Genomic DNA, 70,215 nt, shown 5'->3' with positions numbered 1-70,215 from the left:
GTGATTCCATTTGACTAAGGTGCAGGTCATGTGACCCCCCAGAGGGCGTGTGCTGGCTTACTTTGCCGTGTCGGCGCCGTTGGTGATGAGGGTGTTGATGAGCAGCTCGTGGCCGTAGCGAGCGGCAATGTGCAGCGGCGTGTTTCCGTTCCTGTCTTCGCAGTCGATCTCGGCGCCTGCCAAAGTAACGCAACAGAGACTGCCGTCACTCGCCCGGACACGGACTGGGGCCCGCCGCGCGCCGACGTGAGGCGCAGACGGAGGACCGAACACGCGTCATTAAAGTGGATGTTGGATCTATGCTTGTTCTACGATGTGTAAAATATCAACTTTTTTTATTTTATTTTTTTACATGAAATATGCAATCAAATCGGTCATAAGGGCAGTATGTTTATTCATGTAACCTTGTATAAATATGCGCGTCCACAGAGCAGGGTCGCAACTGGGGCATCAACCTTGATCCCATCCCATCCCTCTCTCCCCCCATGTAACCGTATTAAAGGCTGTAAAAAAGGTGCTGCTGAGGTGGTTTTCTATTTCGGGGGTGGAAACCTGTGTCGGCCTCACGGAAGAAGCCATGGGAGTCTGGGGAGGGCGTGTTTGCCCTTCGCAGGGCCTCACCGTTCTGGATGACCGCTTGGGAGCGGGAGAAGCGCCCATGGATGGCCGTCATGTGGAGGGGGGTCTTTCCGTCTTTACTCTGTGGGTCAGAGGGGCGAGGGCACACGCTCAGTCTGGGCTCGGCCGGGCAGAAGCTACCCCCAGGCCCAGGACGGCTACCGCCAAACTCTAGAGCAGGGGTGTCCAAATCCGGCCCTCGAGGGCCGCCGTCCTGCATGTTTTTGATGTTTCCCTGCTCGGACACACCTGATTCAATTAAATGGATCGGAATAACGACCATTCATACGAATCAGGTGAGCTGGAGCAGCGAAACATCGAAGACACGCAGGAGAGCGGCCCTCGAGGACCGGATTTGGACACCCCCTGCTCTAGAGCGCTGTGTAACAGCTCGCCGGCGGCGACGGCGAGGCCCTCACCTTGATGTTGACGTCGGCGCCGTTGCCCACCAGCAGCTCCAGGCACAGCGCCCCGTGGCGCGAGGCGGCGGTGAAGTGGAGCGGGGCGAAGCCCTTCTCGTTCACCTGGTTGACGCTGGCGCCGCACTCGATCAGCTCGTTCACCACCACGTCCTGCCCGTTGTAGCACGCCACGTGCAGCGGGGTGTTGCCGTAGGCGTTGGGCTCGTTGATCTGGACACGGAGAGGGAGGGAGGGAGGGGGTGAGAGGGAGGGATGGAGGGGGTGAGAGGGAGGGATGGAGGGGGTGAGAGGGAGGGATGGAGGGGGTGGAGGGAGGGAGGGATGGATGGAGAGTGGTTGAAGAGAGGGAGGGAGGGATGGAGAGTGGTTGAAGAGAGGGTTGGAGGGGGTGAGAGGGAGGGATGGAGGGAGTGAGAGGGAGGGATGAGAGTGGTTGAAGAGAGGGAGGGATGGCGGGGGTGAGAGGGAGGGATGGAGGGGGTGAGAGGGAGGGATGGAGGGGGTGAGAGGGAGGGATGGAGGGAGTGAGAGGGAGGGATGAGAGTGGTTGAAGAGAGGGTTGGAGGGGGTGGAGGGAGGGAGGGATGGAGAGTGGTTGAGGAGAGGGATGGAGGGAGGGAAGGAGGGGGTGAGAGGGAGGGATGGAGGGAGTGATGGAGAGTGGTTGAAGAGAGGGTTGGAGGGAGTGAGAGGGAGGGAGGGATGGCAGGGGGTCGGATGAGCAGTGTCTCCATTGTCACGGGTTATTATAGATTAGAGACGTGAGAGACAGCCTGAGCAGACAGAGTTGACTGTCCAGAGCCCTCGGCTGCCTCCCTCCTCTGTATACGTCATGCAGGAAATCATTCCATATCCCATTAGGGCTTCAGTGCTGTTTTAGTCCAGTTGATGCAGTCTAATACAGTCAGAGGGGCCCATCGGTCAATAGCAGGCCGCTCAATAGGAACGCTGCGGCCTGAGCTCAAGTTGCAGGTTTATCTGCCATTTACACTGGGCACACTGGAATTCTTGGTATCGCTCCTTTCAACTGTTTCCTAGCAGTCTAACCTAATTACTATATGGTTCCAAATCTTGGCAAGCTAACACTTTCATAAACAACATATAATACCGCATTAACATCAAAGAATCCTCTAAAGTAGAGGTCTCTCACCCTGTTCCCAGAGAACCACCTAGTTCTACCTTGCTGGAGTTCAAACCCTAATCCAGCACAGCCGACCTAAGATTGGTTTGGCTGACGTATCGAATCAGGCTCGCTTCGACAGGGGTTGGAGCAAAGACCTTGGGGAAGGTAGATAGCTCTCCAGGACCCCCCCCCCCTGCTCCAAAGCCGGTGGGAGCCAGTAGAAACTCACGTCGGAGCCCAGGTCCAGGAGGTATTTGACCACGCTGATCATCCCGCTGGAGGCGGCAGCGTGCAGCGGCGTGTAGGCCTTCTTGTCCTTACAGGCCACCTCGGCGCCGTGGGACGCCAGCAGCTTCACCACCTCCATGTGCCCTGCGAGCCGCAGAAGAGAGAGGGGGGGGTCGAAGAGGGAGGACGATAAAAGAGAGGGGGAAAGCAACGTCAGCGAAAAAAAACGAAAGAGCGTTATCTTTTGTGTTCAAAAGATAACCCAGGTATGCAGAGCGGCAGTTAAGTTGTAACTGTCACATAAAAAAAAAATTGAATAATCATTACACAATACACCTGACCAGGTGTGCACAGCAAAGCTGATACAAACACACGGGCCCTCTCACGGGGGGGGAACAAAATGTACCGCCTAGATGTACACGTGTGCGGTGGTTACCCATGTATGCAGCCCAGTGGATGGCGCGGCGATCCTTCTTATCGAACGCGTTGATGTTGGCTCCTCGAGACAGCAGGATCCTCACCATCTGATGGGAACACAGGGTCAGACACAGGACGGCAACAGACGCATCCAATAGGAGACCAACAGAGCAGCGGAGGGTCGCGGTGAGAGGACGCACTCCCAACGCAAACCGGCGCTTGGTTGAACACAAACACGGCCTACGAGAAATAACGAAGCTACCGTCTCGGTCCCTATGGACAATCTATTGAAGTGCTGACGTCTATGTCGATATTTTTCTACTCCTATTTGACCCTCGGGTCGGTTACGTTCAGGTGGGTGTGTGGAGGGAGGGGGGGGCGGGGCGGGGCCCGGACTGACCTCCAGGTGACCGCTGAAGGCAGCGTGGTGCAGCGGCGTGCGCCCGGCCCGGTCCGACACGTTGACGTTGCTGAGCAGGGGCACCAGGGCCTCGGCGCAGCGGACGGCCTTGTTGGCGGCGGCGATGTGAAGCGGCGTCTGCCAGTTCTTGTCCCGGGCGTTGACGTCCGCCGAGTGCTTCAGCAGCACCTGGACCGCCTCCTGGGGAGAGGACGGGACGGGACGGGACGGGGGGGGGCGGTGAGCAGGAGACGTACGCAGACGGTGGAGGAACAGAGAGAGTGGAGAGGAAGAGAGTGGAGAGGAAGAGAGCGGAGGGGAAGAGAGCGGAGAGGAAGAGAGCGGAGAGGAAGAGAGCGGAGAGGAAGAGAGCGGAGAGGAAGAGAGCGGAGAGGAAGAGGAAGAGAGTGGAGAGGAAGAGAGCGGAGAGGAAGAGAGCAGAGAGGAAGAGGAAGAGAGCGGAGAGGAAGAGAGCGGAGAGGAAGAGAGCGGAGAGGAAGAGAGCGGAGAGGAAGAGAGCGGAGAGGAAGAGAGCGGAGAGGAAGAGAGCGGAGAGGAAGAGAGCGGAGAGGAAGAGAGCGGAGAGGAAGAGAGCGGAGAGGAAGAGAGCGGAGAGGAAGAGAGCGGAGAGGAAGAGAGCGACCGGCGATGGCCAAAGAGCAAGCGGAGAGTGCAAAAGAGAGACAGACGTGGAGAGAGAGCGAGAGCAGACGGAGCAAGGAGGGACTGATGGGGACCACCCCACGTACCTCACTGCACGATGCCACCGCCCGGTGGAGAGGGGTGAGCCACTTGTTGTCTTTGGCATTTACACGGGCTCCTTGAAGACAGGGAACACACAGTCCATTAGGGCCCTCGGTCTCTGGCAGGCTTATGAGTCATGTCACTCGATAATGCAACATATCAAAAGAGTGCCAGTGTACAAAACACACTTATGGGGCTATTTTAAGACACGGACATCCAGAGGGCACTGCGAGTCCTGTTCCTTTATATCTACCATCAGGGTATACATTAACGGGTCTCCGACAGAGATTAATGAGGAGGGGAAAAATATATGATACAAAAGACGATATTGCCTATAGGACAAAAAAAACGAGACATCTTCACTAAATATTCGGGGTCCATTTCCACACCAAAAAATGTGGTCACAAAAAGACATGCCCTAATGCAAACTTGACATGTCACGCATGATGTTGCATTAGAGCAGACTTTGGAAAAACAGGTCACCAAACGTCTAATGAGCCCCTTTCATGGACAACAACTCACCAGACAGAATCAGCAGTTCTATAATTTCGGCATCTCCAAGATAGGCTGCCGCGTGCAGAGGGGTTCGCTTCTCATTGTCCTGTAACGGTTTGGAGGGAGGGGGGAATTAGAGAAGCCCACTGCAGCTGTTTCCTCTACACTATTCTTAAAGATCCTTTGATGGAAACACAGTCTTAAACGGGGTGTTTATGATGCTATCCATTGGTGAACCACAAGATCTTATCGTCAAAATGTCGCAACCATTCGAAAAGTAGTCGAGTAATGGAGCAGAATAGAGGAGGAGGTGTCAGGGGATTGATTCGCTGGTCCCTGTTGGGCTTACCTGAACATTGACGTCTTCCTTCTTAAATATGAGAGAGCGCACTTCGTCTGGGTCCACATTGAAGATGGCTTTCAGCAGAGCAGGCTGGAAGGGAGAAGCAACTGAGTGAGTAACGGAGTACAATATCAGATTGGTAGCGGGGCTGGTCAGTACACACACGCTGGTCTTTGCAGAAAACAAAAATGCACTTTTGCCACGTGAAGGAAACCAGAAACACTGGGCCGAGCCTGTGGCGTGTTGACGCTCACCGCAGAGCAGCCTGCAGACTCCTGACAGGGCAGAGGTCCCGCGGACCTGACGAACTAGCCTCCAGCACACGACTCATCGGACTAGCAAGGACGGAGAAAGCTGAATTCCTACGATTCTGGGTTAAAGAAAATCCCCGAAGCACTTCCGCCTCAAACGTCAGTGAGGGAGTGGAATTTCACCTTCGCTACTGATCAAATTGAATATTTTTAGCACCGTATTGCTATTATCTGCCTCTTCAGGGATGTAACCTTGTGTCCCAGCTGCATCCACGACAAGAGGGTGGGAAAGCCAGAAGGAGGTCACTCTTGAACAGATAGAAGAGCTGAAAGCCCCTGCTGTAGAGACCTCTAGGTCATATATTTAACATCCCACCCTGCAAATTGTCAAATAATTCAGTGAAAAAACAACAACCGCAACCATCCTTTTCCTGTCATTGCATGCCCCTCACCAGACGCTTCCGCCAAAAATACCTACGAGTACAGTCCTTGTGCAACCTTTCCTCTGTAACAATGGAACACAAACCCTTTCCCTAGAATAAAGGTGAATCGTGATTTCCTTGTAAAAGGCCTGAAGCCTAATGCTCATTGCACTACTGACATGCTGACACCTTAGGATCGATGCCAGGACGCTCCAGGACATGCTAACTCACAACGCCGTGCTATGAGTCATCTCTGGCATATTTACTGGAACGCCACCCATGGAGAATTTGTGTCTGATCATGCTGCCATCTTTTTGGAGAGAAGACTGGCATAGATGATAAGTCTGCAGGTAGGGAACCCCATCTAGCCAGATGGAACACTGCCTTGCCACAAAACATGAATCTCACTATTAAGTCTGCATTCAACTTCTAATAAGCTGCCAGCAAGTTAGTCAACAGTCATGAAAAAAACTATCTCATAATTGCATTTGAATGCATGTAGTATTCAATACAGTGAGCAGGATTTGTTTTTCTTTCTACAAACTCGCATAAATGTGCAAACCACCTCGGGCATGTTTTCCTCAGGGCTGCATATCTCACTGAACAGCAGCCCAGCTAATTACACTAATGTAGCTGCTCCTACTGCTGTTTCAGCAACCTTCCACAAAGCCAAGCCCTCGAAGTGACGACCACATCTCCTGTGACTTGACAGGAAAACACACGAGGGAACAGCTATCGCCTACGATTTATTGACTGGGGAACTGCCTGAAGAAGAAAAAAGAAATGCTTGGCCATCTTAATCAGCAACTCAGAAATATCAAAAGATATACACAAGCCTAATATGACAATGCTCCTCAACTCTCGTCCGATTAAGGCCAGCCATGTTTTACTTCCCTTGCTGGACAGTTGTAAAACGGCCACTGTGAGCCTGTTACATGCTGAGCTTTATGATTTTGAAAGAAGCATTCACACACATCTGAGCCAACAGACGGCTTGCTTCCAATGACATGCTGAAGTGTTGTGAAACAAGCACACAGTGACCCAAGGCTTGGACAAAAAAAAATACAGCCAACTAAAAACTAGGCCAGTTATGTTTATATTTAACCTTCTGGTCAGACCTGTAGGGAAAGACTGTTCAAACATTTGTAATAATTGACAACAAATCTCTAACTTATTCTACACTATCCATACACATACACTTAGGAAATGGACATCCATTTATGCTTCCTTTATGAGGAAAGCTTGAGCTGTGAGGACCCTACGCATGACACACTACACAAACTTGGCTCAATACCATGTCAAATACCTAATACAAGGACTCAGGACTACAGATAAATGCAGCTTGATCTAAGAAAACTGTCCTCCAAACAATGGTTGACTAAAAATGCCTAATTCTGTTACCAAGATACACACATTTCTGCAGGGTACAATTGAGGTTCGAACTCTTAAAAAGCTGCTTCAGTGTAACAAGTAAGCGCTTGTTGTGCCGTAAGTCTTTCAATTAAAAATATCTGTATAGCCCTTTCAGATTAAGGCAATGCACACAAAGCTACATTTTGTTCATTTGAGGTCTAGCCCTGCATCAGTGTACAAGATTGTATTTGCCTTTTAGGCACGACCCTGTACCTCATAGTTAATACCATCACCATGGAGACATCTCTTTGGCAACTGCTGGGCCTCTGTCTGAACACATGATCATTCATGCATTAGATGGAGATGAGGCTAGATGAGGGTCAAACACAAAAGAATAGATACCCTCGTGTTGATATTTGTGTAACTTACAGCCTCATGGCACCATTGATAAATACAACGTATAAGGTAGCTAAAATAGTCTTCAGTGTGACCGTAACATTAAAAGGAGTGCCAACTAAGAGACTACTGAGGGTAGCTAATACAAATCCGTCACAAGTGCTTGTGAACTGACTAGAGTGCGTTGACAGTGCAATGGGCATTAGTAATCGACACTAGCTAGTTATAAAAGGTTGCCGAAGAAAAAGACTGTCAACAAGTACTCGTGTTCAGCAGTTTATTAGTTAGCAAGCTAGACTAGCAACATTCGGTTAATTTTTTAGCAATAATTGTGCACTGTCCCGTGCTATCAGTGCTAACTAGCTGATCCAGCTACTGAAACGTTGCTTGGAAGCTCAGGTCTGGCTAGATACCAGTTTCACATCTGGTTATGCTAGCCATTAGTTGCTAACTAGATATCCACTTATTTAATTTTTGCTTCGTAGCCACGCAATTACATGACCTGGTCTTGGCTTTTTAAAACTAGAGCAACTAGTTAGCTAGCTAGCTACTGACTGGGTCGTACCACTGGACAAGACAGGCTACCAAGTTAGCTACCGTAACCACATTGCCTTTCAGTTAGATACTTGGCTAGGCTACAGTAGCTAACACCATAAACGTTGTCTGCTAGCCCTGTACTGTAGGGTCATCCCTACACAGCCGTCGCACAATCATCCTCCTGTTGAAGTAGGCTATGCTAAGTAGCGAGCTTTTGGCACACTTGTAACTTACCTGGTCTCGTATTTTGAGAACCACCATATTTCAATGGTTTTAAATGATCTCATGCAGAGCAAATGGATGTTCGTCGTCTTTTCAATGTACGTTGATGCCCAAAACACTCTCTTCTTGTGAACAGTTAGCTACTGCGAGGCCTTTGCTAGCTAGCTGTGTGTTTTTCAACGATGAAGATGAAGCAGAGGAAACTCCATAACATTACCGCCACCGTACTCGACGTCCCAGAGAGACACAATTTCATTGGCTAAAGAATGGCAGGAACACAATAACACGATTAGCGAGTGGTTAATTCCGTGCTACCAACAACTGACAGCTCTGTCGTTGTGTGTTCAATTCAGAGCAGAGAGCACTGTCAAATCACATCTCACAACTACCCTACATGATGCAGAATTCATTCGAGGAGGGGTTCGATAGCGCACACACAACAAAAGCAACACAGATAAGCACATTGTAGTGCCTTCTGTAGCCTACATTGTGCAGAAAATAAATATACAGAATTCGATACATTGATTAGTCGATAGTAGTAGATACAGGTTAAAAGAAGAGAGAAAATGAGATAGGAATGTATCCTTGCTAAATTAGTAGTTTCATACGATTCTAAACTGTCAACGTTATTTTAAGTTAAGAAAAAAAAAAACTACATTTGGACACTAGATGGCAATACCGAGACTGACAAGCCATGTCATGATTTGTATCAAATGTGCTTTTTATTTTTTATTTTTTTTATTTTTCGTAAAACCATTTTTTAGACACAAACAACATCTCAAATACAGTTTAATTCACGGTGTCTAGAGGAGCAGTGGAATTCAGAGGAAACTTTTGTACAGTAGGCTTTTTTAGTAATGTTTTCTTCATAATGCCTAATTGTCCTGTATGCTGTTTAACATGGTGCTACTAACACATAAATAATAGTGAACAATCTCATATGGCAAGGTAAAAAAATATTTCAACTTGTGCCCCTTTTCAATCAAACTTTTAATTTACAAAGTTATTAGAGTACTTATTGGGCGCGGCGAATCTGTCACCTGCACACATCTACGTCAGAAAGTAAACACCACACACGCACGCGTACTGAAACACGAAGAGGACGATAACCCCTCCTTGCTAGCTAGTAGTAGCGAAGTAAAATGTAACACCGCCGGTTAAGTGTTATGCAAACAGTTTTGTAAAGTTGGCAGGTCAGAAGAGCCAATCGACACCTGTAGAACTTGAAAAATGAATACCAATGGCAATATTTATGCAAGTCGCAAGAGGAAAAAGCCACAGAAAAGGTGAAGTAACTAGGTTTCTTGCTACTGTCAAGTTCCTTGCTACAGTAGCCACGTCAATATCAATGAGTTGGTTTGCATTTTTGAGACATAATGTATTAATACATTATGGTTGTTAAAGCTAGCTATCTAGCAATATTATCATGATGGGCAACAACAAATCGAAGCACGGAGTAGTTAATAGTGGCAGTGGCAAGCTTTCTTACTGATTATTTTCCCCATTTCATGTCTGAGATATTCAGTAGAGAGCGATGTTATATTACAGTGTGACTGACGACGTTCTCTCCTTCTAGTGTTAAGCCAGCTCCTGAAGGCGCTTCAACTAATCCCTCTAAAAGACACCGGGATCGTTTAAATGGGGAGTTGGAGCGAATTGCCAACCTGCTACCTTTCCCTCGAGATGTCATATCCAAACTAGATAAACTGACTGTCCTAAGGCTCTGTGTCAGCTACCTGCGTGCAAAGAGTTTCTTTAATGGTAAGACAAGATAGTAGACAAACTATGGTGGTTGTTTTTTTTAGGAACCACAATAGATGTAACCTCCTGTTTGCAGTCTATGATTTCCTTATGGCCACTCTTTTCACGACTTAATTCTCTAATCTGTCCATTAGCATAATTACATAGTGATTGATTAATCTCACCGCTCTTAAATAGTGTGATCGTGATACCTTATTTCTTTCTGCAATTCAGTGTGTTTCTTTTTTCACCTATAACCCAGTTTGCAGTGCTACAGTGGGTTGACAATGGTCTATGCAAGGAAGAGGAGAGGAAACTCACTGAAATAACAGGATACCATTAGGGTGTGTGAAGTCCTGCGGAGAGTAGAATATAAATGTGTAATCTCTCTGATCTCTTTCTTAGCCGAAGCTTCAGACTACTCGGGCGAAACGTTTTTATGTAGAAAGTATTTGTTGTGGTTGAAGGCCAGCTTGTAGCCTGTAGGCTATATTACACTTGAAGGGGCACACATGTAAGGATTTGTTGTGTATGTGTTGTTCGTTTGATAATTGATGTTAGTATGTACGTAGTTAATTGGTTGTAATGGATACTGTGGTTATTCTGATATTGAGGGCCTCTACCAAGGGAAATTACATGGAGTACTCATGACTACATCCTCCCTTGCAGTTTATGGATCAATATTTATATGAAAAGTGCAGAAGACTTGCTTTCTAGTATCTGCTTTAGATAACTGTTCAAAGAGAACCCTCCTTCGTTACACATGAACTAATATTTACTCTCTACAATTGCGGGGGTTTGGAACTTAACACACATATTTGCATTGGGCTTGGCCTGAGTTTAGGCTGTTTCTGTGTTTCATGTGTTTTAGGAACTTTGCAGATTCCACATACTCCTTACGGGGGTGGGGGATGTTTGGATGGGCAAGGGGGGCTTGCTTGAGTAATCTAGAGCAGACTGGTTGAACTCTTGACTCTTGGAAAAGGCTTATGAAACAGTTTGATAGTTGTTGGCTCACACTGCAAACTTTGACCTGTTTATTGTGGCTTTTGGGGCTTTGCCAAGGGCTGATGTGAACCAGTTCTTTGGGGGGGGGGAAGAGGGGGGGAGAGAGGGGGAGATTCTTTGGACCACGATAGAGGTGTATTGCATGCAAGGAGTGCCAGGGGATTTGTAGCTATCAAACAGTTTTGCTAGTGCAGACTATTCAATATAGGCTTGTAGGATCAAGATTCTCATTCAACTTGTCTTGTAATGGTATACAGCCTTAATAATGCAATGAAAGCTTGACCAGTCCTCAAACAAATGCAACAAAACGTCTGCACTCCAGGCTCAAGACAGCTTAACTATCAATAGAGATGACAATGAACACTTTTGATGCCACCGTTTATCTTTGCACAACATTGTTCTTAAAAGCAAAGACAATATTATTTTTGCCTTAATATTCTCATTCTTGTTATGCTTTCAAGTGGCTTGTCTTTGTGACTGGTAACTGGTTTGTCTGCATTCTTTCATAGTCGTGAATTGTTGCGTGGTTCTGTAACCATGATCTAGATTGCATGCTATTGTGTTACAGCGACCCTAAAATCCACCACCAAAGAGGGTAATAGCCTGAAAAAGGTTGGACCAGAATTCCCAGAGGGAGAGCTTCTGTTGCAGGTTGGTAATATTTGCCTAGGTTCCAAACTGTGTTGGAATAGCAATGTTCCCAAATGTTGTCCTTCCTCTATTTAAACCAAGTTAAGTTTTAGATCATGGCTTCAGTTGACATATTTAGCTTTTCATTGACCAAGTTGGGTAATCCCCAAAGTAAATCATAAACTTTGAGTCTTCTCAGCTTCTCAAATGATCCGTGTCTGGAAAGTAGGACACCCACATATTGTAGCATTGTCGTTGAGAGAAAAGGGGATTCCAGATGAAGGCGATCAAAGATTTCTGTGATAAAAAAAGGTGTCCTACAGGTTCCTAACCCCGTAGACGTGTACCTGTGCTCCAGACCCATCTTCTCTGTCTCCCTCCCCAGGTGCTGAATGGGTTCATACTGGTCGTGACTGCGGGCGGAACCGTGTTCTATGTGTCCTCAAACATTCAGGATTACCTCGGCTTCAACCAGGTAAAGACCTTCCTTGTCCTCAGTTACCAAATGAGCTTGAGGTCACCTCCTCCACCACCACCACCACCACCACCACCACCCCCTCGCTCTCATTTGGTGGTATTATTCGCATTGTTTGTGTGACCCAACGTGTTGCGTGTGAAATCCGGGTCCCCTCGGACAAACGTGATTGCTGTGGTATTTCCTCAACATGAGCGGAAGCCAGAAACTAAACAGATGGCGAGTTTAATAGACTTGTTTGGGGCAATGTGACCAAACTAAGGTTGAACCCAGAAGGGCCAGTGCAAAGCACAGCAGGAGGCTATTCAAAGTAAACGTCGATATCGTATTTCCTACCACTATGTGGATGTGGTTTCACGTCCCATGTGTTTTTGTGTCCCCCCCCCCCCCCCCCTCCCCAGTCAGATGTCATCCACCAGAGTGCTTACGACCTCATCCACACTGAAGACAGGGGTGACTTTCAGAGACAGCTCCACTGGGCCCTAAACCCTACCGCCCCTCTAGACACTGGGCAACTAGTGACAGGTAAGGTCAAGTGTCCGGGCGAGTGACGGCTCCAGTTGATCTGCTTATGTTTGAACTGTACTCGACTTTGGTTCATGAACACAACGCAGTTGTTGACAGGATGGATGAGCGACTTTCGAGAAATACGAGGGGCAGCCAATGTGTCTGTGTGGGCACGTGAGGGGACGAAGCCATGCATGCTGATATAGCACAGGAAAAGGAACGCAGCCAAACAAGGTGTGGCAAGAAATGATGCATGTGTCAGCCAAAAGAGAGAAGTTTCTCACTCACGATCCACGCCCTTCTACCATTCGGTCGTTGAAACACGAACCTGTAAGCATTCTCCCGGCAAGGTTTTTTCACGTTTGTCGCGGAATCATTTGAAAACGCGATCAAAATAAAGCCTTGACATCAGATCACTGGCATCTAGACAGTCCTCTTTTCGGTGACACTCGAACCCGAACTCTCTGATGTCATCACGTGGAACTGTGGATCAACTTCCACTCTTTGGGTCGGAGCCCTTATTGAACCCAGGGCACCCCCACCCCCATGGGCTCACACCTTCCAGTATGAGCCCATGCCCGGCCCAGCCAAGCCCAGATCACCGTGCCTCACAGCTGGTGACAGGGAGAAGACATGAGCCAGTCTGCGGCCTGAGCAAGCTCATTTTTGTCCATCGCCACCATATCCACTTTCGCACAGGATCCAGTGGCTGTCTGACAGCCCCCTCGCACTGGGTGCGTGTGACAGCCGTGTACAGATGGTCAACATGCATGGCAATAATCAGCCTGGATGCAGAGGTCCAGCTTTTCAGTGGCCCCTTCTGTGGGATTAACTCCCAGTAGATCACACTTCGAATGGCTTCCTCGATCAGAATCGTTTACAAATGCAAACAAGATGAATGGTGATTCATAATCTTTGAACAGGACCTCCTTGTGGATGGGAATTTCTTGCCTTTCTTATAATAAAAGAAAGACTGACGTGCATACTTTTCCCCCCCATCTTTTAGCTTCTGACGAGTCAGCGCGTCCCCTGACGTACTACGACCCAGGCGTCCTTCCACCTGAGAACTCTGCCTTCTTGGAGCGCAGCTTCGTATGCAGGTTACGCTGTCTGCTGGACAACTCTTCAGGATTCATTGTAAGTTGGTGGAAAGAAACTTGTCCCAAACACGATGCCACGGCAGTGTAATCTAGTTTGAGTGGATTGACTCTCACTCTCCAGGTCTGGGATTAGTCAGTGTCGTCATGTTAGTGAGGAAGGGGTTACATTCTTGTTGCTGTGAGGAGAGGGATGTGGTGGGTTCATTTAGAGTCTTGGCTAATTCTCTTTGGGTTCAGGGAAGGGACACAGACTAAATCCAGATCTGGAAGATCATGGAGATAATGGATAGTGCAGACTGGGAGAACACAAAATCTTACTACTTTTCTGTTCCCTCACACAGTGAGTTAGAGAACCTAAATAATGATGGACTTGGACTTGGTCTTTCTTTTCCATAACCTCAGTATGTTCAGGTTGGCTAGACTGTTTTGCACACTTCAAGAAAGTTTAACAATCCTGGTTGACCGGGTTTTAAAATCTAATAATAGGAAATGAAATGAAGAAGTGTGCAATGTGCTCTGAATGGCTTTGAGTTTCCCCCGTTCAACCCTACTGGGGGGAAAAAAAGCACCATGTTGAATGACCGACATAAAACATGGTCTGCATAAAACAAAGTTAACTAATCAGACTGACACGTTCAAAATCTCATCCCTTGTTCGATTTGAATGAGATTCCCAATGTGAGCTTAGTTTAGCCATCATTGATTGTCTTTGTCTGCGAGCATACACTCAGCCCTGACCTTTCCGAATCCCCAGTGCCTGACTGCTTGACGGCTTTTGGTTTTACAGGCCCTCAACCTTCAGGGACATCTGAAGTTCCTGCATGGTCAGAACGAGAGGGCAAAGGATGGCACCCCCATTCCCCCCCAGCTTGCACTGTTTGCCCTGGCCACCCCCCTGCAGCCACCCTCCATCCTCGAAATCCGAACCAAAAACTTGATCTTCAGAACCAAACACAAGCTGGATTTCACCCCCACCGACTGCGATGCCAGGTGGGTAGCCGCCCAGCGGGCCACACTGCTGTTAGCCTGAAACCGACCAACCCATGCACGCACAACACGTCCGAGTGGAGGTCGAAACGAGTGCCGGATGTATACAGTTGCCGTGCGACGGTTCCGATGCGTGCTCGGTTGTGATGGGCTGTTGCGTGCTCGAATGTTATCCGTGAGGCAAGGGACACCTTTGTCTCTGGACCAGACGGTTTCAGCTCTGTTTGGTCCCCTCGCAGGGGCAAGATCGTGCTGGGCTACACCGAGGCCGAGCTGTGTGAACGCGGCTCGGGGTACCAGTTCATCCACGCGGCAGACATGCTGCACTGCGCCGAGAACCACATGCGAAGTAAGCTCGATGTTCTCCTCACGTTGTCATGCACCGGGCGGATCAGGCCCATTCAAGTCACGGCGCATATGCACATTGCTGCCCCCGTACTGAACGTTGAACACATTTGAACTGCTGTCAAAGCAAACAGCATCGACTCGAGTTTCAGGGACTCGAGGGGCATCCTCAAAGCGTGCTCTGCCGCATCCAAAAATGGTTGGTCATGAAGTTCATAAAGTTCACCTGTGTTATAGATTGAGCTGTTTTTGGGATGGACTGAATGTTTGTTTGTGTGTGTGTGTGTTTGGCTGTGTTTCCCCCCTCCCTGCACAGTGATGAAGACAGGGGAGAGTGGACTGACTGTGTTCAGGTTGCTGACCAAGAACAGTGGCTGGATGTGGGTTCAGGCCAACGCCCGGCTGGTCTACAAGAATGGCCAGCCAGACTGCATCATTGCTTCCCAGATAGTCCTTACGTACGTCACTGACTTCAGTGTAGCTTTGTGACACTTTTGATACACACAGTTAACCGCATAAAAAAATAAAATATATATATATATATTTTAAAAATATATATATTTACCTATACAAAAATACAGTAGGCAGTCCTGATTTGACTTGTAACCATGTCTGGTTTGTGATGTCAGGGAGGAGGAGGGGAAGGAGGAACTCCGAAAACGGTCCCTGGAACTTCCCTTCTGTTTCACCACCGGCGAGGCCGTGCTCTACGACACCACCTTCCCCAAGACCCTCAAGGACAGTCTCTCGGGGCACTGCGGCCCCCCACGGAGCGACGACCTCAACAGCCAGACCGCCAAACCACTCGATCCCGACTCTCTGCTGGGCTCTCTGTTGAAGCAGGACGAGTCCCTCTACGTGTGCGTCGCCACGGACGACCAGCCCGCGCCTGCTCCTTCTCCTCGGGAGGAACCCGCGGGCCCGCCCGAGGAGGACGGCGGGGGCATCTTCTCCAGCGGGTGGCAGGAGAGTGTCCTCTCCCTGCCCGAGATGGCTCTGTTCAAGCAGGAGCCCCCGGGCGTCCCGCCTGGGGACGGCATGGATGGGGAGCTCTGGAGGTTCATGAGCACCCTGGGCGTCGGCAGGGAGGACCTGGAGCTCTTCCAGCAGGACGACCTGTTCCTCAACGTGGACTTGGGAGGACGAGGCGGCTGTCCGGACGCCACGGATGAGATCCTGACCTACGTGCAGCAGTCTCTGGGGAGTCCGGGCCGCGGGTTGTCCCACGGCGCCAGGGGAGGGGATCTGGAGCCCGGCTTTGCGTGTCTGGAGCAGCAGATCCCCATGCAGCTCAACCAGCTGTCCGGGGAGCAGCCATCAGCCAAGCATCCACAGCCCTCCCCAGACCTCCAATGGAGGCCCCAAAAATCCCAGCCCCTTATGGTCCACCAACCTCTGGGCCGGTACCAACAGTACCAGGCACGGCCTCAGAAACTCAAATCCCCCCTGGACACACCCCACCAAGAACTCCGTCTCCCAGGGTCCGCTGAGTGTCTGAGCTCCCAGCCTATCCCTTCACAGCCGCTCGGTCACAGACTGATGCACATGCAGGTGAGCAAGGGCCATTCACAGAGCCAACAGGCAGCATCAGCCGCCCACAGCCTGGAGATTCCTCCGCTGTTCCAGCCGGGCCTGGAGATTCCTCCGCTGTTCCAGCCGGGCCTGGAGATTCCTCCGCTGTTCCAGCCGGGCCTGGAGATTCCTCCGCTGTTCCAGCCGGGCCTGCTGAGGCCCGGCCGGCCCCATCACCAGCACCTCTGCCTGGGGGAACCCACCACGGGCCTCCCCCTCAACAATCAACTGAACACGGTGTCAGTGAGCTGTCCTCCACAGCTGTCCGCCTGTGTGGCCCCAGGTGCCCAGAGGCAGGGGGCGGGGGACGTCTCTCCTCAGGACCTGGAGGAGCTGCTGAGCAGCCTGGACTCAGGGCAGCTTCTGGGACAGATTGGGGGAGAGGCATGCTGGGGTTTGGAGGCCAGGAGCGCGTACCAGCTCCACCTGACTGACCCCCGTCTCTCCAGGCTGGGCCCGGCTCCGCGCAGCCACCCTCAGGTGCTGGGTCTGGTCAGGGGCACAGAACAGCCCTTCCTTATGCAGGTGGGTAGCACACCTCTGTGAAATACCAGTCCAGCCTTATGAACGGGTATGACCTTGCTACAATCAGTGCATTTGTATTACTTGGACTTCAAGCAAGCATGTTTACGACGAGTTTGGATCCTGGGAAGTTAGACGTTGTGTCAAACTAAGATTCGGGGGGTCCTTTCTTTGGTTTCAGAATGGCAGCCGTGGGATCCTCCGGGAGACTAGCCCTGCGTCCCCAACAGAAGGAGACTGGACTGCCAGATCAGCCAAAGCACCAGGGCCCTGCTAACAGCTGGCCCTGCCCTGACCGCTCTCTGAGGGGATTCAGATGAGCCCGAGGCCCCCGGAGCCACATGAACAAAGACTAGATGCTCCACCCCCAGGGGCCCTGAGAAGAGGAGAGAGGCTGTGGAAACTGTCCCAAGGCCAGCTTATCACGACCAGGCTGAGCCGGGGCTGAGCCGGGGCAAGCCCCCCGGCCCCCCGCGGCTGCAAGCGGAACCAAGACCATCAGAGAAGCATAAAAGGCACTGGATTTTAGGAATTTATCGTGCCATCTCCTGGAATGTGATGTTATGTTAGATTATATGAAGGTGTTGTTTCAGTGATGAACTACTGTCCCGGACAATGAGATGTGAATACTAGACAATGCACTACCTTCCCTTGTGGTAATTAAGATGAGATGTTAAATGTTCTTTACCTTCTTGTAGCATTATGACCGCATACAATGAGGAAAGCCAAGTTTTGTATGTCACCAATATTAATTATGCTTTTTATGTCTTTTGAAGCACTTTAATGCAATTTAATGGAGATTGAATCTACAGAATGGAGGCTTAAACTACATTGGCCGCGTTAAGAAGATTCGCTAAGAAGCTCTTAGCGCTAAGAGCTTTTAGGGGCTTCTTAATGAATTTGGGAAACGCAACCATTATCAATCCAAATATATGATCTGGTATAGGATATTGCTACATGCCAGTTTGAAAAACAAATGATGTTTTAGGTTTTGTACAGTATTTGTAAGTTATCCATTTTCTCTGTTGTCTTCTAATGCTCAATTTCCCAAGTGCAACATTTTCAACATCATTAAGAAATGAATAATGTAATTTTTTTAAGCGATAATGGATTCACAGCTCGCACAGTACGAGGTCTTACAATTTCCGGAAGGCCTAAATTGAAAGCTTTACTCAACTGTACTCAAGTTACAGTTACCCTTTTTTTTTGTTGCAACGTATGCAACTTGCAGTGATGATAATTATTCCACCTAGAATAGTAAACATTGACCAAATAACGGGCTGAATGAGCTCAAATTGATGCACTGTTTTTTAAAACTGAGCCTATTTGTGCTACAAGTGCAATAATCAGTCAACTTTATGGTTAATTTCTTCTGTAAAAACGAATGTTATTGAGAGTTGTATAAATGTAATTATTGAACAATTTGGTTCATTGTTTGTCGATCCAATTTCAGTTGTGTGAAATTAGAAATTTAAAATGAAGTCTAACATCATACGAGAGAAAGTTCTCCGTTCTTTGACGATCTTACTGTAGCAACATTAGCTATCTAGATGTTCTAGCTCCTGAACATTCAATCGTGGCTCTATGTTTTGTACAGTATAGGCTACAAAGCCAAGTTTCAAGCACAGTTTGATGTACAGCTTAATTGTTTCCTTCTTTTGTTTGTCTTTATAGAACTGCTTTAGCAAATACATAGAATATCCATTACAGAAAATGTTTTACAGCCTCTAAGTAACTGTTAGTAATGAGATATAAGAAGCAACGTGACTTAGGAAGAGTAATAGACTGTGAGGTATGAGGTCAGACACAGGGGGTTAAGCCAAAGTCATCAATCATGTCTAGCCCATCTGACAGTCCAATAGGAACTCATCCTCGAAGACTCGACAGAGTTCCGCACAGCAACTTAGCAGTTCCACCTAACGGCAGCTTACTCAGCCCTCAACAGTAATCACCATCAGACTATTACACCTTGGTTACTGGAATCTCCTGATGCTGCTGCAAATGCTTCCCGCATAGTTCCCTGATTGGACAAGGTCAGAGGATGGCGTCTGTCTCAACAAGTTTTGTTAACAACAATTCATGAGATAGCTTTACCTCTAGATAAACCACAGTTCATTTGTCCTTTTGATAAAATGTCTCTTATCTCAGGAATTTGGTCAGGCTTTGGTCATGAATAAGTGATTGTCCGAGGTGTGAACAGGGCAACAAGTCCTATGCTCTTTTGCCCTCTCTAAAATCTGAACACCTGGAATGTTATATCCAGTAATAAGGATTAGACTAGATCTACTGTTTTCCATAGCCCATATGCAGTCATTGAGATTTTCGGCCTTACTTTTGGAAACTCTGAACTGTGCTGTTATACCGCCCCCTAGTGACTACTCCCTTGAAAAACAACTACAAAACAGTCCACCGATTAATTTTTAAGGCCCACATATATATTTCATTAACATTATGCATGGAGTAAGGTAATGTGGGTTATATATTTCCTTAGGTAACGTTGTGTAATGACTGAGCGGTTTCCTAAAACGTGTATTGTCATAGACAATTGTTCTTGTATATGTTCCTGTTGTTGATATAGTTGGGTTAGTTACTGTAAACCCGTCTTGTACAAAAACAGTTCTGACTCATTGCTTCCACAGAGATGTTTAAATGACACCGCAGAGAGAGAGGAAGCTAGGCTCTGTGGGATTCCAGATGGAAACAACTGGAAAGAAACACTTTTACCTCTCAAGTCAACAAACGTTCGTAAAACGTAAACAGTTTGTATGTGCTTACCACACACACAGTTCTGGAAAGGCCCAAAGTCCTTCACTGCTGAGCAGTGTCAGCACAGACATCTGTGTAAAACAATCCATATTGCCTCAGGGCTTTTAGTGAGTACAGCATGTTCGGTTGGTTTAGGATGATGTTGATTATGTTGATAAATAGGAGAGTTCAGGAGGATGACAGGGGTCTTAGGAGCAATGATAGTGTGGCTGTCTCCTGCCATGGAATGTGACTGACAACAGCTGATGATGCAGAGGAGTAATCTTCTCTGGATGGTGGAAATACCACAGACAGGACTGGCGGAGATGCCAGTGTGGAAGAGGGCCAGAGGCTCGCACACAAGACTGGAGTTCTGTGGCGCACACAATGGGATGGTTTCTCACAGGCAAACACAGTACATGGAGATTCCAGTGGTCGTGGCACATTCCAGGCATGGCCGAAAAATCCTGTCCCCAATAGTTGTTGGCTTATTTTTGTCCATGGGAAAAGAATTTTAAGGATATTTGATAATTGGGCAGTTTGTGATGTGCGGTTTTCTGTCATTTTCTTGTGGAAACAGCTGAATGGATGAAGCACTAATAGCTTTCTGGAAAGAATATTTTATGTTATAATAGACAGATATGTTGAAAATAGTTTGCGGAAAGACTGTTTTTCTGCAAACTCACAATCCTAATTAGCAGAAAAGGAAAAGACAATGACATGTTCTATCTAGTCACATTCCTCTGCAGTCCCATCGACGGGTCGTAATAGATACGGTCACATTTCTTCTCTCCTCAAACATCTGAACCATGAACAGCTACTGAAAATCTTGGACCCTGCAGTGGTGTTGACCCCAGGCTGTGTAGGAGGACTGAACAGAGACACCAGTGATTATCACTCTCTGGTAAATGAGCAACTGTTCCAGCAGAGTTTCAACAGAACTGCGGGGTAAGACAGGAAGATAGGATACCTTGTCAAAGAATGTGGATTATGGTCACCAGGTTCTCGTGTTTCAAGGCGAGGAGACAGGGAGGATGGGGCGAACGGTGTAACGCCAGCCCTGGTGTGCTGATGGTTTTGGGTGGGTGGGTCCCCTTTGCTGGAGGTAATCCTCCTGGATCTGTCCCTAAGCCTCCCCAAGGCCCCAGTAACTCCAGCTGGAATGCAGTCTCACTGGGGCAGCTGGGTGGGAGGGGGGTTCCCACAAATTGAATTAAGAGGAGGAAAGTGGAGGGAGAGAGGAGTAAACACCTCAAGATGGAAAAAACAGATGCCCTCTCTCACCGCACCCATCTCCCCCTCCCCGCACCTCATGCTCTGCAAGAGCAGCCTGACCCTGTCTTTGCCCCCACCCCCACACTCCCCACCCTGGAAACTGTGCATGCTGACCTGCAGCACCTGTGCTTTCTACCAAGGAACTACCTATCTAACCTACCAAGGAGGCCTGGCCAGGATAGGTTATTTACGCTGCTAAAGCCACAGATTTGCAGGATTCATTCCGGAATGCCACGAGCGAACTGGAAACAGGTTGTTGTTGTTGTTGTGGAATGGAATAACAGTTTTTTTTTTTTTTCACAATACCACAATGATTTTTGATGATGTATTTTATCAGCAACTTTCATATGACAATGGTTTTTCAATTGGTCAACTTATCAGGAGGGTTCCATGACACTGTACACCGGCTGTAAAGCGGATTGACGGCTTTCTTCAGGGTGCTGCTTCCAAGTCTCAGCCATGCCGCTTCGTTTCCAGGTGCCAGCTGTGCTGTCCTGTGTGGCAACCATCGCCACAGTGACACGCACGCACACATTGCCACGCCTCTGTCTCTCAGGCAGTCAGAATGAGGAATGGCGAACAGCTGGCCAGAGGAGATCCCAGGATGAAAGCGGTGTGACCTGGTGGGTCATTCCCAGCTGTTGCAGGACAGTGGTAGAGAGTTGGAAAGAACAGGAGATGCAGTGGTTCATCGTCCCACACCTTCTCACCCGCTGCCAGTGGGCCAATCCCGTATAAATATTCCAGGTGTTAAACCTCCCATCTGCAGTGCTGTGCAGAGTTCTGTGTTGGGGCTGTTCCATCCATTTTGCCACGTCCTGAATGCAAGATTGATGTCTGAATTCTGATCAAGTTTTGAGCCAAAAGCTCCATTGAAATATATGTAAATGATTTGATGTCAAATGTTAGTATTTACAACAGAAGCAAATCAAGGAAGGAAGGCCCTTACTCCATTCTAACCCCAAAGACATTTGTCCACCGAGCCAAACAATAAACCAAGGGGAGACAGCAAAGAATGCTTTGAAGTGACAAATAAAAATGTGAGGTCCTAGACAGCTGTGGATTTATGACGATGACAAATCTGCATATAATCTGAACTAATCGTACATGCCTATGCTCCTGGGCGAGATAAAAGCATCTCTCCTTTCCAGCATTCTCACCGATGACCAGTGACGTCATCAGAAGAGTGGGAAAGTGTTTGGGCTGAAGGCTCACGGCTTCTTGTTCCCTCCTGTCTTTGAAGTGTGCTACCGGCTGTTACGACACACACCACCCAGTCTCCCAAGGGACAAGAGACCTCGGCACTGATACCTAGCACTAAAAACACAGGAGAAGAGAATAAACATCCCCATATGAAATGACATGACTTCAAAGGTTCAGTGGGAGAAAATCGAGACTTCAAAACTGTTTTGTTTCTCGACAGGATAGGGACATCTTTTGTGCAGCGTGCTGCAGTAGCTTCCGTTGTGGCAGGAGGTGGCACTGTTTCCTTTCGTTTCACTCCGAATGTGGACCCTAGTGGTGTAAAAAAAAAAAAGAAAGAGTTCTCAACAGTCTTCAACCCTGGTCCTCAGGGCCCGCTGTTCTATGTGTTCTAGATGTTTCCCTGCTCCACTTGATTCAAATGAATGGGTCATTATTAAGCACCGCAGAACCCCGGTAACGACCATTCATTTGAATCAGGTGTGTTGGAGCAGGGAAACATCTCAAACAAACAACACAGTGGGCCCTGAGAACTAAGGTTGAAGACCCCTGTGTTAGTGGCTCTTCTGAGAGCAAGATGTTATTATTATAGTCCCTTACCGACATATGATAGCTATAGATTTATGAATATCAAGCATCATTCTATTGTGTATGATGCATTACAGAAATGTTAGATGTCCTTTATTCTCCAACAACAGGTCAATTGTGTAAATAATTGCATTCAATGAAGTGTTCATTTCAAGCCTTCAGGTACTCTTAAATCTTCTTGAAATTATTTTGTTGACGCTGGAATAGGTCTACACGCATAAATACTAAGAATCTGTAAGTCAAGTCCATCCCTCATCATGGCCTCCTCTCCCCCGCGCTATGGGGACTCAACAGTAAAGTCTGGAAGGGGGGAGGGGATGGTCTTTTCAGTGACCCCGAGGCTAACCACAGCCTCCCAAGCCCAACCACAGCCTCCCCTGCCCCGATTCAATGTTCCGTCAACTGTTCCTGGCGGCAACGAAGAACACTTTCTCCTCCTCAAAGTGAACTACATTCGCAGAAATTGAGAGAGAGACTTGCATTGCAATTAATTCATTCACGAACCTCACATTGGACAAGAAATGCTTCCACTACAATACAATACTTAAACTACAATAAAGTTAAATGCATTGTCCAGTAAAATACAAGATTTGGCAGCAATTTAATACAGGTTACTTTAGAGTATACTGATCTGCCCAGTAGCCTACCTACGAAGCCTTCGTTTCTAATCGTTAAGAAAATGTAGCCTAACTGTGCGCATACACAATGAAACCGATTTAATAACTAGCTTACTGTTGCTAGGTCTGCCTGCACCTTGGTTATGGTGGCATCTCTCCAGCCCTCTATCCGAAGCTATTTATAGTACATTCGTCATCCCGCTTCAGACACTGATCGCATCCTCACTAGCTTCCATAAAAACACCGCGCCGGTGGCTGACGTTTACTCTGCCTTGAGCCCTACCAGTTCACTGCCGACGTTACTGGTCAATCGAGTTCACTTACAGCCTTGATTTATTTGACAGAAGGTAGGTAGCTTAGCTATTTGGAATGATGCGATGGCAATAATGAGAAACGTGGTTCACGCTAGTGGTTAAATAATGTTTCCAGTGCATTCGTCCTTTATTGTATGAACAATCGGCAGCCCACCATATCAACAAGTCAGTTGACTGACGTTGTTCTACTAAATCGCAATGTAACCTTATTTGCACACCCATTTCTCAAACTGCACGTAGACTACTCTAAAGAAGTGTTCTCACGATAATGAAACTGTCATATCGTATCCCACGGGATAGCAACTTGATAATATTTGCCTGCTTGATATCCCTGTTGTTTTACACTTGTGGACAGATTGAATTCAGTGTGCGGTGATTGAGGCTCCAAGCAATACCGCTGCCATCTAAAAATAGACTGTAGCCCACATGTATGATCTCACCAGACGTGACAGAAGTAACAATGAGCTGGGAGAGTTTCTTTCACTCCACAGATAGACATGGTATATAAGCAATACAGCACACAGTGGGTGCCCGTAGGTTTATGATTTCCATTCATTTGCTTCAACTTTAAGATTAAAAGATGTGCTGGCACGGATAAAGTTAGGCTATAGGTTATGCATTAGTAATAAATTAATAGATTAACCTAAAATATTCAATAATTAGCATTAGAGCAGTTGGAATTTTTTGGCTTCTGTAAGCCTGAGACTAATCTCACAGATGTATTATGTCTGTGTTTGCTTTTACAGTTGCGGTTCAAGCAAGTAAAACATCAGCATTGAAAACACATCCTGAAGCATCTGACAAAGGTAACAAACATTTAATCAAGTCAAAGTCAAAGAGTGGTTTATTATCATGTGTAGAGTGCAAAGGTTATTCTGGATAATGCAATTTTTGGTGACAAGGCAATCAACAACTACATAGTGGAATATAAATAAATACAACTATTCATTCAAAACACTATGAGCAAATGGGGCAGGAATAGCACTGAGCATTGGCTGAAAATACAACCTGTTCACTGAAATTGGATCTCCTGAACAATACGGATAGGATCACTCAAACTAATCAAACTAAAATATTGGAGGTAATCCATTGGCAATACTCTATCGCCTGGCTTTATAAGGAAAAGCCCCATTGATTACGCCTGCCAATGTTCTGTCCAGAGGTGTCAAATAGTGACACAGTTGACTATTACTACAGCGCTGTAATGGGGAAAAACAGGAAACTGCCAGTCTACAGCATGACATTTTCACGTTGACAGCAAAACAAGGGAAAATGCTTCATGTTTTGACATCAAAGCCCCTCGCGGCCATGTGCAGATAACCCCTTCTGTCCTCTTCCCACTTCAGAATATTTAGGATAGATTTGATTGATTAATTTTGGACATCAGACTTGTTGTTGGCAGGCCCTGGGCTCCCAGATGTCCACACACTGGTCAGATGGCTTGAGGGGGCAGGTGCCATCTGAGCAGTGTCAGGGACAGAGCGAGTCATTTCAACAGTTCCTTACACTTGTGTTTGACACGTCATTTCATAGTGCCAAATGTGTTGATTACTGTAGATAACATTGTGTTTGATAGCATTTATTTCACAAGTATGGTTAGTCATTGGTGAATTATTCATAGGCCCTTATTAGTAAGCGCTATTAGCCAGTAATTACATTCTATTTTGGTCATTTTAATGAGAATGCCTTAAATGAGATGCTCAAACACAATTTTAGACAGGTACACAATGTTGATGCTGAATTACTTACATTGTCAGTGGCGCTAACAGAAACTAGCAGTGACTTTGTGTTCAGTGATGCATTACATAAAATACTTCCCTTGACTGGACAAAAGGTGTCTTACATGCTGGAAGGAATATTCTGGACTGGACCAATAGTTCCTGGTTTCTGTTTCGTTTGACAGTGGATTATTTTATAAATGCAATGTTTTGCCAACAGTGAGGATATGGGGTAGGCGGTCATTCTGTGGTGTTATCCCTCATGGCCTCATGGGATTTGGAGAACAATCCATTATAGGAAGAAGGCCGAAGCATATAAGGAGTTTACTGTTGTTAGTTGGAGCAGCCCAATCCATTGTTGTTTCTAATCATAAAATACAAAAAGTGTTAAAGCACATGCTGTTGCTGTGTGGATTCGGTTCAAATGTTCTTGTTCCATTTCACACATTTGGGGTGTGAAGTAGGCAGACTATGTGCCACTCAGCAGAATGTGCCACTCAATTAAAACTATCAGTAGAGAAAACATTAGTATTGCCTGCCCAGACTGCTTGAGTTTGGTCAGAGAGAGAGTAAGAGATACAGTACGATTGGACCAATCGAGGCTCCTGACTGTGTTTATATTAAGACATTTTTTGTGTATTCTTAATGAATTGATTCCGCTAATAGAATAGTAGGGTATTATATCATCATTGTATTTTTCCTATTTATTGTATTTGGTCGTTTCCATTAATGTTACATTGACATTTGGGCATTTGGGTGTTTTTTCTTTTGCCTTCTACATGAGGAATGACAGTTGGAGTAGAACAGTCAGTGGTTCGAGATGACTGGATCTGACACCATGTTAGAGGAAAGAGGAAGTTAGTGTCATTCCACAGTGCATGGTCATGTAATGTAAAAGATGATTCACGTACATGCTGCTCTGAATTAATTCTCTTTCCACAACAGTTTGGAGAAATAAATTGCAAATGGAAATGATGTGAAAATAATCTTACATCTCTAGTGTGAAACAACACAACCCAATTGGCTAGTTGTATTTTTCACGCTGAGAAGCTGTGCTGTCAATTTATTATGTTAAGGTTAGGATTCAGATTTACAGTATCAATCTATGCTTGTACCAAAACCAAAGAGTAGGATTGTCAAATGTAAGACTGATCTCCATCAATGAATCCTTTAATCTCCTTTCTGAGTGGACTGCGTGATAAAATGTACGCAGGATAAAATCGCAAACCAGTGGATGTCGTTGTATGTCTATTCTTGGCTCTGGCTACAAGTGTTTAGTGTTCTATATCAAGATGAATCCTCAGCATGATATTATGTTACCAGGCAACAGAGTGCACCCAACTGCTTGGGTGTAATTTCCTTGTATTTAGTCATGAGGTTGAGTGGTAAGTGGTTATATAGCAGGAAACAAGAATAGCCTCCACAGAGAATAGTGGACACAGACCAAGAGGCTGAGAGAGGTCAGCTATCCAGCAGATCTGGTCTGGTCCTGTTTGTGGCTCGCCTCTGTCGGAACAAGGTTGTGGTGAGGGAGAGTGCACATGCCGGGCTGTAAGCACTCTTCTCCCGTTTCAAAATCGCTAGTTTGTTTTAGAAAAAAAAAAAAAAAAGGATTGAATGTGTTCATGTCACATGATAATTGGCCAAAGCATACTGTACTTCAAATGCATTAAAAAAAGGACTTCCTTCATTCAAAACATGGTGTCTGCTTGGTTAGTTACTTCACTAGATTTCCACTCTCCAATATTCCAGACTGATGAATGACTTGTGAAAACCTGTGTATGGTGCGTGTGCATTATATGTATTCCTATGCCCGCTATGCATTCTTACTTTTGGACTGTTGAGTGCTGAGGTGTTTTTAGGCCCATGTGTGTTTTTGGATGTTGAACAGAAGCATGTGGTGCCCCGTTCTGGAGTCCATCTCAGTGTTGCTGTCTTGAAAAAAAACGCCAGAGGCATGTTCACACCTTTACTTATTCTGCTGTTCTTGGCTGCTGGTATGGACGGGAGAGAGCTGGAGAGACTGTACAGACAATCTGAATATACCCCTGGTGCCACAAAACTATTCTGTTTGTTATATAAGCCTTTCTCCACTCTCACTGCGGTGGGTTTGGTTACAGACCCCTGACTCCATTAGACAGACCTCTGCTCAGGATTACAACATTTTGTCCAACAATGTAACAAAACACACACATCTAGACAGGCTTCATTTTTCCACCCCAATGGCGGAGGACATTTTGTGTAATGTTTAGCTCGTAGGTAATTCAGACCTCATTTCATTCCAAATCATTTTCCTCTCCACTCAATTTCTCTACTGCACAACTTAAAAAGGGGCCATTGCCGTTACTTTGGCTTTTTCTTAAAAGATATGAGTGGGCAGTACAGTGCGTTTGAGTAATAAGGGGCTTGAGCCTCCCGGTTGTACGTACTTTGAGGAGTTACAACTGAGGAGGCTCCAAGGGGCTGCTGGTTCCTGTGGCGGCTGATCTGAGCAGAGCCTGGTGGGATGAACCTGGACCTCTGAGGCTGGGGTTCCCTGGCTGTCCATCCAGGCCCACAGTGGACTCCACAGCCCTGAGGGGAGGGCGGGGGGGTGTGCTGTCTCCATTTGTTTCCACTTCACGTCCAAGTGCAGGCTGGGCCATGAATCATTCATGTCTCGGAGAGGCCTCCAGTGTGGATGAAAAATTGCAAAATTAAAGTGGCTGTCGTGAGTATTTAAGTTAGATTAATGTGCTTTTTGGGGGGGTTGGGAAAGTGCAGTTTTTGGTCTCAATTTACTGTTAAAACATTGAGATAAACACGTTACCAATATGCTGTTTTCCGTTTGGATCCTCCGCCCTTCTACTAGCCTTCATACTTATTGGGCTGCCTGTCACTCAGCCGGCCTATTGACAGGATGTGACGCTGAAGAACAGCCTTGCCCCAGATGGCATAGTAAACACAGCCAGCCTGATGGATGAGCTGAGCTTCAGTCTGACGGCCAAGCTGTCTCCGAGGTGTCAATAGGTGGAGCTCAACCTTCTTCCCTGATGGCAGAAACAGACCCTCACTTCACAGACACACAAGGTGTCACTCCGTCCTATCCCATCATCCTCTGGGGCCCGGGCTGTCGTGCTCCGTGTCCAAACGGCTCTTTGTTGTGGCCTTTCATGTGCAGGGTACCTGCCTCCTCGCTCGGCCCATCCTGTGAGTTATGGGGCAGTGGGAGGGCATGGCCGTGCTCCCCTCCCCACCTGGCGTGAAATGTGCAGAACAAACGTGCCCGGGAATTACACAGGGATTGGACACACTGGCTGGAGATCCAAGGACAGGGCTCTTGTAAAGGCCTCTGTGTGCTCAGATAGGTGTGAAAGGGGCTACCGTCCCATCTGCTTCTCAAACAAAAACCGCGGCCGCCTTTGAGGTGACAATCTCGGAGCATACTCGGAATTCGGCCCCCTTTTAGCTCGGCCCGTTTGCGCGCTCCTCCTCTGGGGAGAGACACTGACAGGACGGAAGTTTTGGGAGGAGCGGGGGACGGGGGGGGACGGGGGGGGTGGAGGAATGGCACATCGTGTTCACATTAAGGCAAAGCAAAATGTCAATCAATCACACTGGAGAAGGGGGAGCTTTGTTTATAGCCCTCGGAAATAACTGGAAAGGACAGAAGAAAGGTTTACGCAAACAGCAAGTATGCAGTGCGTTTCAACATCAGTTAACATCAGCAAGCAGACCCGAAACATGATAAGACTAAAAGGCCCTTTTGATGTCTTGCCTTTTTCTTGGTGTCTGACTTTTTCGGAGCTATTTTGAGAGCTTTAAAGGTTCCCTGTTCTTTCTGCCGTTGCAGAGCTCCAATATTTGCTCACATCTTTTTTTGATGCTCTTGTTCCCACAGGTTTTTTGTGTGTTGCATTCGCCTGGACTGGTAGAAGCAGAATGCTAAATCGTCTGACTAAAAGCTGCTGTCACATCTCGGGGAGAAGGCGGTAGTGGCTCTCTCTGCTGGGAGTGTTCTTGTTTTGTAAGGAGGGCTGTCTCGAGCTTGTTAGCCGCTGTGTTATAGGTGGGGCAGGTCAGAGAAGTATCTGTGGACACTGGATCTCAGATGAAAGGAGAGGTCAGGAACGCTACAGCCACTCCCAGACACTGCATGGGCTCTGTCTGTCTGTCTGTCTGTGTGTGTATGCGTGTGTGATTTGCTGTGTATGGTTTTGTAATGGTGTACATTATACCATTGTCTCTAACTGCTGTATAGAATGATATATATCAAATGAATGCAAATGATTCATGATTAGTACATGTTAATATGTCCCTACAAGCAGGCCCAACGACGTCTGTACCGCTTGTCACCACTAGTATTGATATTTGAGAAGTCTGCTTCATCCTCATAGAATGTTGCTCATGTTAACTGCAGTGTGCATCCCTCCCTGCCAAGAGGTGCACTGCAAGGTTTAGGAGGCCGGCCAAATCTGCCTCTAGGGTGCACTGTTGCAAAGGTATCAATCAGGGTTTTCACCCCATTTGGACAGTGTCCAAAGAGAGAGAGATAGAGAGAGAGAGGGAGTGAGAGAGAGAGAGAGAGAGAGAGAGAGAGAGAGAGAGAGAGAGAGAGAGAGAGGGAGTGAGAGAGAGAGAGAGAGAGAGAGAGGGAGTGAGAGAGAGAGAAAGAGAGAGAGAGAGAGAGAGAGAGAGAGAGAGAGAGAGAGAGAGAGAGAGAGAGAGAGAGAGGGAGTGAGAGAGAGAGAGAGAGAGAGAGAGAGAGGGAGAGAGAGAGAGAGAGAGAGAGAGAGAGAGAGGGAGTGAGAGAGAGAGAGAGAGAGAGAGAGAGAGAGAGAGGGAGAGAGAGAGAGGGAGTTAGAGAGAGAGAGAGAGAGAGAGAGGGAGAGAGAGAGAGAGAGGGAGAGAGAGAGAGAGAGAGAGAGAGAGAGAGAGAGGGAGTGAGAGAGAGAGAGAGAGAGAGAGAGAGAGAGAGAGAGAGAGAGAGAGGGAGTGAGAGAGAGAGAGAGAGAGAGAGAGAGAGAGAGAGAGAGAGAGAGGGAGTGAGAGAGAGAGAGAGAGAGAGAGAGAGAGAGGGAGTGAGAGAGAAAGAGAGAGAGAGAGAGAGAGAGAGAGAGAGAGAGAGAGAGAGAGAGAGAGGGAGGGAGTGAGAGAGAGAGAGAGAGAGAGAGTGAGAGAGAGAATGTGCTTTTGAGAGGAGAGTGAATGAACACCAGGGACTCATCAGTGTTGAATGTTCTGTAGGAGCTGCAGTTGTTTTTCTACCAAACAAGTGGGATGACCTCTGAACTCTTTCTCTCAGCCTCTTGGGAGAGAGGAAAGTTACAAGCACAGTACATGCTCTTTATATGGATGGTCAGGCACCCTTGTAGAAGGAAGCTTTCCAGGCAGTTCTCAGAAAGACCATTTACTTTAAGTTTAAAATTTCTGTCTGGATGTCTTTGTGTGTGGTAAAGTAAACATCGACAAAGTCACCCTTGTAGGATCCTTTATGAAATGAGTTTGAAATCCCTCCAGGTTTTCATTTTCATTTTTTTATGTCAACGTTATTGCATAGTAGGGGTGAGAATCTTTTGGTACCTCTCGATTCAAATTGATTCTTGAGGTCACTATTCGATTAAAAATCGATTCACGATTATTTCGATTCACAATCTTTTCGATTCACGATTTGTTCGATTTGTAATCAAATTTTGATTCAATATATGCTTACATTTCCAGATTCCAGTTTGCTGTTTTGCTGTGGGGTGGGTGGTATACCGGTATTAACGCGAACACCGGTATTGCGTTGAGCCATGATATGGATTTTGCCATATCATGGATATCACGATATATGAATAAATGTATTAGTAAAGTGTTTCTGTTTGGTATAAAATATGAGTCAAGTGATACTGCCTAATGGGTTAGTTCAAATTTGTCATCATCTTTTACAACAAAACAACATGCAGCATGGATGCTGCCACATTGTGCCAGCCAATGAAAGTCAACAAACAAGCTAGCAACTCCAGAGGAAGCAAACAGTCATATGAGTAAACTGCTTTTATTGGCAAGTGTAAGCAAGCATTAATGATGTTTGAAAATAACACCAGTGGGGTTGATTTGCCGGAAAAAGAAAATAATTGGTAAAAACAAATGGAGGCTCTTCTGTCGTTTGGAAATGATTTGGTTTTAAGTTATCCAACATTGACCAACAAACAGTAGCCTACTCTGTAAATTGTGTCATCAAATTGTGCTAGCCAAAGGTGGAAACACTAGCAATCTCTTTCACCATCTGAAAGCCATGCATGTGCGCGAAAATGAATCTACCAGAATGTGTTTGACAAATCCAATGACAGGTTGGTTAGAATTATGAAATGTTTATTGTAGGCCAACATAATAGAGTATTCAGCCATGTCATAATTTCTTATAGCTAGAGCTAAATCACTACAAATATTTAACAGTTTTCTTGCGATCCCATAAATGTAGGCTACTGTTGAACACATAGGCTACTGAGAAGTCGCTCTTCCATGGCAATTAAACAAAATTTGGAAAATTCAACTCATGTGACAGTGACACACCGAAGTTACCCAATCAAAATCTGTCAGAGTGCGGTAGAATAGCCGCTGCAGTGCGGATTGCATTGTCATAACATTTTAAGAATAACTAATAAATCGTGATAAATACCGATACCGTCAGTGCTTACGAATTATATCGTGATAAATATTTTAGGACATACCGCCCAGCCCTACTGTAATAGGCAGTTAAGTGTTGAAGAAAAAAAATCCCACTGCATCAAAACCTTGGACATTTATAGTTTTTCTTGCAGTTTAGTAAACTCATTGTAAAAAAAAAAAAAGAAATTGAAATTTGAAATTTGTGAATTGATATGAATCGCTAGAACACTGAATCGCAATTAAAATACAAATCGTTCCCCCCCCCCCCCCCACCCCTATTGCATACTATATGAAGCCAGACCGACTCCTGTAATATTGCTACTGTGACGTGTGTGAGGTCTGACATCTCCTGTTGTTTTGGTCATCAGAGGAAGAGATGTTTTTTCAATGTATTGTTGTGTCTCAGACCTTTGAGAGACGGCCGCAGGAGAACACACTTAGCGTGGACAACAAAAGAAAGTGTGGCGTAGGTGGAAGTGGCCAGGACAATGACTGTCAGCCTGCCCTTCCTAAAGTAAACCTCATTTCCTGCTCCACTTTTGTCAGTTGACCTTTGAATTCCTTGAATGGAATCTTTTCAAACACACTGGTTAGTCAAACCCCGTCAAGAGTAAGCAGGAGAGGTGACGTTCCGTTGACTAAACCATTTTCCATGAGCCACATACTGCAGAGATCTCATAAAAATAGATTCCCATCATCAAGTGATCTGATTGTTCAGATCAGGGCTTAGGTAATATTCTCAGGGTAAGAAGGGGATATTGAGATTATCCTCTGATAACTGGGCCAGATTACCGTCCGGAACTAGATATTCGGACTTTGCTCGTGAAATGAAACCTGTGTCAATAATCCCTCCAAGGTTTAACTGGGGTCTGTCCTGACCCGATCGAGGTCACGTATCTGTCTTTCACTCTTACAGTTGGGTCAGGGGCTTCCAACTTTCATTCTCGCCTTCCGTGGTGTCAGTGTAATCAGTATCCCAGTTATATGTCTGTCTTGCTGGGAGCGCTGCACAGACTGGGTTACAGTTCTTTCTTAGTTGCTGACATCATAGGTCCACTGCCTCAACATGGTGTTCACGGGGATGCTGTAGCATGAGTCGGGATCAGAGAGTTGTCGAGGCAGTGGATATTGGAGCGTGAATTTAGGCTGTCTGTTGCACAACGGCACGGTCAATTTGATAGAAAAACCAGGAGATCGATGGTTTCCAACAGAGATGAGCGCATTGATCAGTTTGGATTTGGAGAACGCTCCTCTGTTTCCAGTGTCCCTTTTGTGCTCCGCTTCTATTTTTAGTTTGCCTGTGCAGCCTGTGCAGCAGATGAAAGCACGGCACAAGGGGCCTATTCAAAGCTAGAAGACTGACCCTCAAGGTCATTGATACAATGCAAGAGGCTTTTCTCACAGGTTTATTATTTCTCCAACCTGGGTTTTACTGCCCAGCCAAAGAAGGAGGTATCCTTCATAAGTCAAGTCAGCTACCTAAAAAGGCTATACTTTTCTTTTCAACTCAACTTTCAATCTCTCTCTCTCTCTCTCTCTCTCTCTCTCTCTCTCTCTCTCTCTCTCTCTCTCTATCTCTCGCTCTCCCTCGCTCTTTCTCTGAGTCTATTACTTTTTGCCTCTTTCTCATTCCATCTCCCTGCCTCACACACTCAGCAACAAAGCAAAACAAACACCCGCAAGTGTTAGTTCTTCTACAGGTCTACATCCCAAGGGCTGTCTTTATTGGATTGCTATTAGCTGCTTTGCACAAACATTGTTTTAGATTTAAGAACAAAACATTACAGCCTTCAAAAGCTTTTTGTCCGTTATTGGATCCAACCTGTAAAGTGCACTCAGTATCACCCAGAAAGCCCAACAGGAAATACCACAGGACGCCAGACAGGGTAACCTAATAAAAGCCTGAGCGCCCAAATCATTAGTGGGGAAACTCACTCTCATAACGCGTCCAGATGTACACGCTAATTGGATTTTGACATTAGATCAACAGTTCTAATGCCTTTTACGAGACTGACCGCGACATCCAAGGAGTTGTTTTTTGAAGTGACACAATCTGAGGCATGCTCCACAGCAGGGAGTCCAGCCGGTGACAGCAGAGCCGAGCGGATCGCAGCCCGGCCTCAACGAGCCGGACGCTGGCAGCTGAGAGCCAGGCTTCCAGTCTGCAAATTGGACTGCGAGAACTCTTCAAGGGCTCACCACGGTGAGTCATCGGGGCTGATGTAAGGTGGTGGATGCAGAGGTAATTGCTGTACAGAGGTAATTTCCCCCATGGGTGGGGGCTTCACTCTGAGCTGAGAAGGCCCAGTGGGGCGGTCTCCTGCGGGGGGCGCTGACGTCACCGGCTCGTGTTACCAGGCACCTCAGCTCTGGGACATCCCCAACTGAGTGGAGAAATCAGTACCTGACAATATTTACATCCGCTCTCCGTTCCCAGGACAGTAGCATGATGAAACACTCAATCCATCTCTGTAGACAGGGAAGTACAGGGACATTGATGCAGACCTTTAACTACAGAAAGACAGATGTGAGACACATCGACGGGAAATAAGAACTAGTTGGGAATTCACTAACACGTGCAGGCTGGCACACTTGCACACACCATTTCTCGACTTTTTTCTGTAGTTGCCTGAAAGATGCACATCGATCCAGATGATGGTGGAGCACTCCTCGTGATCGATTTATCCAGCTTTAGACAAGGTTTGCCTTGAGATAAGCAAAAGGTCTTTCAAGTACAGAGAAAAACAGGGAACATGAAAGTGTTGACTCATCCTCCTCCCTCGCATGGATCATCTGCTATTAAAGGTAACAAAACATTTTCAAATCGGACCGAATTACTTAAGGAGTAATGTTAGTCCACCTCTCACGTCTATTGCAACACTTGGTTATTCTCCCTTGCACAGACAGACTCCCTGCTGGCTTACGTCATGCCTTGTGTGTCAGAGAGCAGCAGGGTAATGGTGATTAAGCCCACAGAAGCAGGGAGTGATTTTCTAACTGGCAATTGCACAGTTACAGTGTATCTTGAGTGGCCTCATTTGGGGAGGAGGGGGTTCGCTCTTTTTAACGGAACTAAATGAACACAAGCACCTTGGCTGAGGTAGTTGTTTCCTCATGTTGTTTTGAGAGAACGACACAGCAGATGTTGGATGTGCCACAGGACCTGCAGGTGTGTGATGTGTGACTATATGCGTGCGTGTGTTTGTGTGGTGACCTTTCTCATCTCACACCCCCTGCTCTTTGAGACAGTCTATAATGGCCTTTTTATTTAAATTTGGAAAACGCTCTGGGCTGTTCATTGGCCTGGCCCACTTGTTTCCCTCTCACCCCACTTCATCCATCCTAGATGGCCTCTCCAGCGCCGAACCTTCAACACGCACACACACATCCACACCCGAGCACACCCACACACCCACGCACACAAACACTCTCACACACAAAAAACACACAAATACTGGTACACACACACTCTTTCAAACACACAAACACTCTCACGCACACACACACACACAAATACTGGTACACACACACTCTTTCAAACACACAAACACTCTCACGCACACACACACACACACACACCCCTCTCTTTCTCGAGCAGACGCACACTCACACACACCCAGTTTGTGGTTGATGTGAGGGAGGTGACAGGCACCATGGCCCCAGCCCATGGAGAGCTGAGCGGAGTGGCTCTATAGCCGGCGCGCTGACGTTCACACTTAAATGCTTTAATAGGACTAAAGCAGACAAAGGCTGCTGGTGACGCAGAAGGAGCTAAAACGGGCTTGCCACATCGTAGGTTTACTGGCCCCTGACCATCAGCCACAGCTATTTCCAATCCCTCATTGGACACAGGAAACTAGTTATAAATACAAAGTGTAGGTTAATCTCTGTTAACTCGACCACATTTATTGTCTCTGTTATTTCGGTATGGGGACTAGTGGGGTAGAGTGTCAGGTGTTGTTCAGGGGGATGCTGCAGGAAGAAGAGCTAGCAACAGGCTGGATTGAAATGAAACTGGAACCCTTTTCTTGACTTGTGATCAGGTCAATGGGACATTCATTCTGAAGAAAGTCTGAATGTGTCTGAATTCTGGCAAATACATTTGCCAGAATTGCTATTTGTATATTTAACCCATATTGCAACAGACTCGAATTGTGAAACGTCATTGAAAATAAACGCTGCAATTTCAGTCAGGTTTTCCCATCAATGTGACAAGATTGCGTTGTCAGAATTGGAATTGCACTGTCATAGTCCCTTTCAGACTTCGGTCCTGTTTTCGCGTCATCTCCATACCTTCTGTGGTCTGCAGGTCACTCTACAGAATCAGTGCTGGCCTGGCTGACACAGTGCCAGATGGTTGAGTTCAGAAGGGTCTTTAGCTGTCATTACCTTGGGCTCGGATCCCTCTTTAGATGGGCAGCGGAACAACCTCTTCAACACGCCAGCCAAAGCCACCTCAGATAGATCGCCCACTTCCCTAACCCCATTTAAGTAGGATTTAAGTCGCCTAGTGGAGATTAAAATTGTCCCTGATTGTTGCGTTTTCCATGATGCACTTTAGATTCGATAAATAGCCGTCTTTTTAAAGATGATCTAACTATATTTATTCTGCGAACCAAGCATCTAATGTGATTATCTATCACATCAAATTGAACCGTTGTCCATAGATGCTTATCCAATAGGATGTGTTGCATTGATCTTTTCTTTGTAATGATACAGTCTAGCTCAAATACAATGTCAACTCTTGCAAATGGAACATAACAGACAAATGAACTGCATGTGATTTATGTGGTACCATAAAATAACAGTGCAATTGTGTTAATGACACATGAAGCCTATGAGCTGTGTGTTTCCTATGTGGCATTCTTGTTGTGCTGTGATAAAAGGGTTGAGGGGTTAAATGTTTGTCCAGCTAAAACAACACAGTAAAAATACATCTTAAAATCTCTATTTCTCTCTCTCTCTCTCTCTCTCTCTCTCTCTCTCTCTCTCTCTCTCTCTCTCTCTCTCTCTCTCTATCTCTCTCTCTCTCTCTCTCTCTCTCTCTCTCACACTCTCTCCTTTCTTTCTTTCTCTCTGTCTCTCTCTCTTTCTCTCTCCTCTCTTTTTGTCTCTTTCTTTCTCACACTCTATCTCCTCTCTCTCTTGCACAAACCCCCTCTCTCTCTCTCTCTCTCTCTCTCTCTCTCTCTCTCTCTCTCTCTCTCTCTCTCTCTGTCTCGCTCACCCCCCTCTCTCTCATTCTCTACCTCTTTTCTTTCTTTCTCTTTTTCTTTTTCTTTCTAGCTGTCTCTCTCTTTTCTCTCTTCCTCTCTCTCTTCCTCTCTCTCTCTCCACCCTAGAGTTGTCAGAGCTTGGTGCCTAAAAATAGCTTTGCTGGCTCCCCGCCCCTGGCTGGGGACAGGTCAAATTATGAAGGAAGATGAAAAATTTAAAGGCACAGCCTGCCTGTCCAGAAGGTCTACCGTGCATCAGTGGTCAGAGGGAACACTTTACCTGACGTTTTAATTCCAAATGATTATTTTAACCTTCCACAAAAAATATATCAAAAATATACCAAAAGATAGCTTCACTGTTCTAACGTTTCGTTTGACAAACCTAGCAATGTAGGACTCCTGTGATAGAATTGTTAATGTCTTAGTAAAACATGGACTACAGTAGATAGTGGTACATTGTCTACTCCATCATGATAGGAGAGATACTTTACGGTCACAGGCTATTCAGGCTGTCCCCACATTATGACGCTCTAACTTTGTATAATATTGGGAAACAAACCGTTAATTCATCATCCTGCCTTAGAGAGGAGTGTTGGTGGCCTGGATACACAGTGATCTCTGCTCTCTAATGCTGAGTTAAGGCCTGGGGCTGGGTGGGGCTGCGTGGGGCTGGGTGGGGCTGCGTGGGGCTGCGTGGGGCTGCGTGGGGCTGGGTGGGGCTGGTGCCGGGGCACTGCATCAGGGTGTTCATGGGACACCGTTTACATAGTCAGGGGGTCCAAGGGGACCTGGCACATTTCACGTGTTGGTGGATGTTGTCAACGGTAGACCGTTGTGATCAGCTTTGTGATCCGTTATTGTACCTACAAGATGGGTAATGTTCCCTGAAGACAGTTTTTTTCCAGCTTTTGAGAAAGCAGGCTTTGCTATGAGATTAATGTGTTGTCGCTCCTAGAAACGAGAGATGTGTTACGTTTGGATGTTATCGCCAGACCTTTGGAGATAGATAGAATCATTTGTCAGGGGAGAATCATGAGGAGGATAAAATGAGCTCGATGCCAAGACTGTGTACTGAGCAACAGACGCAATGAGTTAAAGATCGTAAAGCTATATATACATAACTATCCTTTTTCTCTTTTTTTTGCTTCTATATCTAATTATACACAGCATATACACACACAAAATATATATATATATATATGTATATATATAAATACATGTATATGTGTGAGTGCCGAGAGATAAATAGACAAAGAGAGAAAGTATCCTTTTTCTCTTTTTTTTTGCTTCTATATCTAAATATACACAGCATACACACACAAACTGTACATATATATATATATATATATATATATATATATATATATATATATATATATATATATACATATATACATATATATATATATATATATATATGTATATATGTATATATGTATATATATGTATATATATAAATACATGTATATGTGTGAGTGCCTTAAGAGAGATAAATAGACAAAGAGAGAAAGGGAGGAAATCAAGCCTCCATCTGCAGAGAAGCAGTCAGGAGACAAGCCTTCTGGCTGGAGCAGAAGAAGACAGCTGTGTTTGGTGTGGTATTTTTAAACGCATCAATGCTGCTCCAATCCCCTCGCCTCGCCTGACCTATTTTTAGCCAGGGCCGGCCATTGTTCTATTTCTGTCACCTGTGGGGCACACTGTTGTTGATTCACATGCAAATGAAGCCTGCACCCTCCCTGGCTAGCATTACTGCTTGGCGAAGTGTTCGACACACAACACTTGGCTCTCCTAGCAACCCAACTCTACATTTTCTACAGGAACACAGGCTCTACGCTCTGACATTTTACTGAGAGAGTAAGAGACGGCAGGCGCGAGAGAGAGAGAGAGCGAGAGAGAGAGATAAGGCACATAGGAGGGTAGTAGCTCAGTGTTACAAGGCAAGTATCAGGCAGGCAGGACTTGTCATTTCTCCACTAACCCAGTCAGAGTAGGTACTAGCCTGAGTCAAGGCACAGAAAGAGGGGGGGAAGCCTTGCAGAGCAGAGGGAGTGTGTGGTTAGTGCGCTGCATCGAGAGCTCTGTCTCAGAGGAGAAGTCAGAGGAAGGGAGAGCTTCGGTCTTTCCCCTGAGTGGCTGAGGGTTGGCTCTTGGTGACAGGAAGCACTGGGCTTGCGATGAGACCCGAGCGCTGACTGGAGTATGCTGCAGACGATTTACGAGGGCGAGTCGAGTTTCTCCACAACAGAAGGACTCGTTGGACCACAGCAGCTGCTCGGCCAGAGCAAGATGCACAACGTGAACAACTCAGGTGACCAGACTACCCGGTGTCTCTACTTCTAACGGATTTATCTCTCTCTCTTTTACGCGTCCATTTCGCATCTCTCGTTTCCTCCGTCTCCCTTTCCAGTATCTCCTCATCTCCCTGTCTCCTTCTCCCTTTTTTCCCACCCTCTCTGACTCTTTCTGGCACTCGTTCTCGCTCTGTTTCGTAGTCTCAACTCTCCACTCTGGCAGTCTGTCTCTCTACCCCTCTGTGAAAAGAGAGCTCCAAACTTCTCAGCTCAGCAACGCCGTATGATCAGGCACTGCTTTCTGTATCCAGGTATTTAATCATTCGATGGGCTGCATGATTTTACAGTGAATGATCTTAATCTTGTCAGTGTCTCAGTTTTAGTGGGTTATGGATGATGTCAAACAGTTATGCCTTCACTGGTTCAGTAGAAAAAGTCAGAATTTTGATTTACGCAGCTTTATTCATCTGTCTGCTCGGGACTGTTTCATTGTCAGCTGAGGAATAACAATGTAATTCTCATGATTATTTATTTAAATTGTTACATTGATACGAAGGGAAGCATTAAAGGGATGTTGTGTTTGCATGCTTCCAGTTCCACGCCTGTCTGGTAACAGGAAATACCATGACAAAAATATAAAGTGAACATCAAACAGGTTATCTCTGTGTTTACCGGGGACAATGAGGCTTCTATTTTAACCCCAGAATTTAATTGGAGAGAATGCGAAAGCTGACATCAGTGTGAGTAATGCCTGTTGACTGTATAATCTGAGTCACTCGAATGTTCTTTTAATTGTTCCACCTGTGCTTGTTCAATATGCACTTGTCCCCCTCCCTAAAACTGGTCCTAGGCTGTAGAAAGGTGTTGTGGGAAGGTATTGAAATGCCATTATGTATGGTGGGAAGTGTGTTTAAAGGACAAGAAGGCTGTTTGAGTCATGCACTCTGTGTTGTCAGTGGGGGTGTCACAAGCACTCCTTCTGATGAAGGTTTTCTCAATGATCCTTCTTCCACCTCTGGCAAACACCAGAGATACGCTTGAGTCATTTACACTCAGCCTTAAATTCATCTCTAAGACACAGTGCTAGTTATGAAATTTAGAATAGCAGTATTTCTGTATTTTATGTAACGTTCCAGTATTTGTTGGGCTGGATATTTTGCTAATGCTAATCATGTATTGTGAATTACATCCTATGACCACGAAACATTTACTGCTGTAAGATTTCAGACTAGACATGGCCAGTGTAAATCCTAATTGGAGAAAAGGGCTGAGCCCGAGTAGAAATGTGTTCTCTGCCAATTCTCCAGGTCAATAAATGAACAAGAATATTGGGTTTCAACACCGGCTTTTCTTCCAGCCGCATAACCTAATCTGCCAAACAACAGATATTTTAAGTGCTCAAATTCAGGCTTCTTGTTTATTCTGTGGGTCAGCTATTCTTAGGTGGGTTATTTTCAGCTTATGGCATTAGTCTGCTAAGATTAGGCAGCTCGACGTTATCATTCCACCTCAGCACTCTCAGTATAACAGTGCTTAGGTCTATACATGAATGCTGCTGTAAACCTCTTTTAGCGGTTCTCAGTTTCTCCTTACACTATGACTTGTTGATCATATTGTCCGTCTAAATATTCTGTTGTTACACGCTTCTATGGTGTTACTGTGGAAGCATGGGAGACGCATCACTGTTGCTCCTTTCGGTTTAGACCGAATGACGATATGTTTGACCAATCATTTGGTCACAAATATGAACCCCCACATCACTGTCTACCCACTTGTGCGTCTTGACAAAGATAAAGGATATTCAGTGGTCCAGTGCTGTAAGTGGTGCTTATGGACAATATTCATAAAGTCTCGTTCAATCGCCCCTCTTACGCTGAGCCTTTATCTAATGCCCTTCTCCCTGGCTTTCATGTTTCAACAGACCGAGCTCACACTGCGGAGAGAACATCTCATTTTTATATTTTTGATGAGGTAGCGTAGGTAGCAGGAATCTCTCAAAGGGTAGGGAGTAACAAAGAGCCAGGGCTCTTGCTGCCTCATTCACAGGCACCACTAATCAGACAGCGGCATGCGATGTCAGATGTTTTCAAGAGGGAACATTGCAGAAGAACAAAGACAAACAATGCTGCGTCTCTCATGTCCGCCTTTCATCACTCCCTGTTCTCTCTCTCTCTCTCTCTCCCCCCCCCCTCCCCCCCCTTCTCTCTCTCTCTCTCTCTCTCTCTCTCTGCTTCAGCCATAATTGTGTCCTATTCAGTGTCTGTGTGGTCAATAGACCGACAATGACATGTTACATTTACATTGTTACTGAGTAATTTGAATTTAATTGTCCCATTAAGTAGGTACTACTATGTGTTTACAACAAAATGACATATTGCTATGCGGCATTCGAGGGGTCGATTTGGTTTTCATGCCTTGGCGCTCCCTTATGTTTGCCGGCCACTAGGTTTTCTTAGATGTCTTTATCATATGGAAGTTGTGTTTAGCGTGGTCATGACTAATCCCCCATGTTGCTGTTCTGCTCTTTAACTCGAGTCCTTCCTGTCACTATGGAAAACCAGGAGGACAGAAAGGAGGCTTCAGAGTGTTTTGTTTAGAGATGAGTTCTTTTTTCCTTTTTTTCCCTAGTTGATTACAGTCTTTCAGTGAAAATGATTGACTCTCATCGCAAAGTATGTGGTTTTGACGTTTCATGCCTTCTTAAGACTGAATAGTCAAATGACCATACACCCTGTGATATTATGTCTGTGCGCAGCCAGACACTGCCCTCCATCTTGGCAATGACTTTCTATCTGTTGTTACAGAGCTGTGTGTTAATGTCTGTCAGGGAGGTGGCGGGCCTAAGACTGGATAGGAAGGTATCAGTCAAGCTTCCCCTGTGGAATGGCCCGTGGTGTTTCGTGGGCCCCGCTCTCTTTGTTAGCAGATAGCCTGCAGCCCCCAGCTCTGGCTTAGCTACAAGGACGAGCCTGAGACTTAAAATAAAGGCCCGTTTCCTGCTTTAGACATACCAGCTGCCCAAAATAACAAGGCACTTAATGAGAGATCCAGCGCCACATTGCAGGCCGAAGCGAAGTCTATTTTTGCCCTGAAACATCTTCTGCAACTCTCCGTTTCTATTTATGCTACTTGGAAAAGGGAGTTGAAAAATACTTCTGATTAGTCTGTTTGCTGTTGTTAGGTTGTTTTGTAACGTCAGCCGACACTGGTATTTGATACCAGTAATGTTGCTAATAACAACATTTCATGTAGCTACTGTAAGCTAAATACCATGAAACGACAGTACCTTAAGGATTACATGTGTTTTGATGTTGAGGGCTGTATTCCGACTGGCATACTTATATAATCTGTGCTGTGCAAATTACACAAGACAGCAGTCAGATATCTAACTGCAGAATCTAACTTGGCACAAGTGTCACAGCCTTCCCGACTGTTATTATTAGAATAGATGGGAAGAAGTCCAAGTCCGACACATATCAGTCTCGTCACATGTAACACTCCTCTAGTTGGTGATGTCGTTCTATTCTCTCCTTCGTGTGGGAAGGCGCTAATGTGGCCAGAGGGGTAAAAAAAGACAGCCATCCAACATCTCAAATTAAGGGGCTGTGATCGTCTCCCTAACCGCCGTGATGGCTAATGAGAGACGAATCTGCTATAGAAATAAACCCCCTTCAAGGAGAGCAGCAGCGTGGCCACACGGGACAGTATGAGTGCTCCCCGTCCATGCGTCACCCTAACCCCCCTTGGCCAGTACTCCGTGATGGAGGAATTCAGGCATGGGACAGGGTGCTTGTCACTCCCTGGTGCTAAAAACAAATTGGGACCTGTCATTCATAAATCTCCTATTTACCAGAGCCCCGTGACACCTCAAGCTAGCGCTCCGCCAATCGGAGGAACTCTCACTTTCCCTCTAGGAAACGCGAACTGGCAGGTTTAACAGTGTGTTGTAGTGAGACTGGGCCGGTTGGAACAGACGACTGTGTTGCCACATCGTGCGTTTGTTTCAAAAGCCCCCCCCCCCCCCCCGTTACGTAAATGCAGCACAGGGCTTTTCTTTTTTACCCTTGTTAAATCGAGCAGGCGGCCTCACTGGTGTGACACTCTTTCTCACATTGTCTATATTAAGACCTTGCTCTGAAAAGCTTAAATTATATTTAGCTGGTTACTGGTGGTTCCGTATTCTCCTCAGCCTCAGCTGGTGGTGGTACACACATCAACAGAAGATCTTAGTTTTGGTTCTCATCGTGCAAGAGTTGATGAATCCTAAAATTAGTGACATGGCCTATTTTAATGACAACATGTGATGTTGCTCTTTAAATGGATGCATGCTGATCTGTCTTTTAGTTATTTACTCTTCATGGCATTTTGATGACTTGTCGGTGAATCGGATCCAGTCCATGATCTCGCAAACAATCTAGACACACGCAACAAAGAACACAACGTCCGAAAGGCCAGCAAAGCAGGGTTGCAGGGAGAATGTTCTTTGAAGCCGAAAAACAATGTCTACCCTCATTACCTTTCAGAAGTGGGACATGGTCTGCTCGCAGTCATGTGACGATGGAATGGGGAAAAGAACCTGCACAACAGGCCGTTCTGCCTCCCTCAAGGGTCATTTCCTCCACCCTGGGGCCGCAAAAGGTCTGGCCGCGCTCTCCTCCCCCTTAAGTTCGGAGGCAGACATTCCACATTCTCTACTCGTCACGACGTTCTGATTGGAGCCCCAGCTTGATCCTTTAGATGAAAGTGGAGCGTCTTAATGCCAGTCACAGCGAGGGATTCAGAATGAAATATGAGATTAATTAGACATGGCAGTGGCGGTCCCTCCCAACCAGCAGGTGTTTTTGATGCTATATGTAGCTCCATTAGAGCAGCGTTGGGCCTGTCTGACTCACAGAGCCTTCGCCGGTTCACAGGTTCAACGTTGCTCCTGGAACTGTGCCTGAGTGCTACAAAAGAGTCCTTTGTCAAGTACTTACAAGCCAAGATTAATATTCCCTGTCACTAGAGGAAGGTCTGTGCTACAGGTGGCTGCACTCGCTGCCTCACTCCTCTGTCATTTAACCAAGGCTTTTTTTAGAACAGGAGGAGAGAGAGAGACAGAGATGAGAGAGAGAGAGAGAGAGAGAGAGAGAGAGAGAGAGAGAGAGAGAGAGAGAGAGAGAGAGGGAGAGAGAGAGAGAGAGAGAGAGAGAGAGAGAGAGAGAGAGAGAGAGAGAGAGAGAAAGAGGGAGGGAGGGAGGGAGAGAGAGGGGCAGAGAGGAAGAGGTGGGGACAGAGAGAAAGAAGGAGAGGGAGAAAGACAGACAGAGGGAGACAGAAAGAGGGGCGGAGAGAGAGAGAATGACAAAAAGGGAAAGAGACAGGGACAAAGAGAGAAAGGAGGAGCAGGAGAAAGAAAGAGAGCGGCAGAGTGAGGGAGAGACAGAGGGAGAGAGAAGACAGAGAGGGACGGAAAGGGAGAGAATGCTCCGCTATGCGTGGATTTCCCCTGCTGTCTTCCCTCTTTGCACAAGACATTAAATCACCTCTCCTCTGTATAGCCAGCTTCCTTTTTTATTGCAGGTGTTTTTTTGTTGTTGTTGTTGCATAAATGTTTGATGAGGCTTTTCTTTCTGTTGATCAACTCCTGGTTGTCTTACATAAGGAGACACCAAAGGATGATATAATACCCACCATGTCACCAAGCTTCAGCAGGAAGGAAGACAACACGCAGAGAGACTCAATATCTGCGAGAAGGGAGACATAATTATGTCGCCAGCGTTACCATGGCAGCAGCAAGTTAGGGTGGTGGATAGGGTGTGGGGGTTGTCATAGCCCAGGATTGCACCACTTGCTTTTATGTTGCTATTTATAATCATCACTGCTGTGCGCACACACACACACACACACACACACAGACGGTACGGTGGCAATTAAAAGCAGCCTGCTTCTCGAAAAACAAAACGGGCGGCAATATGTTTCACATTATCAGAGTGCGGGGAAAGGTATGTTGTTAATTGATAAGCAGGCTATTTGTTATGCTAGGTTTAATCTCTGACCAGGCATTTTAAGGGGCCAGCTTTATGGGGTTTACAAATGTGAGGGGCCGAGGCCCACCAAATGCTGTGTCCCTGGTGTCAACATGCTGAGAGTCACATACTGTGTCGGGAATCCTCTCAGGCTCTCTGTGAACAGGTGCTGCTCTAACACTGCCTGTGTTTGTGCTCCCAAATGTGACCCCTGAGGAGATTAAGGCAATGAATGCCCTCAATAAATCTCTCCTCCGCCGCTGGCATTTTAAGTAGGTTTGAATATTTGTCTTTCAGACTAAATATGGACGAGACATAAATGTCCGTACAATTTGTACCATTTTCTCCCGGCGTTACGTCACATTGTTTGAGACCCAAACCGTGTTCCGAGGATGAAAACCACGACAGCGGGTATATGTTTTATCGGAGCACAGCACCTCTTGTTATTGCTCCAGTGTAAAGGAAGAGAGATGAGCCGCTGTAATAGAAAGCTTGTTGTCATTTATAGCCCCTGGTGAGGGAGCATTGAAGCAGTATTGCTAACCCTCCTCTCTGGGATTGAAAGATGGAGTAGCCTTGTCCTCTATCGTCTAAAGTGTCTATTGATTTCCTCTATGGAATAGGCTATATTTAGGGCCAGCAGACCAAGGGAATGCCTTGTCTCTTTGTACCAAGCTATTACTTATAATCGGGTGCAGGTCAGAGAAGACTAAGGCAATCTTCCCTGATGTAGCCCTGGAGAAGTCTGGAACACTCGAGCAGGAACACACAAACAAACACCGGGTCGAAAAAACACACACACAAATTCTCCTTGAATGTTTTATGGAAGACATTGTGATGTCTACACGATGTCAAGGTGAACCGCAGCTCGGAAAGCCTGTTATTTATTTACAGTACAGGGAACAGACGGGGCATTTTATGTAAATACTTGAAACGACCGCTCAAACGACATGCCGTGAGAAGCTTCCATCGGGCTCCCCCAGGGGGCAGCAAGCAGGGATTTGATCTTCCGTTTGTTTATAGAAGCTAATATGATGGAGGGCTTGGTGAGGATCACGAGAGGAAAGAGGGCAGTGTTTCTCCGCTCCTCTCCCCTGCTTCCTGCCCCTCCTCCCCTCAGCCCTTCCCTCTCTCCGCTGGCAGGGTTCCTAACGTTGTCCTCCTTTAGAGCATCTCTCCGGTTCCCCCAGCCCTAAACAACATCATACCCAGTCATGTGTAAAGTACTACTCTGAATATTATAAACTGTAGTCATAAACGGTTACATAATACAGATCAAAAGGCCATCACTGGAAATTCTTATAACATTGGCCTTCAACACCCTCCCTCCCTCCCTCCCTCCCTCCCTCCCTCCCTCCCTCCCTCCCTCCCTCCCTCCCTCCCTCCCTCCCTCCCTCCCTCCCTCCCTCCCTCCCTCCCTCCCTCCCTCCCTCCCTCCCTCCCTCCCTCCCTCCCTCCCTCCCTCCCTCCCTCCCCCCTTTCTCTCTCTCTGTCCGTCTCACAGTGGATATCAAGCCTGAGGTACCGTCGGCTGTCGAACCCGTGTCCCCGTTGGACCTGCGCACAGACCTGAGGATGCTGGGGCCAGGCTCGGACCCGGGCCTGTGGGAGAGGCAGCTGCAGCAGGAGCTGCTGCTCATTCAGAAGCAGCAGCAGATCCAGAAACAGCTGCTCATCAGCGAGTTCCAGAAGCAGCATGAGAACCTGACCCGTCAGCACCAGGCCCAGCTCCAGGAGCACCTCAAGGTCAGGACGGCACGCAGCGCTCGCCGGCCGCACATAACGACCGCACACCCCCACCACAGCGCAGTCACACATGCCGGGCTCCAGTCCAGTCCAGTCGACAGAAAAGGGTGTCGACGTTAGAACGTTGCTGCCTGTGCTGGCCAGCTGGGCTATCCTAAGTGGCCTCTGTGTTGACGGTGTATACGTGTGCGTGCCTTGGACGTGTGTGTGTGTGTGTTTGCCTGTGTGCATACGTGTGTGTGTTTCTGGATGCGTGTTTGTGTCCATACGTGTATGTGTGTGCGCGTGTGTGTATGCGTGTATATTTACGTGTATGTAAATGTGTGCGTGTGCGTGTGTGTGTAGCTCCAGCAGGAGCTGCAGGTCATGAAGCAGCAGCAGGAGCTGGTGGAGAAGGAGCGCCGACTAGAGCAGCAGCAGCAGCAGCAGAGCCAGCAGGAGAAGGAGCTGGAGAGACACAGGAGGGAGCAGCACGTCCTCAGCCTCAGCCTGAGAGGCAAGGAGCGCACCCGAGAGAGTAAGAGCTCACCACCGCCGTGCCACCGCCGCCCTGCCACGTCACGTGGCGCCGCCCCGAACTGGGGCCCGGCGAAACCGGGCCGTCTCGCGGCCAGACCTCGCTGCTTAAGCCGACGTCTGGTAGATACTGAAATGTCGATTGGAAGGAGACTCTCGGAAGGCTCAAATTGCCACTCATGGGTCAATCCTTCCTGTTTTCTTAACTTTACAATTTCACACTTCCGAGTTTATGGCTGCTCCAATGCAGTGTTCTGTCTGGCCACCAGAGGGGGATGTTTCTATAATATAGACACTCATTGACATGAAGTCTTGTGAAAATAAATAGACTTATACTTACTTACCTTCCATGTTTATATTGGGTGTGAGTTATGGCGTGGCTTATCATCGAGTAATGTTTCACAACAATATAAAAAAAGACCGATAATCCATGTGGATGTATCAGATTTAGGCTTCTGATGTCACCTGAGCCCTAGGGTAACCCCAATCCCTGTGGCTCCGACCTCTGGTCTCACAGGTGCAGTGGCCAGTACCGAGGTCAAGCAGAAACTCCAAGAGTTTCTGTTGAGCAAATCAGCGAAGGATCCTTCCAGCAACGGCACGGCACACGCTGCCATTCACCACGCCAAGCTCTGGTACACGTAAGTACTGAGCTGGGAATACACGTTGGGGATGTTAGTCATGGGAGGAAGCCAGCGTCCATTTAAACTGTAGTTACCGTGTGGTCGACTGGCCACTCGGAAATGATCTCTGTGAATCGTGAAAACAATCTGTTGTTGTGTCGTTAACTGGCTACTGGCCACTACTACTAGGAATTGGGAAACATTTGGAGGGCAATCCTGTGTGTGTTTTCAATGACCTGGTGTGTGTGTGTGTGTGTGTGCTGTGTCCAGCTCCTCCCACCACACTTCTCTGGACCAGAGTTCATCTCCGCTGGGAAGGACATCCCCCACCTGCCAGTACACCCTGCCCTTCCCCCAAGACGACTTCCCCCTCAGGAAGACAGGTACTTCAGCTACCCTCCTCAAACACCCAAAACACACACTCGTACACACACACGCACACACATAAAGTCCCTCAAAGTTATCTGCTCATGTTCTGTATACACACACTCACACACACACAAACGAGAACCCACACAGCTATGTATACATCCAACTATTCACACACATAGACAAACACACACACACACATAATCACTATGGCCTGGAGATTGTTGCAATTAGCATGAATGGGTTATTAATACAATGAATGCGGCATGACCTATGTCAATCAAGAGGTCTGCATATCCATGGAGAGTTTCCTGAGGTTGCTGATGACCTGCTAATGACATCAGCTAGGCTCATCCTGACCCTTGACCCGGGCCATCCTGACCCCTGATCCTGGCCTGCCCCCCTGTACCCCTTTAGGGCACCTCCAGGATGCCAAAGCAGAAACAGCATTCAGAATTGTAACCTCTCATTTCACCCTCAAGCACTAAACTAGACTTACATAAAAAGCTACTATTACTCCTATAATTCCTGATCAGATTAATGTGAAATATTCCTTGTATGAAAAAAGAAGTCTAGCTATTGTTTAACAAAGTCTTGAACTCTTTTTCTGACTTCTAAGACAAAAGTAGGGCCCTACAAACTTTAACGGTTTAATAGTAAATGGAAGAATTAAAGGGGTTTAATTTGTCTTGAGTTATAGGCCTCACAAACTGTTTGGAAAACACACAACTTCTCACCAAAAAGCTGCTCAGGTTTGTTAGTTTAGAGTTTGTGGTGACCTCCTGGGAGGCCTGGATAAACACACAGTTTTACCTCCCTCTTGGTTCTCTCTGGGACAAGTGCTTGCCAAACTAAAACTGTTCATAATTCTGCTGTGAAGTCATAGAATGTCATTTTTTTCCCCCTTCCAAGTTAAGACTAATTGAATTACAGTGGTAAACATTGATGAGACACGGTTAATGACTTTACTTCAGGGCTGGCTTGCTATGTATATAGATTTTTTTAATTTTTTTGATCAGGCAGCAGGAAGTACATCTTTATGTTGTCAGAACTTCAGATGATGGAAAGATCATTTCTCTCTTGTAAAATTAACTATTGCTTAACTGGCGTATGAAAGTAGACAGGTTCTGATCACTCTTTTGAGCATTTGCCTCAGCACAGAGCAATATCCCTCTCTTTCCCAAGTTTCTTTCTCTCGCTCTCCAGCTTTCTTTCTCTTTCAAGCTATGTCTTTTTCTTTCTAGCGCTCGTTCTCTCTTTTTTCTTGTCTGGAAAGCTGCCTATGAACCCAGGAGGTAAGGAGTGGCCGCAGTCCAAATAACCAGTTTGTAATTCAATGGTCCTTCCAAAATAAGAGGGTTTACCAAATCAAACCTACATTTATGTTAGGAGGCAGACTATTACCGGCACGTTTAGGACAAGTTTGTCTTCTGCAAGATCAAAGACATTGCAAGTATAAAGCAAGCCCCGACCAACATTTGACAGCAATGATAATTAATGTTCCTATTGATCTTACTTTAATCACTGCATATAATCACCCAATCTCTGGCAGCAAGTCTTGCAGTATGCATTGATAAAAAAAAGAAGAAAACAGTATAAAAACATTTCCTGGCCTTTGGATTCCAGAATCTATATGTGGTCATTTCCTGTGCAAGGCCCCCGTCTCCCACTTCCTGTCTGTCTTCATTAAAGTGCTCCAACGGTTGGCACGCGAAGGGGACTCACAAAGCTGCTGTTGTTCCTGGACCCACGCTCTGTCTCTGATAGCTGATTGGCAGGTGTTGCAGAGTTAGAGGAGTGGAGCAGGCAGGATAAACTAAGACAGTATTGTTTGCTTAAACACAGATATCCCTAAAGAAGTGCAGATGACTTTGCATTCTGCAGACTGAGGCGCACTCAATCTGGCTAGAGCAACTGACACTTTTTTGGGGGGAGGGGGGGTGGGTGGGATTACAATCGAGCACACAAAACTTGAGGCAATTTCTTTTAGGATGCGCTTTCAATCTTGGTCATATTTGCTGTGTTTGACCCAGAGGTGTAGATTTGTTGAATAAAACCATCCCCACCTACAAAACAACACTGATTCAGTAAAAAACCCTTACTTTGTATTTTTAAAACAGCATGTGTTATGCATGTCCTTGAAAGCAACATTCGGGTCTTTGATTTAGACATTTTGAGCGCCATTTCCTGAACCATTAATTATGGATTTTGTTTTGCTCTGGGAAATAAGACAAAGCAGAGAGCATGCAGCAACGTTAGCGCCGCTTGTAAAGCTGGGGAATTCATTGTCGTTTCTTGGCCACAGTTTTATATCAATGTACTGTATATATCTATCTAGAAAAACCGATGATACAGATATATCCACCCAACAAACAACCACAGTGTGTCCTCTCTGAATCCTCAGAGAACAGAGAACCCAACTATATTTATCTTTTATAATACTTCATTTATCCTCATTGAATCACATGATTGTGGAGATGCCCTTTACTTTGCTCCATCCAAAGAAAGACTTTCACGTGATAAACTTGTTTACTTGCCATGTATCCTCTTTGTACCATGTCCAACAACTAGAATAGAGTGGACCTAAAGCATGTGATAGCCAGCGGCAAGAATAGACCCTGCTTAGCCGCATAGAGGTGCGACACCCTCCCTAGTCTTGACCCAGTTACCAAACGGCTTGCAGCCAGCAGGTGCAGTGATGGATTTTAAAGCTGTTTTAAAACAAGAATATTTGATAAACCTCAGGCTAGGTCGCTCTCTTTTTGAACCCCCCTGTGGTGGTGATATAAAATGTGCTTATTTCAATCGTAATAGAATATAAGAGATTGAGTACTGTAAGTCTTGCAGCTTGCAGGCCCGGAGGATAGAAATAGCCCGTGAATCCGGAAGGACAGGGCTTTTGCAAAGCTGGGCCTAAGCCAGATCACGCTGTCTCCAACTTTAGGTCTCTCTAAAAAACGAAACATTTCTTCCCAGAAATGATAAGCCCAATGCAGGTCTTACTAAGTAAAGACACAACGCTGGTACCGCAACTTAAGGGAACGTAGGATAAGCGTCGTTCTGGCAGGCCCACAGTACAGCACAACGTGTTTTCGAGCTGCATATCTTCTTTGAGAGCCCCCCACGACTTCCCTGATGGACAGGAGCGCTCACGTAGGTAGCAGAGTTCAAGCGGCGATGGCCCTAGTATGGGGTGTGCAAAAGCCCCGCCGTGCTTCTTTAAAAAACAACGGAGTGATCGATTTATGAACTTGTTACAAAGCCACGGCTCATTACACTATTCTGCGTGTGTTAGCTTCAACGACGAGCCTCGGAAGACTGTGAATGAAATGACCCGCGCGATTGAACACGTAGGCTGTGCTTACATACATTTAGTAGACGCTCTTATCCACGCACGGCGGGGAATCGATCCGGCAACCTTTTGATTGCCAGCCCGACTCCCTCACCGCTCAGCCATCTGACTCACTGTGCTTAGTCTGAGATAGCTCCCGTGCCCTCCTGTCGCGCTCAGGGTAGAATACATTCTCCGTGGAGACCCAGCGCCAAAGTCCCCCGGTCTCCCGCGATGCTGTCTAGCGTTCCCGTGGCGACCGACGGGGATGCGGATCGCGGCGGTTGGTGGCAGCAGCGGGTAAAAATAGAAAGCAATCAGGGCAGCGGGGCGTGAAGCGGATTCATACGACTCCCTGCAGCGCTTCCTCCATCTATCTCTCCCCTCCACCTTTCTTCCTCTCCCTCTACCCCCATCCCCCCCCCCCCCCCCCCCGTCGGGATTAGAGGTCCGTGTCACGTCAATGCTGGGAAGAGGCACTGCTGCAGTTGACAAGGGGCTGGAAATAGCATCCCCCTTCCCCCTCCACCCTGTCTCACCACATTGGTGTGATGTCCGCCCTGTAAACATCGCCACAGCCCCACTCCCCTACTGTGCTGTGCTGCAGAGGGCCCTTTCCCGATTTCCTTCCTGATAGGATGAAATGTAAGTGTGGTGTTTCCGTTTGAGCTGGAAGGTTTCCCTGACTTGAGGGTCGAGCCGTGGGCCTCCGCGTTCCTCCGAGTGGAGCAGGATCTGCCTTGCCAAGCTCTCTGTCTGGGTGTGAGTTGTGGGAGGGGATGGGGAGTGTTAGCAGGGTTCCCTGGCCTGGTGACTCAGTATCTGTCCTCAGGCCTTTGTACCATCACGCCTCCACACCCAGACACAACAACGAGCGTTAGTCACGAACACACACTGCGCAAAGTGATGGCCCTGATTCGTTTGACGTTCTTTTCAACTCATTAAAGGCGCGAGTGCAGCACAACACTGTAGGATGTCGGGGATATGCCGTGACTTAATTCGATACTATTTATCCATCCTGAAAAACCTTTGACAGCATGCAAATATATGAGGCAGTGTGTGTGTGTTGTGTGTGTGTGTGTGTGTGTGTGTGGAGTGAGCTGGGAGTCTGGGTATCTCTGTTTTGCATTAGGAGTGTGGAGAGAGGGGAGCGGCTGAAACATCTGCCATGTTTTTGTGTGAGTTTAACGGCTGCTACTGTATCAGGCTGTGGTCACCAGGGTGCCAGGTAGCGGACCTTTTCACTTAGAGCCTGTGTGTTGCTCGACCTAATTTACTCCAGATGAGGTGGAAATGGGCCCAATACTGACTCATTTAATCTCTGCAAACAGACTTGATTTTCTTTTCCCAGAGAATTGATGCCGCGTCATCGCAAAGTACAAAAATCATGCCGTATTCCTAAATGAACGCACAGAATCGTGATTCGATTTTTTTTTTTTTTACTTTGGCTCCGTGGGTCACAGACGGGTGCACAACTATGTTCAGCACTTTGTTCAGCATTGGTTGTTTTAAAATACGCAATATCAATAAGATTTACTCGACTGGGTCTTAATTATGTACCAGTGTACAGCATTGCGGTTGGGACTGTTTCTTGTGGAAATGTCCCCTCAGTTCACCAGTCTATCTCCTCTCCTGTCCTGTCCTCAGCGTCAGAGCCCAACCTGAAGGTGAGGTCCAGGCTGAAGCAGAAGGTGGCAGAGAGGAGGAGCAGCCCCCTGCTGAAGAGGAAGGACAGCAACATCATGACCCCCTACAAGAAACGGGCCCTGGAGCTCATGGGTACGGACAACTATAGGAAGGATTTGGAATTGTCCTGGAATGGGTTCATTTTCAGTCACTTTTGTGATCGGTTGTCTGTCACTGTAACTCTCTGTGGATTGAGGTCGTTTCATGACGTGACCGAACAAATGTTTCGTTATAGGGTAGAATTGTATTTTTAACGACCTGTTCGACGACATGTGAAGTGGTCACGGTTTTTGAGAGATGAATGCATCTAAAAAAAAAAAACATATAAAAACCGACTGGTGTCCAATGATCTGGTTGCATCTCTGCAAGGCTGCCATCAGCTAATGATGATGGCCGTTTAAAACTGCTAGAACCATAATTACACACACTACAGTGTTTTGGGCCTGCTGCTGCCTGTGTCTGTGTGTACACGTGTGTGTCTGTGTGTATATATGTGTGTGTGTGTAATCGTTTATTTCTAACTCCTCTGTGTTCCGTAGATTCTACGCCCACCAGTAGTGCCCCTGGCTCTGGCCCCAGCTCCCCAATCGGGGCCTCCAGCGCCCTGGGGGCTGAAAACGGACCCTCCTCTCTTCCCACCACCACCAAAACTGAGGTAAAGACCCAAACCCAGTCATCCAGCCCCACTCTCCCCGAAGCACTCCTACACCTCAGAGAATGCTGGAATAACGCAACAACAAAAAAAGATGGCCTGTTTGTTTGCCTGCCTGCCTGCCTGCCTGCCTGCCTGCCTGCCAGCCTTCCTGCCCGGCTGGCTGTGTGCAGCTATGAAAACAGACAGCTGTCCCCTCTCTGCCTATAACCATTCTGTCTGACACGGGCCAGTGGAAACGACTCCCCACACTGACGTTTAAGAGCTCCGTCTCTGCCCATATGTCTTCCGTACAAACCCGCCTCAACACACACCACCACAAAACACCACCAGTATCACTCGGGCATAAGATAACACAGGAGAAAGTGCTATACATTGGTTCAAATAGTTTTTCACAACAATATGTGTGTGACGATTAGTTCTCAATGTTTTCCCAAAGCACAAAAAACACCTTTAGATGAGTTGCTAAAATACCCATAGATTATATTTCTGACACCCCTTGAGTCTATTGTCTGCCAACAAACACACTTCTCACTCCGGCAAACTCTCTTGTGTAGCTTATTTGAATTGTCTCGAGAATTTCCGAGACGCAAAGAATAATCTTGCGTTTGGCTCGAGCCCTTCTCCTGGCTCGTGTTTGTTTGGCTGTGCTGGCGCCGGGCATTTTGTGGCTCTGAGGCGTTTCTCCGTGTGCTCATGACTGAGGCACTGACTGAGGCACTGACCGGCGGCTCTTCAGGAGCCCTGTCAGAGCTAGCCGGTCGGGGGGAGGGGGGGGGAGATATGACACCATCTCACCAGAGCAGCTGTGTTTCCCCCTGACCATCCCTGTTAACTCCCCCAGTGACCCCCAGTGACGTGGAGAGGGAGGGACGGGTCTGACGTTTGTGGGCGAAGGTTGGGACCTGGGGAGGGGGGGGAGGCGGGGACCGTGCAGCTTAATTGATATCCCAGGCGCTGGTAGCCTAAGACACCCACATGCTAGCAACGTAAACACACAGGGCCGCTGTTGCATCGGTCCGAGCTGAGACTCTCGTGAACCTTGCTGGCGGATCGAGGGGCTGCCTATAGACCTCATGCCTGTTGGAAAAGCAAGTTGTGTTTGTGCGCCGTTACATTAGGTATCCTTTTTCAGAGGGAACTGGTCCCTTGGGTCAAATATGGGCCGGATATCCACATACAGGTCACTGAGAGCTGGTGGGGGCTGGGAGGATAAACATGGCTCTTCCAGAACCACATGCTGGGTTCCGAACCACATGCTGCTCTGCTGGGTACAGGAAGTATGCCCCAGTGCTGATGCGCTCTGGGAGGGGAGCCTGAAGGTAGAGCCTGAGAACTGGGGGAACAAGGGGGGCAGGGAGACTGGAGGGCCGAGGGGAAACTAGCGGATAGCGTCGTCGTCCGAGGTGCCGTTCGACGAGGATCCTGATAACCTTGAACGCCGCTTCTGTTTCACGGCATGTCATAAACCCCCCCAGGCCTAAGCTCTGCTGGGAACCGGGACGTCATCCTTCAGACCGCATTAAAGTTTATTGCGCAACTCCTGGTGCTTTTTGAAATGGTCCACAGTGGGATTTCATAGTGGGATTTTCTCTCTCTCTCTCTCTCTCTCTCTCGCCCCCCGCTCCCCCCCTTTTCCCACTTTCTTTTTCCCTCTCTTTCTCTGTCTCTTTCTTCCTCTCTCTCCCTCTCCGCTCTCCCTCTCGCCCTCTCTCTCACTTTCTCTTCTTTCACTCTCCTTTCTCTTGCTCTCTATTCTCTCTCCCTCCCTCTATCCCTCTATCCCTCTCTCTCTATCTCTCTCTCTCTCTCTCTCTCTCTCTCTCTCTCTCTCTCTCTCTCTCTCTCTCTCTCTCTCTCTCTCTCTCTCTCTCTCTCTCTCTCTCTCTCTCTCTCTCTCTCTCTCTCTCTCTCTCTCTCTCTCTCTCTCTCTCTCTCCCTCTCTCTCTCTCTCTCCCTCCCTCTCTCTCTCTCCTGTCTTGTCTGTGATGCAGCGCTGGCCCTCCCAGCCAAGGTTATTCCAGCCGGAGGGCTCGCTGTCGATGCTGAGCCTCTACACGTCCCCCTCCCTCCCCAACATCACCTTGGGACTCAACGGCGCATCCTCTCCCATCAGCGTGAGTACAACACACGCGCGCGCAGGTCACCCACCGACACATTCGGATTTGCACGTTACGTGAACTCATACGTCGCGAAAGGGAAACGTTGTCCTGAGGTTGTCTCGGCTCCGAGGCAGCTCGTTGAAAGAGCTGCCGTCAGTGGCTGTCTGGTAATATGTACGACCACAGGCCACTCACCCCTGACCCCACATGATTTTATACCCCTAAGATAAATATTGTGTTTAAGTGTCCGGTGTCAGGCAGACTCTTATCTACCTCTATTACCTCATTCATCACGGCGTTTTAAAACGTCCGAGCCGTGTGCCCCGCTCAAGTTTAGCTCCTGATAACACGGCCGCGCGTGATGGATCCTTTTTAGCCGAACCGACACATTCCGATGAGGCACGGGTCTCTCAGCTGTTCAAACCACGAAACCACCGCATCACTCCCCACCATGAACGTTTTGATGACTTTGACGGAATGCACAGCGAGATTCTCGGAACTCTGGCTAAGGGCTCTGGCTGCATGTTCTGAGATGGTGCTGGTTCCTTCCTCAGGCTGCCCTCGGGCTGAAGGAGAAGGCTGGGGAGAGGATGGGGATCCGACACGGGCTCCCGGGACAGCTCCTGGGCCCTGTGCCCCTGCAGACGGGGATGGAGACCAAGGTCAGCCCCAGCCACCAGGCTCTCCTCCAGCACCTCCTCCAGAAGGAGCAGATGAGGCAGCAGAAGATACTATCCTCTGGTGAGTCATCCTCCACGCTAGGCCCCGCTAGGGCATTCTGGGAACGGATGCAGGGAGCACGACCCGTTGAACTCGTGCAAAGTCCAAAAGTCATAGCGTGCCGTATTAGAGAATTGAAGGTGTTATTAAAAGTTATTTTAAATAAGGGTAATATTATGAGAAGATATTATGACTCTGAGATTTCAATACTTCCTTGTTCCTTTTGTGTTCCAGGGCAAGGGTCCATGCCCTCCCTCCCTCACTCCCCTCTGGCCATGAAAGATCGCCCTTCCTCCAACGGTCGGCCCAAACTGCCCAAGCACCGGCCTTTGAACCGGACCCAGTCTGCGCCTCTTCCCCAGAGCACCCTGGCCCAGCTAGTCATCCAGCAGCAACACCAGCACTTCCTGGAGAAACAGAAACAATACCAGCAGCAGATCCACATCAATAAGGTACTGTTCTGGCCCAACAACACTCTCCACACCCAGATCACCAGGGATGTTTCTGACTGCCAGATTCCGTTTCTAACCCAGCTCTATCCCTCACGGGGGCTCAGACAGATTATGTTGATGTGAGATTTGGCCACAGGGAGTCTGATTTAATCGTTTTCTACACACAAATGCAGACCTATTTTTAGCCTTTGGTAAAAGTATATTCACGGTAGCTTAAGTTTACAAAGCCAGTCCCGGTCTGTTCCTCTTTGGAATTCCGGGGCTATTTTTTGCTAAGCAAAGAACTTCTGCCTGACTTCAAATGAGAGAGAAACGCTTCCCCTGCACTAATTCTGTTATCGTAGCTCAAGGCATCAGTGGTGTTCGCATGCGAACCCTGTGAAATTCAATTCAGCCAAGTTCAAATGAAGGGAAAAAGTGGCCAGAATTCGTGCTTTTGTTCCTCTGTGGCAATATTTGTGTTTCTGAGAGCTGGCCGAGGTGACCTCGCCATCCGCGGAGTGTAATTATTCTGCTGAGGAGAGTGTGTGAGGTGGTGCAAGGAGTGAAAGGCGGCATTGTGTGAGCCTCCATACTGATCTGTCCCAATGCACTGGCCTTGCATAAGCCATGGGAAACCAAGCTTCTGCAAGTGCAACTTTCACTTATAAACCATTAATGCTCCCCCCCCCCCTCCCTCCCTCCCTCCCCAAAAAGAGTCAACTTGAGTCCAGAGTAGATTTTTTTTTTTTTTTACTGCAATATTTGCGATATTTGACACATCATTTCCTTACAGTTCCCATTTTGAGATTCCCACAAACAGTTTGAAACCTTGGGCTAAACGGGTGTTCGTTGTCAGTGGGGTTTTTACAGTCAACACTACACTTCGAGTGTTCTTTGACTTGGCAGAGTATTTTGAGGCAAGGAGAGGTTATTGGATCTTTATTTAAACCACTTCAGCCTTCCCCGCTGTGAGCACTCAAGCCAATGAGACTGCAAAGAGACGCACTCAACATGGAGGTTATTAATGGGCTCTAATCACGGATGAGCTCTCCTTGTTTACTGAGAAGGATGTCTGAATCATTGCCCCAATTACTTTACTAGGGTGACAGCAGAGGGAGTCGGGGGGGTGGGGAGGGTGGGGTGGAGGTGGAACCGTGTTTTGCAAGGCCCTACCTGCAACAACCTGCAACAATAATAAGGGGCGCTAATGGAAATGAACAAGAGCTTAGCGGCTTTAAAGGGAGGTACAAAAAGAGGTTAGTAATACAAAGCTAAACAGGCTTATTCTCAGTTGAAGAGAATATTTATAACAAGCCTACTTTTCTAAGCCAGTGTGGTTGGGCGTACGTTATCATCTGCCACGGTGTTTATCATAGTCTTCCATGTTTTCTTATGGGGCTAAACTACAAAACAAGTAAACACGAACATTCGATGCACAGCATATGAGTAAAGTCGAAGGAGGAGTGTTGCGGTGTCTCATCGACCTTTCGCACATGCGTTGATGTTTGATTGTATTTTATTAGGAATGAACTATGAGCACAGATTGCATGTCAAGGAGACCTGTGTCATCTTTCCACTCGCGATTGACATCGAAAACAGAACTGTGCTTTTTTGTTGTTGTTGTATGTATACATTTGTTGTTCTTCCGATTGCCACAGAACTCGGTCTCAAATGTTTAGTTGAATGAATTGTGGAGGAAAAAGCATGTGACTTGCGAGCACCGGGGATAAATGTGCTGGTGATGTGTCTGCAGCTGCTGTCCAAGTCCATCGAGCAGTTACGTCAGCCCAACGCACACCTGCAGGAGTCCGAGGAGGAGGAGGAGCACCGGGACGAGCGGATGCAGGAGGACAGGCTGCCTCCCGGTGGCGTGATCCGGAAGCACACCCTGAGCAGCAGCAGCAGTGGCGGATCCAATGGGGAGCTCTCCGACACCCACCACGGGGTCATCAAGGTCAAGGAGGAGCCGGTGGACAGCGAGGACGATCAGAGCCTGGAGATGGAGCAGAGAGCCTATCTCCACCAGGTCAAAGGGAGACTGGTGATAAGAGCCCTGATCTGAGAGGTGGGGGAGGGGGACGAGATCACACACTCAAACATTCGCAGACGCAAACACACACACGCACACACACACGGGCTGCAGCCGTTGTACAGAGTAGGCCTTCCCTCCTGCCCTGAGCAGTTACCCCCAGCACTGCAGCCTCACCCATCAGCCCCGGACTCCGTTTGTGAACTTTGTGAAGTGATCTCTGTAAAGTATGTTTAAACGTTGTGTACATAATATGATGAGAATTTAGAATGGTGATTCTTTTAAATCTAAGGAACTGCTTTGGTTGTTACAAGTCTGCTAGTGTGACAAATGTAAACGGTGAATTTAGCTCCAGGGAAGGTTCCAGAGCGTTGGAAAACTTCAACAGTTGTACAGTTATGAAAGCCATTTAATGTTGCTGTCTTGTACATTTTCTTTTGCCATTAATTCACTTTGAATGCAGACTGTTTTAAAGCTGACGGTTTTCATTCTGCGATGATTTGAGATGTTTTGAATTGTCACGTTCTCTGTTGTTCTTCAAGAAGCTGTGATGTTCTGTGTCCCGTGATCGCTAAACCGAACTAATGAGCATGCTCATGTCTATCTGAGAGAGAATGTATTCCTTTAACCTGAACAGATAACTCACCCTTAGGACATACTTTATACAGCGAGTGACAATACTTTGAATACTAAAATCACACTTTGTACGGAATCGCAGTTTGGAGGGATACAACAACGAAATAAATCTCTATTTGTTGGGTGTGCGGGCCAGATCCCAGGCCTTCCAGTCCCAGAACTGGGCTCTGTCTTAGGCCCAGATCTCCTTTTCCCTCTCTCCCTCCGGGTCCAAATCAAAGCTCAGCCACGTTCCTGCCCAACTTTCAGCAGAGGAGTCACTGAGAAAGGGCCGGGCAGGAAATGCCTCGGAGAAGCCAGGAGTCGGAGTGATTCATGTGTGGAGGAATGTTGGGAGAGGAGAACCCGGGGTTGTAGGAGTCCAAGGGGCCAGGCTTGAGAATTGATTTACTGTCAAGGCGAATTACAAAGTGAGTGGGGATATGGTTAAGGGAGTCCTTTTTTTTAAAGGGAATCGCTTCCTTCGTATTCCCCGGTGACACGCTTACCTCGACACGCAGGTTTGATGTTGCTTCGATAAAAAAAAGAAAAAAAACTGGATGGGACCTCGCAATTTTTTTTGTTTGGGGGGGGGAGAAGGTTTCTTTCCTCCCCTCGACCCCCTGAAAGTGCCCAATGTAACATGTTAAACTGTCTTAAAGTGGTCGATCAATGTATTGTATAGCTGTAAACCTTGTTTCTTTTGTACTGTCGGTTGTGTTAGTGTTGGGCTCTGCGTTCCTGTGAGAGACAAAAAACCTCCATCTGTTTGTTTTAGACTGTACACTCAAATCATCCAGTTAGAATGTTTTAGTGTAAAAATCACCACAGTCTGAACAATGTGGGTCTTGTTCTCCTGCTCGTTTGATTCAGTTGTAATGAGAACCCCTTCACTGCCGTGGAGGGGGCCGTTGAGCTGTTCATAGCTGTTTGCAGCTTTTTTTTCTTTCTTCTCTTTTCTGCCTTGTGTGACAAAACCTTTTGTTTTTTAAATAAAGTTCATTCCCCTGCAATGTATGTAGCCGTGGCCATCTTTATTGTTCATTCATCACTACACACCATACACATCCATTGGAAATTCTTACTCGGAAGGTATTGGGTTTTGGCGCGCTTTTTAAGCGGCGTATCTTGGGGTCGCGACGTTTAGGACTACGATTTTGTATCAACGTCTCGTTTGCAGGGCCTCAACCATTACCCTGCTTTTCCCACAGTAGGCCATTTGAGCCAGCTCTTCATTTCCACAGGCTCTGTGTAGCTCTTTAAAGGGAGGCTTAAGAGGCTTTATAAACACATCTTTGATGTGAGCATGAGAGGCTCCTGGTGGCAGCATTAGAACAGTCCAGATAACGTTCGTTCCTGAGCGGGCGATATATGACTTGCGCTGATACTTTCAAAGTAAGATTAGGCAATTTCACAGCTATCTTAACTTGCTGGAGAAAGATTTACCTTAGGGTACATGGAGCGTTACTCGCAAAATAGCACAAATACGCTTGCGGATACCTCACTTTGAGAGGGCACACAGTTCTACATAAGGGCCTCGTGGCAGATAAAATTGGTCCTCTTAGACATTGCAGAATAAAATGCTTTGGCATGACACCACTAGTCTATTAAGATGTTAGGACATAAACAATCCTTCATGAGACGTCTTCAAAAAGGTGTAATGTTACCACACATTAGGAAGTATTTGAGTCAAATTAGACTCTGACTCTTTTTTAAGTAGATGCCATCTGTCTTGGGCCTCAAGCCCTTGTGATTTTAAATGAGCTGTTACAAAGACCGAAAAAATAATAGAAGCCACATCCATCTGCACCCAGCCCCCCCTAACTGCTCTGAGACCCAGTTGTAAAAGCAAACAAGCATTTTTAAAAGGTGGCCAAGCAGAGGAGGAAGTTAGAAAACATACCTATTTCCTCTCTGTGGAGTTAAATTGTGCTTTGGGGTCTTCGTGAGGTGAGCATATATATATGTATATATATATATATATGTATATATATATACATATGAACAGTTGGTATTTGTGAGTGTGTGTATGTGTTTGTGTGTGAGTGTATGTGTGTGTTTGCAATGTGTTTGTGTGTGTGTGGGTGGGTACGGTATGTATGTGTGTGTGAGAACAAGGATGATGACACACTTCCTGTCAATGAATCTCCTACAGATTAGCCAGGGGTAAAGACTCCAACATCTCAGGTTACTGGCTGTTTATGCAGTTAGGCATACACTTCTAGGGTGGAACCACTTTCAGAAAAACCTTCCAGACTCTGGGCGGAATCCTACAACTCTCCAACAACTACGAAACGATCCTAACAGTGTACAAAACATGACATAACGAGAACCCCTGGAAGGAATCAAATAAAAATCGCTTTTGAAGTAAAGAACAAGAATGAGGCTGTCGCTCTTCTCAGTCAGATTGAGTCCGTCCGTCCCTGTAGCTTCCTGCTTGTCTCCTGCAGCTGAGGTGTACCTTTGCCTGTTCCCTGTCCTGGCTGAGGTGTACCTTTGCCTGTTCCCTGTCCTGGCTGAGGTGTACCTTTGCCTGTTCCCTGTCCTGGCTGAGGTGTACCTTTGCCTGTTCCCTGTCCTGGCTGAGGTGTACCTTTGCCTGTTCCCTGTCCTGGCTGAGGTGTACCTTTGCCTGTTCCCTGTCCTGGCTGAGGTGTACCTTTGCCTGTTCCCTGTCCTGGCTGAGGTGTACCTTTGCCTGTTCCCTGTCCTGGCTGAGGTGTACCTTTGCCTGTTCCCTGTCCTGGCTGAGGTGTACCTTTGCCTGTTCCCTGTCCTGGCTGAGGTGTACCTTTGCCTGTTCCCTGTCCTGGCTGAGGTGTATCTTTGCCTGTTCCCTGTCCTGGCTGAGGTGTACCTTTGCCTGTTCCCTGTCCTGGCTGAGGTGTACCTTTGCCTGTTCCCTGTCCTGGCTGAGGTGTACCTTTGCCTGTTCCCTGTCCTGGCTGAGGTCAGTTATGAGCTGGAGGGGTCCTCTAATGATCCCTGCCTTCTGGCCCTGTGGAGGCAGGATATGGGACGCCTGGGTCTGAAGAAGTGCAGTCTGGGTTAGACCCCTTTCTTAGCCGCAGGTTCAGACGTCTGGCGGATGGTCCAGACAAAATATGACACTAAACCGTCTCTCCGCCCCCCTTGTTAGTGCCCTCAAGTTATTGATAGTGGATATCATATTTGCACTCGCTCTCCTTTGGGTGTTCCTGTTGCATTTGGTGGTTAGTCTGTTCTTTGGTTGATGCAGGGTTCAGAAGGTTTGCGCTACAGTCAAACTGTCAGCTTCACTTGTAGTCACACTACCACAATGCCTTGGCTTGACAAGTTGACTGTGTACAAGGCCCGTGTTAACTGATGTTAAAGTAAACATCTGTATATTTGAAGAAATCCCCCCAAAGCGGCGTGTTATTCTAATTTGTTTGATCGTACCCATTGCCATTTCACAGCTGCTTGCAAGGCTGAATTGGAGATGACAGTGGGGTAATGCTACAAGCACAGAGGTGAGATTTTCCAGCATTTTCTGCTTGCATGTCAGGATTTTTGGGACGCTGGCATCCTCATGAAGGAGTCATACAACAGTGTGTTTTTCTTTCCGTGTGCCGTAACCACGCTGGAGGTGTGGGACAGTGCAGTAGAGACAGGGCTGGCAGCGGATGAAGGACACTGTTTTTGTGCGCTCGCGTCTGCAGGACCACCCCTTGCTTTGGCAGGCGGGCGACCATTGCAGGCTCATTTATGTTGGAGTCTTATGTGTGCCCAGTTCCCCGAGGCTGGGGCTGAGGTTATTTTCACAGACTGTCAAACCAAATGTACACTCAGTACCGTCCAATTGTTGAAGCGTTCCAATTTGTTTGAGAATGATCGCCTGTCTCTGAGACAGGGTTTTGTTTGGTCGAGGGCTGTAGGCATGACATCAATGGAGAAAAACTGTCACTTGATATATTTTTGTCATGGAATACTGGGGAAGGTCGAAAAATAAGAGAAATCCCAGTCGAAAGTGCCTTTGAAATCATGTTACACACAGACTGACACAGTGGTAATAATGTGATGAGCAACTTTTCCATTTCAAAAAACAATGAGGGACTACTCTATTCGTCCCAGAAGCACTGCCATTGTCGGGGCCTCCTTTCACGAGAGAGACAGGAGAGGACATATTCCCTCCATCACCCTGTCTCTCCTGAGATGAATCACCTGGTTCCAGGGCAGAGCGGATGAAGAGCAGTACACCAGGTTTATACTGCTGTCATTCCTCTTGACCGGTGTCATCCACTCTGTTATCTTAGTCCTCACCAGTCTTTCTAGGATTGAATATTCCTTTTCAAGTTTAATGAGATAAGAGACCTGGGGGAGGCCTCGTACCCCTGCCATGTTCAAAGGCCAGTCAGCCTCTCAGGAACTGCTTTATCTCAGGCCCTGATTGGCCCGGCTGATAGGTGAGACTGAGGAGCCCCATGGCCCAGGGAAGTGGCCTCTCCTCTGGGGGAGCAGCGGCAGGCCTCTCCTGTCTCCGAGAGCTCCGTCCCTGGAGCTCAGGCATCTCTGGGATGCCGTCCCCCCCCCCGTCCCCCCTTTGATTCCTGTGGCCCGGGCACTTTTACGTGCCCGCCTCCCTCACACCACCACGTTCCACAGCCCATAAAGCAAGTCCTCCGCTCTCCAGCGAGTTGGACAGGACGTGTTTGTAAGTGTTGCCTGAATGCACCGCCAGGCGAAATAACACCCTCCGGGCTCGTAAGACTTGGGATTTCTTCTCTCGAGCCCATGCCAAGAAACCGTTTCTTGTTCCAGATGAGTTGCTCCAGTCGTTTGTGGCCTATGTGATCACGGAGCATCAGGACCTGTCTCATGGTCTACATGGCATGGTAAATGATATGTGTTAACGAAGGCTTCAGCCAACAGGGAACAGAGTAAACTCGTATAATGCCCTGACAAAATCTCCTTCATCAAATGACACGCTGTTTCATGATTAAATAGCAATCCTTCTCCAAAGGATTACCGTGTTCTCAAATATCTCTCTGGCCGAGCTCAAGTTTCAGGTTGAAAATAGTCCTTTTTCTAAAAAGAACATAAAACCAGTGCTTCATCTTACACAACTCTTGAGTCGTCACTCGTGCCAGACTGATTTCTTTAAATAATTCATGGCTTTCCGTAGGATACAAGTATTTTAAAACTATCCTGGAGGTTTGAGGTTGGTTCAGTGTAGTGTCCAACGTGGTATGGAGCAGGGGGACCTACAACCAGCGGCAGTGAGACTCTGGAGGCATATTTTTCAAGGGAGGTTGAAGGACTCTCTCATTATCACTATATATTGAGAGAATGAAGCAAAAGACCAGGGAGAGATCCCTGAGGCATCTGCGTGCAGGGGAGTTGATTGTCCTTCATGCTACACACCACTATATCATCCAATGGCCAATCTCAAAGGAAAACATCTGTGTGTGGAAACGTAAGGCCAACGTGTTGGTGCAACGGCACACAGCAGTTCGGAGACAGTGGGGGGGAAAGAGGGCTCCAACCACAGCGAATGTCCCCAACGCCATGTTTATTCATCTGCGCAGCGTTTTAACGATGTCATCCTTCAAACACATTACCGAGAAGCTACGCTCAATAGCTCATCTTGGATTCCGTGCGACCATATATCAGGTGCGAGACATGCCCATGAGAACGCATGTTCCGACACTTCATAGTGTAACCTTCGGTCTTCGATACTTCACCCCGTGTGGATAGATCTAGGAAGTTGTCAGAAGTCAGGATGTCTTGAAAAGGAGACTTAGCGTCAGACTCCTCGAGCTGCCGAGAGTACACTCAATCCCTTCATTGAGCCAGAGCAAGGGGATCTTTCGTGTTATTATACGATTATATCATCGTATATGTTTGTAGAGCACGAATGTTTAAATAGTTAACCTTGGAGAGGTCTCTCGATTTTCCTAATAGTAAAATAATACTCAGATAAAAAGGAAGATATCGGTTTTTCAATCTCTGAGAAAATTAAAACAAACAAACAAATTAGGGGAAATGTTTGCTTGAAAAATGTCTGTTTGTCCTTCACATTGTTTTCATTTGCCAAGTGAAGAGGCCCACATCAAACCTAGCACTGTGGAATGCTGATGTGCCTAACTCAATATCTAACACAAACAGCTTGTAGCGAGGCCTTCTAGACAACATGACGATTAAGGTTGTGATCTTCTGTTAGAAGACAACATTAGATGTTGTGCCAAGTCACTAGTCCTCATATACTCTAGAGAATCCCCCTCTAAGCTTTTCAGTCTTCAGACAGGAATTGTGCTCCCAAATTCTCTTGTCTGTGTGCCTTTTCTGAAAGCAGTAGTTACATTTTAGATTGTGATTGGTTCAGAGATGGCCAAGTTCCAGCATGCACCATACTCCACATGTCCTGTTTAGTGTGAACGATGACTGAGTACTGTGGGCCCAACATTCATTTTGCATGCCGGTAAGGTGTTGACTTTTGCAAATTTACTGAGGTGAAATTCTACTTTTCAGCCTGCCAAAAATGAGCTCAACATTGTGCAGCTGCAGAAGGTATTTTAATGGATGAATGTTAAATCATCATTATAAATGTTCTATTCCTGTTCAGGGTGAGAAAGACGCCTCTAAAAGCAGTCTTCTGGCCGTGAACCCGAGTCACTTCATGAATCCAGCACCAGGGTGAAGATGGCAAATGTTTCTGTTTTCATGTGCGTGAGCTCGAGTTCAACTCTATCCAAGAGGATCTGGATTCTGCTGGATTAGTGGATGCATGGACATCCAAGCCCATAATTGACATAATACTGTAAATGTCAAGATCAAATTAGTGGTTTGCATTAAAAACCAACGGTTTACATTTTGCTGTCGAATTCCATGACCAGGAAACGACACTACTTCAGACCAACACTGAGGCTGCTACTTGTGGGCACAGCCACTGAGTGGACATAAGCCTCACCCTGGTTCTTCGCCCTGGCTGCTGTTTCAGCCCAGTGTCTACTTTGAGAACGTGGAACCACGACCAGGCAGGAAGGCATGCCTACTCCGGCGCACTCTACGAGCTCTGGCGTTGTTTTTGGACAAACCGGGGGGAGGGGGGAACCACTACGGGGATCATGTGATTTAAATGCACAGGATGCCGCAGATTGTGGCGTGCTGAAGCTAGCACCGGTTACACACATGAAGCTCAGCTGGCACTGCCACCTCTTCCTGGCTGGTGGTAATCCGGCATGAACAAGCATGCTTTGTGCCAAGCGCATAGTGGAAGTGACGGGGCAACAGGTGGTCGCTACTGGTCTTTATTCCTCTGCTCAGCATTGGTGGAGAGCTGGATTTGAGACGTGGACTGAACTGCTTCAAATTCCTCTAGAGGGAACTTCCTCTTCAATCTGTATGACATCATTGTAAGGGCTGCATATGCATGTGCTTGGTTTGGAGTTGGATTGGATTTGGAAAGTGACTTTGTTATGAGGTGGGATTATTGCGTTATGCAGGTGGTTGTTTCGATGAGCATGAGAAACATGAGAACACATTTTGATTTGAGTACATGTGAACTAAATACAGGTACTTTGATCTGTTGGTCGACTTGAGCTGGGAAAGAGTCTTGAATAAATCTCCTTCACGTTTATGTCTGAGAGATAACAGAAGGTTCTCTTTTGTAAGGATATCGTCATCATCAGCCTTCAAAAGGCTCTTGTCCACATTTGTTATCGTTTATAGATTGGCAGGAGACGAGAATGCAGCTCCTTGGCTTGAAGGAAATTGGTAACAGATTGCCTGCAAACCTTTCTCTGGCATGAAGGAGGAGGGTTCTAAACACCTCACCATTTCAGGTTTCTTTCCAAAGTTGATATAAACACGAAAAGCTCAAGTTCCTTGTGATTTGAAAAAAAAGGGCATTTGCTCTCTTGCTGTGCAAAGCTTCTTGGTTTGTCTTCAGATAACAACCTGATGAAAACAGGAAATGATGTTTGGGTCTACGTGGGGTGGAACCCACTGTGAGCAACAGGTTTCTATTTCTCACATCCAATTCTCTCATTTCTTTGAAAAATCTAACCCTGTGGTTCACAAAGCACCTCTGAGCTCGTTTTTTAAGGATTTGACACCATTAATAAAGTGTGTGAACACAGACGTTCTGGGTACCCTATGCTGCCCTGGGTTTATTGTGATCTCTCCTCCTGTTCCTGATCTCAGAATGGGAGACTGTCAGGTGTCAGTCAGCAACAGCCCAACACCCTGGGGAGTCACGGGGGCTCCTGGGCCTCTGGTGCTGGACTTGGAAGCAGATGAAAGGGTCTGGAGGAGAAGTATAGGTCTGCTTTCCATAAAGACCTGGCATCCTATAAGACAGATCCACTTCATATTCATAAATTGTTTCGTCGGGGAGTTGGACAGTCAGTGTACAGCATTTTTCAAAATAACTGTCTCTGAACGTCAGAGATGAAAAGGTCAAATTTGGCCTATGGAAGTTCTCACGAAAGGGAACAAAACTGTTCTCATAAATGTTGACGATGCAGTGTTTTTCTAAGCATCATAAAATACTTTTTTATTGTTTTGTATTGTCTCCATGCTGTAAAAGAGGGCATACATCGATTCATGGAGGCTTACGGCATCTACAGTTTAAACAGTCAAAGATCATAAAAACATGCTGAGACCGACCAGAGAGGGACTGTTCTGTTCACCCACCATGCTGAATATGAGCAGTCATGATTTGGACAGTAAAAGCGATAGGCCCACTTGTTCACCTCTGGTCTGGGCACGGGGCAGAGCTGAGGTCCCCAGGCCCTCGCTGGCTGGTGCTGCGTCCGGCCCCAGCCCAGGCGTGTAATACTGTTTGTAATGAGAAATCTAAACAGGGAACAGCAGTGAGGCATGACAGGAATGTGTTTCCATTGGAGGGAGCTCCGTGCAAGAAAAAGAGAAGGGGGAAGAAAAAAAAACACAAGTAAAGTTGAGGCAGAGTTGTGTCCAGAAGGAGCTCTCAGCTGGGCCAAGGCGGAAGACTAATGTTATTGTACATTGGCTGTCACTCTGCCAGCCCTCTCTCACCAATTGGTTCCTCACCTCCCCCCTCCCACCCCCAACAACCCCCACCCCCCTTCCTCCCTCCTTTCCTCCCCCACCACCTCCTCCCTGGTTCCCTGAACCTCTGTTTGCTCAGGTGGGCAGTGACACGTTTCAGAGTGAGCCCCAGTCGTCGGACTCTGCACGCATGGCTGTAGCCTGTGTCATCGACTGGGTGTCCGGAGGGGCCTGCAGAGAGCGAGAAGGTAGGGCTCCAACCTGAGATCGCTGTGGGTGGGAGCAGGGCAGGAAGCTTGAGCACAAACACAGGGAGGAACGAGGGAGGGACGGACAGGGTGGAAACGAACGAATGAAGGGTGGGTGGACATGTGGGGAGAAGGCAAGGGTGAAAGAGAGAGCGGGAGAGAGAGCGACAGCTAGAAGAGAAAGAGTGGAAAGGAACAGAATGACACGGAGGAAAAAAAAGTTGACCACCCGTTCTGAAAATTAGCAAGGAGTGGTTATGGTCTATGGTCCATGGAGGATGTCTTGGTTTATGGTCTGCGGAGGTTGTCTTGAAACAGTGCAGTTCTGAGTTTATTTTATCATGCCATGCCGTCTCAGAACCTCTGTCAGGAATTCACATTCTGCAAAGACTAATTACAGTATAAACACTACATTAAAGTCACCCAGGCCACTCCACTGTAATATTTACCTTTTCCTCCAAACAATCCTGACATCCCTGTAAAGATTGATTTGGTACAAAGAAACCTCTTTTTCCTGTTGTATATTTGTTTTGAAAAGCAAATAGTCTGGTGTACCTAGATTGAAACTAACATGTCAAACAGGCCGAAAGAGATGAGGTTAGTTTTCATTGAGTGCGTAAATACCTTCCCTTCTTGGACAACAATAGTTAAAAACCTTCAGGGTCATTTCATTATCACCGGCGTAAG

General features: G+C 47.0%; 3 protein-coding genes across 10 annotated transcripts in view; 2 read left to right on the top strand and 1 right to left on the bottom strand.

Moving 5' to 3' along the window:
• Positions 1-8,311, bottom strand: part of ankrd28b (ankyrin repeat domain 28b) — a 16,858-nt gene extending 8,547 nt beyond the window's left edge. For all 5 annotated transcript variants that reach the window (XR_014766313.1, XR_014766314.1, XR_014766316.1 and 2 more), the window contains exons 1-10: positions 7,984-8,311; positions 4,797-4,880; positions 4,475-4,553; positions 3,958-4,028; positions 3,209-3,409; positions 2,828-2,915; positions 2,393-2,535; positions 1,038-1,250; positions 622-700; positions 62-176 (exon numbers count right to left, since the gene is read on the bottom strand). Coding sequence is in view for 1 of the 5 variants with exons in the window: in XM_084703040.1 (XP_084559166.1) it covers positions 62-176; positions 622-700; positions 1,038-1,250; positions 2,393-2,535; positions 2,828-2,915; positions 3,209-3,409; positions 3,958-4,028; positions 4,475-4,553; positions 4,797-4,880; positions 7,984-8,010 (1,100 nt within the window). In the remaining 4 variants the exon portion in view is untranslated. The remainder of the gene's footprint in view (positions 1-61; positions 177-621; positions 701-1,037; positions 1,251-2,392; positions 2,536-2,827; positions 2,916-3,208; positions 3,410-3,957; positions 4,029-4,474; positions 4,554-4,796; positions 4,881-7,983) is intronic.
• A 729-nt stretch (positions 8,312-9,040) lies between these two features.
• On the top strand, positions 9,041-18,282 carry ahr1a (aryl hydrocarbon receptor 1a). Of its 2 annotated transcripts, XM_084703065.1 has the most exons (11): positions 9,041-9,257; positions 9,548-9,732; positions 11,288-11,370; positions 11,735-11,824; positions 12,226-12,349; positions 13,338-13,468; positions 14,218-14,420; positions 14,657-14,766; positions 15,079-15,220; positions 15,392-16,859; positions 17,038-18,282. In XM_084703065.1, the coding sequence occupies exons 1-11, from the start codon at positions 9,202-9,204 to the stop codon at positions 17,131-17,133; spliced, it is 2,688 nt and encodes an 895-aa protein (XP_084559191.1). In that variant the 5' UTR covers positions 9,041-9,201; the 3' UTR covers positions 17,134-18,282. The 2 variants fall into 2 exon arrangements, with proteins under 2 accessions (XP_084559191.1, XP_084559199.1); XM_084703073.1 differs by lacking the exons at positions 13,338-13,468; positions 14,218-14,420; positions 14,657-14,766.
• A 20,639-nt stretch (positions 18,283-38,921) lies between these two features.
• On the top strand, positions 38,922-61,302 carry hdac9b (histone deacetylase 9b). Of its 3 annotated transcripts, none has more exons than XM_084703019.1 (11): positions 38,922-39,475; positions 46,971-47,212; positions 47,558-47,729; positions 48,246-48,369; positions 48,622-48,734; positions 53,699-53,830; positions 54,277-54,392; positions 56,384-56,506; positions 57,046-57,232; positions 57,446-57,663; positions 59,399-61,302. In XM_084703019.1, exons 1-11 carry the CDS (start codon positions 39,367-39,369, stop codon positions 59,705-59,707), a joined length of 1,845 nt encoding a protein of 614 aa, XP_084559145.1. In that variant the 5' UTR covers positions 38,922-39,366; the 3' UTR covers positions 59,708-61,302. The 3 variants fall into 3 exon arrangements, with proteins under 3 accessions (XP_084559145.1, XP_084559137.1, XP_084559153.1); XM_084703011.1 differs by having other exon boundaries at positions 47,558-47,731; positions 48,239-48,369; XM_084703027.1 differs by lacking the exon at positions 38,922-39,475 and adding an exon at positions 39,488-39,769 and having other exon boundaries at positions 47,558-47,731; positions 48,239-48,369.
• Positions 61,303-70,215: the final 8,913 nt, after the last annotated feature.

The sequence above is a fragment of the Hypomesus nipponensis genome, chromosome 2, assembly GCF_054491055.1.
Source record: "Hypomesus nipponensis isolate SF chromosome 2, ASM5449105v1, whole genome shotgun sequence".
Classification (NCBI taxonomy): Eukaryota; Metazoa; Chordata; class Actinopteri; order Osmeriformes; family Osmeridae; genus Hypomesus; species Hypomesus nipponensis.
The sequence above is the reverse complement of the archived record's forward strand: the minus strand, read 5'-3'. Positions and strand labels throughout refer to the sequence as shown.

Excerpts from the sequence above, each read along its gene's own strand:
- ahr1a (XM_084703065.1), top strand. The coding sequence starts at position 9,202 with ATGAATACCAATGGCAATATTTATGCAAGTCGCAAGAGGAAAAAGCCA. Across the intron at positions 13,469-14,217 it reads ACAACTCTTCAGGATTCATT|GCCCTCAACCTTCAGGGACA; the intron begins GTAAGTTGGTGG and ends TTGGTTTTACAG. Across the intron at positions 14,767-15,078 it reads CGCCGAGAACCACATGCGAA|TGATGAAGACAGGGGAGAGT; the intron begins GTAAGCTCGATG and ends CTCCCTGCACAG.
- hdac9b (XM_084703011.1), top strand. The coding sequence starts at position 39,367 with ATGCTGCAGACGATTTACGAGGGCGAGTCGAGTTTCTCCACAACAGAA. Across the intron at positions 54,393-56,383 it reads CCACCACCACCAAAACTGAG|CGCTGGCCCTCCCAGCCAAG; the intron begins GTAAAGACCCAA and ends TCTGTGATGCAG. Across the intron at positions 56,507-57,045 it reads GCGCATCCTCTCCCATCAGC|GCTGCCCTCGGGCTGAAGGA; the intron begins GTGAGTACAACA and ends TTCCTTCCTCAG.